Source organism: Colossoma macropomum, unplaced genomic scaffold (assembly GCF_904425465.1).
Source record: "Colossoma macropomum unplaced genomic scaffold, Colossoma_macropomum, whole genome shotgun sequence".
NCBI classification, from domain to species: domain Eukaryota; kingdom Metazoa; phylum Chordata; class Actinopteri; order Characiformes; family Serrasalmidae; genus Colossoma; species Colossoma macropomum.
The window spans coordinates 46,524,309-46,596,397 of NW_023494791.1; the positions used below are offsets into that span (position 1 = coordinate 46,524,309).

General features: G+C 41.2%; 2 protein-coding genes across 2 annotated transcripts; one reads left to right on the plus strand and one right to left on the minus strand.

The window, feature by feature from the left end:
* Positions 1 to 853: 853 nt before the first annotated feature.
* Positions 854 to 12,353, minus strand: arg2 (arginase 2). Its single transcript, XM_036575194.1, has 8 exons — positions 12,070 to 12,353; positions 11,570 to 11,642; positions 4,388 to 4,562; positions 3,864 to 4,023; positions 3,228 to 3,322; positions 2,322 to 2,426; positions 1,906 to 2,042; positions 854 to 1,071 (listed from the first exon to the last, which is right to left on the minus strand). Exons 1-8 carry the CDS (start codon positions 12,178 to 12,180, stop codon positions 881 to 883), a joined length of 1,047 nt encoding a protein of 348 aa, XP_036431087.1. The 5' UTR covers positions 12,181 to 12,353; the 3' UTR covers positions 854 to 880.
* Positions 12,354 to 25,488: 13,135 nt separating this feature from the next.
* Positions 25,489 to 30,386, plus strand: kcnf1b (potassium voltage-gated channel, subfamily F, member 1b). Its single transcript, XM_036575195.1, has 2 exons — positions 25,489 to 26,369; positions 28,910 to 30,386. The coding sequence occupies exons 1-2, from the start codon at positions 25,650 to 25,652 to the stop codon at positions 29,651 to 29,653; spliced, it is 1,464 nt and encodes a 487-aa protein (XP_036431088.1). The 5' UTR covers positions 25,489 to 25,649; the 3' UTR covers positions 29,654 to 30,386.
* The last annotated feature ends 41,703 nt before the right edge of the window (positions 30,387 to 72,089 follow it).

Here is a 72,089-nt window from a genome sequence, read left to right on the forward strand (position 1 = left end):
TGAGGAAAGAGATCATCTACTTAAAAGAATCATCTGCAACTACAGTCAAGTAAAAATCACTCAAGTAGAATCTACTGTTTTAAAAAAAAACAAACAAAAAAGTAACAACACTAAAGAAATTACATTCAAACCATGTCTGGTCCAAAAGTGCAAACATGTCTTGTTGAAAATGAAACTCAGTCAGTGGGTCTGCTGCCGATCTTTTCCAACTGAAAGCGAAGAGTTGCAGCAGACAGAACACGTCAATGAAGCACACACAACTTTTTTTGCCTCTCCTTTGGAGGCAGTCACTCATGAATATGCATATTTTAGGACTGAACCATTTCCGCAACCCAACTCACTTCAACAGATGTTAGTGGGGATGTACCAGTACACATTATTATTAGCTACCATATTAGCTGATACTACGTTAGCACTGATTAATCACTGCTGTATGTTACATCTGCATAGATCTGTTATGCTTTCTCCCATTATTGGCCAAGTCTGTTAACCAACTGATTAAATTTCCCATTTAACAACACTGTAGCATCAATACAGTCCTTATGTGCCCCCATCAGGGCCAGTACTGATTTTGGGTGATGGTACTGGTACGTCTCCATCTGTTGGCTGGTACGAGTTGGTGCCAGTCCTTTTATGTTCATGCTACGTTTCTACATCTATGCAGCTGCCGCTTTTTATTTCAGAGGGTAGCGCTTTCCCTCTATGCAGGTACCTCACTCAGACGGACTGCTGTGTAGTTTAAGATTGATAACTCTTCCTCCTGTGCACCATAAATGTCATCTTGTTTACAGTTTTGTGCAAATTGTGTTTGTCTGTTCAAAGTTTGGAATGCCAAGTGGTTCCTATGTTTTTCCAAGTCCTCGAGTGACTGGCAGCTGTTCTACAGTCTGAGTTGTTCCGTGTCCTCTTTGGGTGCAGGAATCTCCTGCAGGGCGACATGCGCGCCTTCGCGCGTCTGACCCAGAGCCGAAGCAATAACATCCACTGCTAGGCTGGCTGTAGCCTCCACCGCTTCAGGACCTCCTCCCAGCACGGGGTTCACCTCGACCAGGTCCATCGCTGACAGCAGCCCTGTGGAGAAAAGAAAATATCTTAAGAAATCTGTAGGACAGACGTTACTGATGTTCCGGCACCAAATACTGTTTTGATTAAAAGTACAAATGTTTTCTATAGCCGGGGTTACACCTCACGACTTTTACCCCGATTTTACCCCCGATTCTCAGTCTGGCCGAGTCTGGGCTGGTCGGCTCTAGTCCGTAGTCTGTCAGAGTCGACAGCTGGAGAGAATCGAGTCGTGTGTGAGGGGCGCAGACTCAGATTTACTGCCTCCCGATTGCGTTTCAAACCAGTCACAGTTTATCACAAGTTTTTCAACACAACTCTGAGCTAATCTAGTCTAAACTGGTCAACGACTCAATCTGAACGGATTCCCGCAACAGCCATTGAAAACTGAGCATGAAAGAAAAAAAATACAAGAAGTAAACAAAGCAAAAATGGCAAAAAGTCTCTCACGGGTGGAGCGAAGCTTTTTAATGAGCTCAATTTGAGGCACAAGCACAACCGAGTTATGTATGTTTAAAACTAAAAAATAGCAGACTGATCACATTTTAAACCCATGAGTCTCACTTAAGCATGTTTAAGTGTTCAGCACAAACGGCAGAGAAAAGCAGTAGCAGCTCCACCTTTGTTTATTTAGGTCTCCTAGTAACTGGTAACAAAAACCAGTCTGATGGTGTGAGATGCCCAGTCTTCTATAATCTGTTAAGACTTTAAAGTCGTGTAGTGAACCCAAGGCTTTAGTCTGGCTTAACGAGACTTGGGTTTTCACTGCATTGAAAAGTTAGCTAGCTGTGGCGAAGGTAAAAAAACAAGACATAAAGAATGACATGTATCTAGATACGCTACCTGTGTTGTGGATCTCCTCTGTGATGTAGATGCCCTCTCTGTAGGTCAGTCCCCCATTAACAGGAGTTCCTGTGGCGGGGGCCAGAGCCGGATCGAATGCATCGATGTCAAAGCTCAGGTGGATGGGACGTTGTTTTCTGTGAGTGGTAACGAAGGAGAAATGTTACCTTCACTAATTGTCACAGCACAAATTTAGCTAGGCTGATAGTCCAAGCCAGAGAATGTCCAGTAAGATCAAAATTCCTTGGCGCTTTAAACCTGAAGAAATCATTAAATAATTTTAAAAGTTAAAATCAAGTCAACTTTTTAAAGTTGCATTAAGAGATTACCGTTTAAAAGGTTACTGTTTCAGAGAGTTTCTATCTGTAGGGAGACTAGTTATAGTAATATATATGTTGCATATAAACTCTGTGTACCTTGCCAGGAGATGATCCAGTGTAACTTCCATAACTCTCTGAATGCCCATCCTGTCGATGTCCCTCATAGAGAAGTACTGTATTCCCAGGTTCTTCAGAATGACACTGAAAAGAACAGATAAGAACAGGTCATGACCAATTAGAACATTTTGGTGCTTGTCCTTTGTTCTGAGAGTTGGATGGCGTGATATAAGCTCTGCCTCATGGTCTGATCTTGCAGAGCTGTAATTATTGCTATCAGTATGATGACAAAACGTCTGCACCAGGAACGTCCGGTCTTATCTGCAAAGTTTTCATTCCAACCAGGCAGGAAGAACATGTGATCAGTTGTTTGGACTGAAGTGTTTTATGAGGGGAGTCAGGTGAGCTCGAACTTGTTTATAATGAAAACCTGCAGCCACACAGGCTCTATTCGGATACGATTGGAAGCCACTGGTCTACAGTGACCACGTCCTTTGTTAACTTGTCTGAGAGACTGCTGAAGAAGCTTGTCTCGTACACTCATTGTGTTCTTTTTGCAATCTCTTCTATCTTCCTGGACGCAATGGAGAGAACTACAACTAACAACAGGCGAGAAGAGAGGCTTAAAGTGTGGCTTGGGATTAAATGTGGTCCTCTAGAAAGTGTGGCTTCTGGCCATCTAGGTCTCCTGTTATCTTTGGGCTCAGTTTCACCCCATTTAATGTTTAACGTGATGTCAATCATTTATTTACCTGACAAACGTGTAACAATTTTAATTATAAATCACTTTCTGCAGGTTTAAATTGATGGGGTCAAACTGCCCCCAAGGATAAAGATCTTAGTAAATTTGAGGATAACAGGAGGGCTAGAAGGGGTTTTTAGCTTGCTTATTTATTTATTTATTTATTTATTTATTTATTTGGAAGAACGGCGTAGCCTACTTACTGCTCGCCTGGGTCCACATCTCTCAGGCCTATGTAGACCAGATCTCTGGCACTGAGAAAAGGCTTCATCCAGGAGAAACCAGGAACATCTGGCATCTGCAGCCAAACATAAAAAGATGAGGTCAGGGGAAAAACTTTTTTTTTTTTTAAAGGCTAATGTTGTTAACAAGCATTGACAACTAGTACCTGGCCAGATTGCATTGTTTGCTGTTTGATTTTACAGATAAAACACGACATGCAGTGTGAGAAACCATGCAAGTGAGTCTGAATGGGCTGTAATAGCTACATTAGCCTCACAGCTCCAATGCAAAACTATGCAAAACATGTCTTGACTACATTGCTAGGGGGGGAAACTTTCTTGAAGAAGAATGAATGAATGTTTTGAGAAAACATTGTTACTTTTGGTGGACAGATGCTTTCAGTCCAGGTCAGTTCAAATGCTGTTTGTGTTAAGTGATAAAACACTGTTCTACTGCTCATCTGAGGTATCAGTGTGTCTACAAGGAACTGTGCCAGGCTTGGAGATGTTCATATACGTCTCTGGGAAAAGTACCATGAAAGTGCTTTGAATGACCGCGGTTATATAACATCAGGCCTATCAGGATAGATTTGAGGGTTAGATATACAGATGGCTCACCTTGTCCTGCAGCTCTTTGAGCATGAATGCCACGGCTTGGCCATGGAGGTTTCCAGACGGTGAGGTCAGTGGGGTGTTGATGTCTGCATGGGCGTCAACCCAAATCAGACAAAGGTCTGGACACTGCTGGGCGTGGCCTTCCACTGAGCCAATGGCCAAGCTGCAAGGGTAAAACCAGCACGTCAGTTTCATTCCTGCTATACGTTTGTTATGTAAGTTTTCTTTCAGCCCAGGGCTGCATATGAAAGAAAGATTTATTGCATAGTGCGATCAGCCCAACAATAAAGAATGTCAGGCTGACTACGTGGCATCCTTTTGACATAAATGCACCTCATATAGTCTATTCAGAGAAACTGCCATTCAGGTACAAGTTCCTGGTAACCTGTTAAGTCAGTTTTATCAAGCTGAACAAACTGTGCTGCTGCCAAGGGCAATTCAGTTCTTTAGCAAGGGCTGTTATAATTTAACCATTATTAAATTTATAACCTTAGGCGGAAATGTAACCGTCAGTGGTGAGGACATACCTGTGGTCTCCTCCAAGCATGATGGAGGTGTGTCCCGCTCCTACAGCCCTGCTCACGGCCCCAGACACCAGTTGAGTAGCCGGTCCAACCGTGCGTGGGAAGGGAACATGCATGAAGTGGTCATCTTTCTCCAAGTGCTGGAAGCTCAGGTCTCCGAAATCATGAACTGGGAATTCTGGAGAAGCAGACAAAACAACTTCATTGACAGACTGCAGCTGGTAGTGGTAGTTTTTGATTAAAGCTCTTAATACAGCTTCATTATCCTTCAGGATTCTGAACTACAGGTTGATGTGATGTATTCTTGGGTGGGTCAGCCACAGACACTGTCTACCAATAGCATGGTTAAAAAATAATCCTAGCCAGGTAGCTGTGATCATTTTTTTCCTGGAAATAAGCTGGTAAAAATACATGACTCTTATCTTCACTAAATAAATGTTGAAAAGAAAAGTAGTACCAGACTGTTTTTGTCATATTTTCAGGATTGCTGCACAATTTCTAAAATAAATTTAATGCTTTTTAAATGTCTCCAAGGCCTCAACAATGGAAAAATAATGCCGATTCCGCCACACAACAGTGCACACAAACTCAAATATGATATTGTATCTCCATATTTGTCTGTTTTCATATTTAGGATAATGATCCCTTCACATTGTGTTGATGGTGCAACCATATCTGGTTATTAACTCCCTTTAAAAGTTTGGAGTAACAAGGTTTTGTTCAGACAGCAAAAATAGATTAATATTTACCATATCAGAACAGTGATCATTTTCAGTTGGGTGTCGGTTGAATATTTCTGGTTGTCAGACTATTCTGAATTGTTTAATATAGACAATGTGTTTTTTTAAAACCAGTTTTATTTTAGAATTTAAGACTTAAGACCAATTTTAAAATGTACAATTTAATATAATTTGTGACCTTTTTAAAACCGGATCTGTGGAGCCCTGATTTCTCTGCATTTTAATTGCTGTTGCTCTCTACACTTTTAAAAATGATGGGTTCTTTAGTAAATAAAGTGAAGTAGAAAATGATTCTATGTAGGATCATGAACACTCAAAGAACCCTTTGCATGATTAAAGGGTTCTTTGCATCGCTAAATAGTTCTTCAGATTGATGGAGAATGTGCTGCAGATTGTTCTATAGAGAACCTTTTCAAAAAGGGTTCTATACAGCACCAAAAGAAGTCCTTCTATTGTTATGATGTCAAGCCTGTAACAATAGAAGAACCCTTTTCAAAAAGACTCCATATAGAAGCATATAAAAACACGTTCTCCATCAATCTGAAGAACTCCTTCACAATGCAGAGAACTCTAATCATCCGAAGGGTTCTTCTACTGTTCATGGTTCTAATATAGAACCATTTTCTTTACTAAATGAGCCTTGAAGAACCATCATTTTTAGTGTGTAGGAACAGTCACAGCAGAGTTGTGTCGTTGTCTTGGCCTCTTATTTTCTATGATCACACTTCATGGCTGAAACCACCAGCGACGAAAATTAATAATAATAATAATAATAATAATAATAATAATAATAAAATAAAATAAATAAAAATGTCTGGTAGCAAAAAATGTCCGGAGCATACTGCAGTGCGACAGTTTCTAATTGTAGTAATCAGCGATCACTTATTTTCAGCAATGTTGGTCCCTCAGCTATTTAAAAACAGGTATGTGCCCCGCCCCGACCACTCCCACCTAACTCTGACCAAGCACACACCTCGCCCACTCCCTCTGGGTGGCAAGCAAAGGCAGCTGTTACTCGATCGTGTTTGGGGATGCCTGACGGGGCATTTTCCACCTGCCCCATTTCCCATAGTCCTGTGCTCAGGTTTCTCAGGGCCCCCAGAAGCCCAGACTGCTTACCATCACAGAACGAATGTGTGGAAACTGGGCTGCAGTGAGTGGGCAAAGCCACTGTCGGCCAGATCCTGCAGGGCGTGGAGTTGGAACGAGGTAAACAAAGTGATGTTTGTGGGTTTGTGTATGTGTGAGGGGTGGGGCCTGGGGTAAGTGTTTGTAAGCAACTATGCTGGATGGACCCCATTGAGTCGAGGGTGGGGCAAGTGGGCCGACTGGTTTTGTATTACTTGTCTCCTCCAAATCCAGTGATGCCCTCCAACAATTTACAGTCGCATCCAGACAGGAATAGACTGGAACATCACAGCCCCATTTAAACCAGTAAAACGAGCGCGCTGCAAACGCAGGCCATGCTTTTGGATGGAAAAGGAGTTCAGAGCATGTATGGAGTGCAGTGTGTGAACTGCTCTGTAGGTCTGAGCCACCGCTTTATGTGCCATAAATGCCAGATTCTTGTTTTAGAATCACCATCTTAGGGTAGCAGACAAGACCTAAGGGTGGGCGGTACGGCAAAAAGATAACATTGGGATACAATGTTTTCACCATGTACAACATCACGATATTTTATTTTTCCTAACATTTGTAAGCAACAACTGTAAACATCTGGAAGAGACAAAGTGCACCAGCAAAACAGTCAAGCCCATTTAAGAAAACCTACATGAAGACTTTTAAATGTGAATTAGGACGTCAACATTACGAACTGTATGTAATTACATATCAGACTTCTGCCATGACTCCTGACTGTCCGTCCAATATGGTCAAAGTGTTTTGAAGGCTCCTCATAGGCGGCCTGCTAAGCACGAATGCAACTGGACTCATCATTGCATCACTTTTTCATGGTGCAACACGCCTGCAGTGCTGCATGGCATTCGTCCAACATTTCATGGCCTTTTTTATTTTGCAGAAATACAGCATTTAAGAAGAAAAAAAAAATGGGAAAAATAACACAATGACATAAAAAGGGAAGGCTTAATGGGCTGATACACTCTTTTCTATGCCACTTATTCAGTTACTGTACATTGGTTGTTTACAGGCTCTCTATAATAGGTCTAAATCTTTATGATAGTGTTCTACATACTAAAATACCCATTATATACTCAAAAAAGCACATTGAAACCTAATTTATGATGACAATGAAAGCATCATCAATGCTTAACCCACTAGGCAGGGCTACATGACAAAAAATATCATGTTGCAATTACTGTGTATTACATCTGAGATCATTTTTTGCTATACACTAAAAACCCAGTAGTGAACTCAAGACTGGCCCGTATTACTTTGACCAAAAATTGTGTTTGTTAAGCACTGATTAATCAAAACACTCACAAATGTATGAGGCTGAATAAAAAATGGATTTGTGATTGGTTAGATGGCTTATTTGCATATTTGCCTTATGCAATCAGTATTACCACTATTGCGATAATGACTAACAAACTGTCCACTTCAGTTCCTAGACGTAATGTCAGCATCAGAAAGGGAACTGACTGCTTCTAGATGTTACACAGTTACCCAGAAATTGTGGCCACTCCGTTCTTTCCAGTACAAAAACACTCAGCTGATTTCGACAGGAGAGAATTGCATTCATCCGTTTAGGAAACCGCCTCACTCTGGTTACAGCTCCATCTACGCCACAGCAGCGGCCTGTCCTGACACGCCCAAATGCTGCAGCCGCAGTGATGTGAAACACGATGTCAACATTACGAACTGTATGTAATTACATATCATTTGTGTGATTGGAGGCTTCTGCTATGACTCTCTCGACTGTGCGTCCAGTATGGTCAAAGCGTTCGAAGGCTCCTCGCAGGTCAAGCACACATGCACCAGGACTCGTCCTTGCACCAGTTCTTTCATGGTGCGACAAGCCTGCAGTGTTGCTGGGCTTTTAACAAGACTTCACCCAGCACGTTCCCTTCACAGCACCTTCCACTCAAAGATTCAAAGATTTTTGCTGGAATCACAGGAAACTTTCAAGAAGTGTGAAAGTTGGGTAACCCAGTTAATATACGGAAAAAAATGTAATATGATAAGAAAAAATCTCAGAACGTGCCCTGATGGGTCTGAAGAGATGAAGTTTTGCAATGTGCCAGTTTGAATCCTGTCAATATCTGCATACTTTCTCAAAAAACCCTGATTTTTTGTGAGGGAAAAGCACTGAAACTGTTCAAAAGTTTGCCACAAATCGTGTTATTTTGTATACACAACAACAACTTAACAGTGTGCATTTAAACATTACTAACTCACCACTATTAACATTTTTTTAAATGTTTTCTTCAATATTTCATGAATTGTGTGAACAAGAAGGGAATAAAATGCCGAAGAACGCAGGATAATTATCCACTTACGTTTTTTTGTCACGTTATCTGCCTCAAAATACGAAATTCTGGATGTTAACTTTATTACAACTTAATTGTCGACCATTCTGACTCTGTAAGTTTCTCTAGAACAGAGCATTTCACACCAAACCACTGACTCTGTGACATCTTAATGATTAAATTATGCAAAAAGTTTGGAAAATCAGCTAAATTCTACTTCAAAGGCCGAGTAAAAAAAAACAAAAAACAAAAGGTTGACAAAAACAGCATACCTGACAGAAAGGTGTAAACCTAAGAGTAACACTGAAAAAGGTTAATATTAGCTGAGAACCTGAGATTAACACTAAAAAGCATGATTGGTCTGAAGTGATAATATTTTGCATAGTTATTTTTTAGATGAACATCTCAAAGAGCTTTTTTGAATCCTGTCAATATTTACATACTTTTACTCGCAAATAAATCTGATTTTTTCTTTTTTATATTTGAAAGTGAGGAACTAAAACCAAAAATTTGCCAGAAATCTTTTTGTTATTTTACATACAGAATAACATCTTGAACGGTGTGCATTTAAACATTACTAACTATTCACTGAAAGGACGCTCTCTCCAAAATTTCAAGAATTCTCTGAACAAGAAATGAACAAAATGCTAAAGAACACACAGTAATTATTGATTTACATTTACATTTTTTGTCACATTATCGGCCTTCAGATTTTAAAATATGAAATTCCAGATGTTAACTTTCCTATAACTTAATTGTCGAGAATCAGTTTATACATGTGGCTGCAACCAAACTGATTTTTTTATGTTGTTAAACTTTTGTACCAGTGCGCATATTTTCTATAACACATAAATATAGTACCACATGACCAAAGACTAAAATTAATATTAATATGATGAGGATTTCCTAAATTTCCGATAAGGACATTCGTAGGCCTACGCTGGCTGTACCTCTACCCTTCTGTGGTGAAGTGGTTAAGAGCTAAACAGGGTGTTGGTTTGATGCCAAAAGTGAGTCGCTTGTTCACATTCAATGGAAAAAAAAAAGCCTGGGCTTTAGATAGCCTGTACTATCCTATTACATGCTGGACACAGAGTTGCATAACATCCCTGAACACTATGTAATGTTTATCCCTTTGCCAGCTGACTTAAAGACCATCCACAGTGACTTTGCACATTCCCAGCATAAAGCTGGACACTGCCACAGTTACAGTTCCACTACAGCCATTACGCTGTGCCTCTTTAATCCCTTTTTAAATTAATTTAATCCCAAATTAAAGGATTATAAAAGGAAACCTGACTGAACAAAATCACAAATTGTCCTCTAAAGGTCGGAGCATCACCCCACACACTTCAGCCTTTCAGGCTAATTCAAAACCGCACTACAAGTGCTGATGAAATTCTGATATAAATGATAACGAGAAGAGCACATAATTTAAAAAGTAGAAAATAGACAGTTTAAATATAAAAGGACTCTATTTTAACAGTGAAATAACCAGATTAACAATAAAAAAAACTGTTAAGGTCAACAGTAAAAACAGAGAGGGTCAGTTTCCCAGGCAGGTCCACATTTTTACAGTTGAATTTACTGTTAATCTTTTCTAACAAATCTCTAAATCTCTCCTGATCAATCCAGTCACGGACAACATATCCGTTGTGAAAATCTCCATTCCATCATAATGGGACTGGAATTAATCCCTGTTCAGTTTATTGCAATTTTTCTTATTAATTCAGCGGGTGCGATATAAACAGAGTCATTCCGAGCGGTTTGGTGTGAACTGGTTCAGATTTCTTTACAGTGGTGGTGATAGGAACCAGGGGTCGCCATGACTACACACAAATATAGACATTTTATTTACTATCCGGAACCACCAGTGAACTTACACAGTCGAGTTTACATGGAATGTTGATGATGGAAAAACAGTGTAGATTGTTTTATGATAGTAAAACCTGCTCAAAGCTCAGACAGGGAATTCATAACCATTTCATGTAGTAACTCTGTGTGAGGGAGCTTTTAGAGGTGGACGTCTGGTTCCTATTACCACCACTGTGAACCATTCTGACAAGAACGGAGCGTTTCACACCAAACCACCCTGAATAAAATTTTTTAGATGAACATTTCAAAGAGCTCATTTGAATCCTACCATATTTGCATACTTTTACTCGCAAACACAGTCTGATTTGTTCTTTTTTTTTTGAAAGAGAGGGAAAAAAAACAAAACCATTTACACTCGTGTTCAAAAGTCTGCTGTCTTACATACACAATAACAACCTGAAAAGCGTGCATTTAAACATTACTAACTATTCACTGAAAGGACGCCCCTCTCCAATATTTCAAGAATTCTGTGAACAAGAAGTAAATAAAATGCTAAAGAACACACTCTAATTATTTATTTACATTTTTTTGTCACGTTATCTGTCTTCAGATTTGATCTCCACTTTTAAAATATGATACTGAATGTTAACTTTACAACTTAGTAAAAAAAAAAACTACATGTACAACATTAGCATTAAGCTTAAGATCAACATTAACGTTAAACCTAATAAATAAGGGGACTCCTAAGCACAGTAATGCACCCTTGACAGTAAAACCGGATCCAGTCAGATCCAGATTCAACCAAAACAGCCCGACAAGATTCGTTTTGAATGATCCTGTAAAGTTACATAAGACGAGCTGGCGCGCCCTGAGAGACAGACAGTGGGGCGCGCGCGTGGGAGGGGCAGGGGATGACGCAGCCAGGCACGCGTGCGTGCCATCTCCCTCGCGCGCGAGACACAACTTTAAAGCGTTCCAAACGAACAACGTGTAACGCGCCAACGTTCTAAGCCGAACGTTCTCAACGTACATGTGTTCTAGAACGAATCTGGGGAAGGCGACCAATGGGGAGCCCCCTCTCCCCGCCACGTGACCCCGAAAGCGGTGGCTGGTGTAACCGTCGCTCACGCTTCCATCAGTGTGGAGCTGAAAGCCGGCGGCGGTCCCGGCTGCAGGAACGCGGTTTAAACCCCAGAATAACTCACCGAGGTTAGTCAGTCTCTCCACCAGACCGGCGTCCCGGATGGCCTTGGGTCCGTACTCCACTCCTCTCCTTTTCTGAAAAACAGAAAGATACGGTCACGTCAGGTGGAAGAGTCTAGCTACTTTAACAGTCCTCAGCTAACGGTGCTCTGAGGAGCTCAGCTTCTGGCCCGAATTTTCCCGTTCCACCTTAAATGATGCAGCAGTTACGTAACTTCTGCACTATTTAAGGTGGAACGGGAGAATTCGGACAACGAAGCCAACTTAATCGTTTGTGCTACACTGAAATGTGTAGGTAGGACAATTTGATGGCCCAAATGTACTTATTAGCAAACTTTGCCAGCATTAAAATAATAATTAGGATGTTTTTGATCGCCTAAAGCACCTAAAAGTGGTAATACAAAGCTGAGTCTGCACTGAATTGACATCGAAAACTCACCAAATAAAAGGTTTGAAACATTAAGCTGCTGCGCTGTTTTATGAGAGCTGAGGTGAGACGTACCTGTCCTTTGGAAAACGGAGCTCCCAAAACTGCCACGGAGTGAGCCCGGCTGTGCTGACAGGAGCCCAGCGTGGACCGGAGGAAGCGGCAGAGAGGTCCCCTCAGCGCCATGTCGGGTTAAACTTACTTAAAATGAAAACAATAAACAAAAAATGAGTGTAAAAAGTCGATGTGGGTGCGAGTTTAGCCTCTGCGTAGCCCTCGCGGCTTCTCCCTGTCCTTTGGATGCTGAAACTGGGGTCTAGACCGGCTCCCAGAAAAGGGGGGTGAGATTCTGAGGGCGCCTCTGATTCAGCAGCGACTTTTATACTGTAAGTGAGAGCCGCGCGCCAGACGGTATGACACACCTTCGCTCCAGCCAATCAGAAGCGCCGTGCCGTGGGTTTGTTTGAGAGGGGGCGTGGCCACGAGGAGTGTCAGCGGGGTTTGGAAATTTCCGCTACCGCAGTGAAGTCACGCTGTCTGACTCACATATATAACAGCTATAGCATAGTTTCAGCGGGGTAAACAGAAACATTAGAGCCCCGCTGACATATATATGTGTATATTTATGATCGTGTGCAAAAGTCAGAGACTTTTTTTCTACACTCTAAAAAAAAAAGATGGTTCTTTAAGGGTTCTTCAGTAAAGACAGTGGTTCTATATAGAACTATAAACACTCAAACACTCAATTTGCATGCTTAAAGGGTTCTTTGCATCATAGAATTGTTCTTTAGATTAATGGAGAATGTGTATATGGTTCTGTTCAGGGCCTTTTTTTAAAAAGGTTCTATATAGCACCAAAAAGAGCTCTTGTATTGTTACAAGCTTGACATCATAACAAAGCAGAACCCTTTTTGGTGCTATATAGAACCCTTTTTAAAAAGGTTAGACCCATATACAACACATTCTCTGTCAGATTCATGATGCAAAGAACCCTTTAATCATGCAAATGGTTCTTTGAATGTTCACAGTTCTATATACAACCACTGTCTGCACAAAAGAACCCTTAAAGAACCATCTTTTTGTGAGCCTAGGCTCTATATAGCAACAAAAAGGGCTTTTCTATTGTTATGATTTCAAGCTTGTAACCATAGCAGAACCCTTTTTGGTGTTAAATAGAACCATTTTCAAAAAGGCTCTACGCAGAACCATATACAACACGTTATCCATCAATCTGAAGAACCATTTCACCATGCAAAGTACCACTTACCCATTAAATTGTTCTAAATAGAACTCATGGTTCTAAACAGACAGACTGTCTTTACTAAAGAACCCTTGAAGAACCATCTTTTTTACGTGTGCATGTTTTTTCAGGAGATATTTCTGAGGTGATTAAATATACAGAAGTTTCCAAAACTGGAGTTCAGAAAACTGATTAAAAGCTACAGAGAAAATGTGCCTCCTAACAACCACCTGGAAGACCTGGTAGACCCCAGAACTGCCCCCATCAGATAAACAGCACTTAACGCTTTCATCTCTGAGAGAGAGGAGAAAATCAAGCTGCTTCAGATCTGAAAACATCCACAGGTGTTTCTGTCCATCCTTCCACTGTGAGAAGACGACTCAGCGCTGTGGGTCTGAAAGGATGTGTAGCTGTCAAGAAGAACCTCACTGAGAAAAGGAGACGGACACATCAAACAAAGAAGCTGAACAATGGACTGACCACCCCAGAGTCCAGACCTCAACACCACTGAATGTGTTTGATTACTTCAGAAAATGATCAACCAGCTTCTAAGACTGAACTTTGGAGGTGTGTCTGCAGATTCTTTGAGGAGCTGAAAGTGAGTCTCCTGAAAAGAATGGAAGCTGGGATAAAGGTGAAGAGTGACTCACTGAACAAATGTGATATTATTTGATTTAGTTGTTGAGGCTTCTGTGTAATTAGTATTAATTAATGATCTTTCCTGACACTGAATAGTGTCTGCTTAATGGTTGTTTTACCTGGAAATGAAATAAATGAAGAGTGGTCTCTGACTTTTGCACAGTACTGTAAACATAGAGGTAACTAATGTAGAGAATTGTTCTAAAGGCTCAGAGAGCTTTAAAGAGTGTCGGCTAATATAAATAATAAGGTGATCACATTCTACAACCTACACACTTAAAAATGATGGTTTTTCAAGGGTTCTTTTGTAAAGAAAATGGTTCTATATAGAACCATGAACATTTAAAGAGCACGTTACATGATTAAAGGGTTCTTTGCATTGTGAAAGGGTTCTATATAGCACCAAAAAGTGTTCTTCTACTGTAACAAGCCTGACATCATAACAATAAAAGGACCCTTCGTGGTGCTATCCAGAGTCCTATACAGAACCATCTTCAACACATTCTCCATTACTGAAGAACCCTTTCATTATAAAAATAACCCTTTAATCATGCAGATGGTTATTTGAGTGTTCTATACAGAACCATTTTCTTTACTAAAGAACCCTTGAAGAATCATAATTTTTAAGCTTGTCCTTTGGCTCCACCGTGTGGTGAAAATGTAGTGCTCACCTAAATAGAGCGTATAATGAAATATTCATTTAGAAGTTAAACGAAACAGTGTGGCAAAAATTTTCACAACTTACCCCTTCACTCCACAATAGCTGATCAGCTAAGACGTGTTTGGTGTCTGCAGTTGGTTCTTTAGTTCTGCACTGGAGCTTTGAGACTGATGTAACTAAGAAGTAGAATCCTCAGCAGTCAGCACTGTGCAAACTGCATTCCTAAACATAGACATACAGACAAAGTACAGGCTATATGATATTTCCTTCACTGCCTGACTGTCCTTTTAACGCTCAGTTGTACTTGGTGTGTCTCATAAGCGTATATGTGCTGTACAGGAGGAACACTGGGATAAAGTATCGCTAGAGGGTTTTTACTTGATGTTGACACAGTTTCATTGTGAAATCACCTGAATCTGGCGACGTTATATATATTTTGTTTTTTATAATTTTTTTTGAATTTTATGTTTACATTTGTACCAGTGCAAATTACATTTATTTACAATTATTGAATGTATCATTATTCCATGTTTTATATGCGTATGATCATATTGGAGTTTGTGAAAGCAATTTAGTTTGAGCAGTGCAGGTGTGTGTGTGTGATAGAGTAACCAGATATCCCTGTTTTCTGAGTCCCCGTTTTTGCTGGCCTGTCCCCATCGTCTGAAGATCCTGAGAAAGACCTGCAGCAGACAGGCAGACGTCTCGCGTTGTGCTTGTTTTGGCCAACAGAGGGGGCTGCTGCTGCTATGTGCTAACCACTTCTCCCACTGGCTCACCTAGTTTTTGAGCAGGCATGTCATTCTGGGGACCTTTCGGGCCAAAGTGCTGCGGAGATCAGCGTTTACCCTCATCTAACGCTCTGAATTCAGTTCGTTTAGACCCTGCTAATTAGCTGCTGAGCTGAATCAGGTGTGTTTAATGGAGCAGTGAGCTGAAGTCTGCAGTGTTTTTGCCTGCGAGGACTGGAGCCTGACACGTGTTTTAGAGAACACTGCTGTGTAAAACTCGACCAGAAGCTAGTAAGTGTCAAGTGAGGCCACAACATCACAGAAAACTTTTCAAGACACGAAGTAACCCAGGGGTTAAAGCAGGGGTGGGTTTACAGGACGTGAATCATACTACCAGGTGATAGGTGGGCTCTGATTTGTACAGGCATACAGTCTACTTGAATGTAGCTGCCATGCAATGTACAAATAGTGCATCATTGTTTTAAACTGTGTCACTTTTACAGCCAACCATAAGATAAGATAAGACAACTTTATTGCCCATTAAATGCATGAATTGTCTTCGGTAGTCTGGCACATAAATAGATAGACAAACACTTAAAACACTTAAAACACAGCAACAATGCACATGAACTATGTAGGGCGGTTATTTATTATCCGTATGTGACATATGGCATATCAGTTTATTACTACACCATAGTTTATTATAGTACCATGTTACCATGGTCAAAATACAGGAAAGTGGAACTGTCCCCGTTTTTATTTCGTAGATAAAAAACTTATAATGATATTTTGACTGCCAAACTGGAAATATCCAGGTTTTTCATTTCAGAGATCTGGTCATCTTACTATGTGAGGAGGAAAGGCAGTTCTTTCTTGGTCAGTCAAGGCTGTGATGGAGTACTCTGTGTAGGGAGCTGCCTGGCCCTTGGCTAACTGCCCCTGGAGAGGGGATACTAGGTAAGAACTACAGAAGTGTGATAGTACAGGACCTGTTTGTACTCAGTGAGACTACTGTTTGTTACAGAACATGTTTGTTCCAAAGCAGGAGAATGTAAGATGATGATTTTGTACCAATCATAAAGGGTTTCTTTGTGTAACACTAACTAATCATTAGGGACTACTATTATACTGTATTACAGTGTATTATCCTGTGTTTTGTTCTGTGCTTTGCAGATGGTTTGTATTGCATTAGCACTTCACTGGGTGCAGTATGTCTTATTTGATCAATAGCTAAAGGCTACTCGGTGTCCACCATGTACCCCGTTAAAGGGAGCCTTTTAAATCAGCACTAATGTCAGAGATGATGTAGTGATCTGTTGTCTCTTTTTGTTTATCTATTAAATATGGCATAGTTTTAAAATAATGGTTCAGCTATAATGTCAAATTTTATGTCTACTTCAAACGTAGTGGATCAGCCAAGACATGTTTGGTGTCTAAAGTTTGCGTCTTTGGTTTTGCGCAGAAGCTGTGAGACTAATGTAGCTAACAAATAAATGGAGCTTATATCTCACCAGTGAGCATCATCCCTGCTGAATAAAATTTCACATGGTCAAAGCTGGTTTATACTTGTCATGTGCTTGTTTTGTTGGTCACCCAATAGGGTCATGCTGGTTGACCAGCATAACAGCATCCAAAACAAAACCTTGTATCTCCATTTTTAACGTTGTTCAGTTGTTGACATAATTTGAAAATGCCTGTTGCTCTTTACATTGTGTGTAAATTTCATGATGAATGGACCAAAAGAAACGGCCCAAAATGACTTGGAGAAAAGTCTGGTTCTGTTGACTTACAGTAGAAGTACAGTATGTTTTTCTTCTCCTGTAAAGTTAAGATTTTAGAGATTCTGTTTTGTTTTGTTCTGATAACAGCAGTGTGCCATTTTTGCTGGTGACCAGCATATTGACTTCCATTGCTGCTGACCAGCAATCTAGAAAAACTAGTTTGTCTCTGATGGTTTGCTGACAACTTTCACTGTTTTCACTGGACACTGTTGCTGGCATTAATGCCATTGAGATGCAGAGGAACAAGCCTGACCTGAATCCCAGAGAAATCAAGCAAACACGGTTCCTTTTTAGCTTGTCTTCAGACCTGTGGAGGATATTCAGTAGCCCTCAACTATTGATCACATAAGAAACTACAGCCAGTGAAGTGTTAATGCTTACAGCGGGGGGGTGGGTGGGGGGGGGTGGGGTCATGGTTAGTGAACATGAACCATTTCTGAAGTACAAAACAAAACACATAGGATAATACACTGCCAAAAAAGATTCGCTAAAGTACAATAAATAAACACCGAATTTGAGAAAATGACTTAGTACCAGTGAAATTATCTGTCCATCCATCATTTTACTTGACATGAAATCTTAAAAGAAGAAAAATAAGTAGCTCTGATAAGAGTTTAGATGTTGGAAATAAGCAGAAAATGCTGTGTTTTTTTAGATCAAATTACTCAAGGTCAGACTTAATCCAGTGCAGTAATATTTGAAACACATTGAATTTTAGCACATAATTCTTAATTCAATTTTTCTGCACTCTTAATTGTAACACACTGAAAGAAGGCCAGTGAGGAAGGAAATACATCAGTAATTTAACCCTTGTGTGGTGTTGGGGTCTGTGGAGCCCATTTAAAATGTTTACCAAAAGAGAAAATGATGTGCTTTATTATTATTTCAACCTCAGATTTCTTGGTCTTTGAAGAACATATAAAATAACCCATTTTCAGTGTCTTCACTCTGTTCACCCCCCACACATTTATATTACACATGTGGTGTTGGGCTGAACCCACGGGGAGTAAAAGTGTGGAGGTGCTGTGTCCTTCACTCTGTTCTCCTCCTACATGGCCTTCTGTTAGTGTGTGTGTGTGTGTGTCTGTGTGGACAACATGGACAGGCTGCTGACTGGCTACAGCTGCTAAAGGAGAACCCTACGCTGGACACTTGTGATATTTTAAACATCTGGTATTTTTACACAAATTTTTATGACTGTATTGATTTAAAAAACAATAATGTGGTGGGTCCACCAGACCACTGAGTAACAAACACATCAACACCATAGTAGGGTTTAGTGGAAATGACTGAATCCTAGTGGAGTGTGATTATGCTGTTACTTGAAACAAGTTGGCTCATCTTGAAACAGGTCAGTTTAAACCCAGATTTCATTTAAAACAAGGCCTGAATCTCAGAGAAGACGTCTTGAAACAGGAAACTGATTTTACTGGCATCACAACAAGGACTGCAAGAGAAATTTCCCTCCACATTTACTGACCGCTGAACAGAGAGAGAGAGAAAGAGAGACATTGGACCACTGAAAAAAATGGAGAGAAAAAATTCTAAATGAAATAAAACCAAACCCGAAAAACAGGGAATGAAGAAACCTCAGCAGAGGAAAGTGAAGAGAAACTGGATGTTCTCACTCGCTGAGTCAGATACAGATACACAATAACAAAGGAGTGAAAGACAAAGTGACATTACTTTCCTAATAAACTGAGGTCACCAAGTTCAAGCAGTGAAAATCAAGGTGTCCCTTAATTTCCTGCTACACTGCAAAAAAAGTGGTTTACTCGTAAGGAAAATTGTCTTAAATCTAGTCAATATATCAAATATTCCTCATTTTAAGATTGTTGTAAGCTTATAATAAGATTATTTAACTTATTTCCTGATATTCTTTACTTGTTTTGAGTAATTTTATTAAGCAAAATCATCTTACTGTATTGGCAGATAATTTTGCTTATTGTAAGAAATATGCCTGAAACCAGCTAAATTATCTGCCATTATAGTGAGCTGATTTTTCTTTATAAAATTACTTTAAACATGTAAAAAAAGTCTAAAAATAAGTGTTAGAATCATCTAATATTCGTACAACCATTTTAGAATGAGAAATATTAGATATTTAGACTAGATTTAGGCTGATTTCTCTTGTGAAGATATCATTTTTTTTGCAGTGTAGGTGAATCAAGTTGGGCAAATTGCCATTATATATATATATATATATATATATATATATATATATATATATATGCCTTATGTGTTCTGATTCTTAAATCAAGCAACAGAACTTGAGTTTGAATCACTATCAAAAAACTTGAATGTAGCTTGTTTTATCAGTAAATTACTCAATTTTAAATGAGGCATAAAAAACATTTATGTTTAATATTTATGATCAGTTTAAGAATTCAAAGATAGAAAGTAGAAAACAACAAGATAGTTAATCTCATATTTCCAGATCTAAGAATTGAAATCTTGGCAAGCACTGAACAATTTGCAGTGTATACTGTAATACTGTAATATAGGCCCTAATGACAGGTCAGAGAAACCCATCATGACTGGTTTAAAATGATCTCATATTCTTCTGCTCTGCAACAAACAAGGCCTGTAACAAAGTCTCACTCAGTACAAACAGGTCCTGCACTGTCTAAACATTAAATCACATCATTTGTGTCCAGGATCTTGTAATAATAGCAGTGCAAGCACGTTAGCATGATAGCATGTAAGCAAAGCATCTCATCTTAAGGGCTGCTCTGTTGCTTTATTAGTGGGGGTAAAGTTTATAAGTCAAGGCTGAAAAACCCCATAGAAACCACTGTGTTTCTGTTGGTTCCTGGTGGTTTTGTTATGAGTTTTTAATGGGTTGATATCACAATGTAAAGAATCCTAATGGTTTAACAGGTGACCAGTGGCTTATTCTAAATGCAGTTAATGGTTTCCTATTAGGATCTAAAGGTGTTTTACAGCAAACTAGGGGCCTCGACTGAAAACCATTAAGTCAATTCTTATTAGAAAGGAAAATCATTGAGTTTCAATCATAATGGTTTCCAACGGGCCTCTTTCAGCAGAGTAAAGAAGGAAACCGTCAGATCCCACATTTACAGTAAGAGGGAGAAAGTGTCTTTTTGTCCACCAAACTATAACATTCAGTATTTTGGAACTAAGCAGAAACACGACCTGGTGTGTTTGTGACTGTAGAAGCCTCTGACTGAGCACTGCAGTTTCACCATCTATCCAGCTGCGAGGAAAAAAACTTAACTGCTGTTACAGATTCATTACTTTATTCCACTAACTTGCTAGTTAGCAAGGTAAAGGCCGCGCAGCTAGTAAGACCAAAAACATAAGCCACACACTCCAGTTTTACGCTAAAGCTATTGAATACTATGTATGACTTATTAAATTCTTATTTCTCTATTATATTTTTAATCCAGTTTAGGTTTAGAATATAATGCAATGGTTTAAAAAGCTACCTGTCTTCTTTATTTGTATCCTGAGAGTTTCCTTCTTCTTGCTTCATATCTGGCGCCCCCTTATGGAGGGCGTGCATCATTGCAGCTGGCTCTATGATGATTTTGGTCTTTAAAACAGAGCTAAATCATCACACATTTGCCCTCAAATCGTGTGGAGATATTAAGTAATATTTAATAGACTTGATTATGTGGTTTCTGACACTATACAACACACTTTTATCTATAAACATGGACGAACATACACCACATGGCTAAAAGCAGTAGTAGCAGCCACGGACAAGCCTGAATTGTGTTTGTTTTTGGTTTGAGGCAAGAGTGTGATGATTTAGACATGCTGTTAGCACAGTGCTAAGTAGTGAGGTGTAGGTTTCCATTACTTGTTAGTTTCATTAGCCTTGTAGCTCCAATGTAAAACTACCCTGCTGAAAAAACCCATAGAAACCATTGTGTTTCTGTTGTAAAAATGAGTTTGGGCTTTTTTAATGGGTTGATATCACAATGTAAAGGATCCTAATGGTTTAACAGGTGACCAATGGCTGATTCTAAATGCAGTTAATGGTTTCCTATTAGGTGTTTTACAGCGGTTTTACAGAGGCCTTTAGAGGCCTCGATTGAAAATCATTAGGTCAATTCTTATTAGAAAGCAAAATCATTGAGTTTCAATCATAATGGTTTCCAATGGGCCTCTTTCAGCAGAGTAAAGAAGGAGACCGTCAGATCCCACATTTACAGTAAGAGGGAAAAAGTGTTATTTTGTCCACCAAACTATAACATTCAGTATTTTGGAACTAAGCAGAAGCAGGACCTGGTGTCTTTGTGACTGTAGAAGCCTCTATTTTGGTCTCATGAAAAATCACAGCCTGTTTAGGACTGAGCACTGCAGTTTCACCATCTATCCAGCCGTGAGGAAATAAACTACATGCATGCAGCCTTTTCACATTCAAATTCTATTCAGTAGGACAGGATCTGTAATTACGGTGCTAAGTGCTATGGTGGAAAGAGAAACGCTGCTTTAAAAAGCAGTGGAAGTCTGTCTTCTGGTTGCTAACGGCTTTCAGGCCACCATGTGGTGTCTTTTATTTGTGCTGCATGATCCATTGAAAGCAATAAAGCACATTTTTGGACTTTTTTTTAAAACTTCTCGTGAAAGACACGTTTCTTTAGATTCAATTGAGGAAGCTCTTGCTCAAAGCTGCTTCCTTTTTGATTATACTGTAGCTGAATGTGTGATCGGTGTGATGTGGTCTTCTGCGTGAGGAGAAGGATAGACTGTATGGGAAAAGTTCTACATATCAATTATAAATGAAGTGGCAGCGCTCTGTGAAAAAGTCTGTCTTTGTGTGCTGCAGCCACACCTGCACTTCATTCCCCGCCTTCAAAGTGTAGCTTTTGAAATCCAGGTGAACTCTGAGAGAACTGTACAAGATGTGGCTGCAATAGAGAGTTTAGATGTGTTTTTTCCATCGGGAGCTACAGTAAGTGCCTCTCGACCTGTCTTATGTTACAGAACCTTTTTTATCTTGTGAATGCAGGTCTATGTAACATAGTAGTCCATCAGAATGATGTGCTGGACTGATGGACAGGAGAGTCTGCATTGAGTTCTCTGTAGGCCTCTCTCACTTGTAGGCTTTGTCTATTGATTGTGTTCACCTTCTCTTACTCTCTCTGAGAGGCAGTGCTCTGCAGAAGCTGTTCAGGGTCAGCAGGTGGAGTAGAAAAAGACTGATATATGTAAATGAGCTCTGTTCTAATTGGCTGCCCTGTATTACGCCTCATTCAGAAAGCAGTCGAGGCTGAAACATTTCTTATAACTTCAGTGTGAGTGGGCGGGGCTAAACTGCTGTGTAACTTAGGTGTATTCAGTGTTTGGTAGTAATTATCGGGATTCCATTTGCATAATGCTAACTGGTATCTATGCACTTTCATTCACTGTTAGCAACATTAGCATTTCTGGATGAACTATTCCTTTCACTGCACGTAGTTCATAACGATTGTTGGCTACTCTTTCCTATTAGCTACTCGTTTCTCTTTGCATGCTTGAATGGTTTATGGTTTCTGAGATGCTGATCAATTCTAGGCCAAGACCAACTTTACAGGAGAATAATTTAGTCCAAGACTCTCTAAACCCTCCTATTGTCTATTATATTTAGGCTCAATTTGACCCAATTTTATGTTATCTCTAAATAAATGACTAAGACATTTTTTTGGCTTCAAATTTTATGACTAATTTAATGGAGATGACAGAGTTAACATAAAATTATGATGATATGTTTTCAATTTTCTGTATAGATTTTATACGCATCTGTGATTTTGGGGGTTAATTTGAATAAGAAATATGTTTTACACAGCTAACACACATATGTTTTGGTTCTTTTGGATGATATTGAGGTCAATTTAACATGCTATTTTATAATCTTTAAGAAACTTCCCTCTGCTTTAGGGCCCTAACCTAACAGAACCGCACCTGTAGTAGTGAGAACCACGGATAGTTCACACCACATGAAGGAGGGGAACAAAATTGGACCCTCAGCACACATGACAACCGGAGAAAAATCATTATTAATTATATTCATTGTTACATATGATATCTTTACTATGAACAAGTGATTATAATATGAGGATTAACTAATTAGCTGTTCATAAAATCTAAAATCTGTATGTGTGATTTGCACCAGGACAGATTAAATGTTCTTGCTTTGGTAACAGCAGTGCATGACCTGTAGAGGGAGACAAAAACTTGTCCTGAGAGCGACACCTCAGTAATAACTGGACTCTGCAGTGACTGTTGGCTATACAGATGTGAAACAGGGTTTACACCCATCAGGCATAACATTATGACCACCTCCTTGTTCAGCTCCACTTACTATATAGGTGCACTTTGTAGTTCTACAGTTACAGACTGTAGTCCATCTGTTTCTCTGCATACTTTGTTAGTCCCCTTTGACCCTGTTCTTCACTGGTCAGGACCCCCATGGACCCTCACAGAGCAGGTACTATTTGGGTGGTGGGTCATTCTCAGCACTGCAGTAACACTGACGTGGTGGTGGTGTGTTAGTGTGTGTTGTGCTGGTATGAGTGGATCAGACACAGCAGTGCTGCTGGAGTTTTTAAACAGTGTCCACTCACTGTCCACTCTATTAGACACTCCTACTTTGTCAGTCCACCTTGTAGATGTAAAGTCAGAGACGATAGCTCATCTGCTGCTGCACAGTTTGTGTTGGTCATCCTCTAGTCCTTCATCAGTGGTCACAGGATGCTGCACACAAGACGCTGTTGGCTGGATATTTTTGGTTGGTGGACTATTCTCTGTCCAGCAGTGACACTGAGGTGTTTAAAAACTCCAGCAGCACTGCTGTGTCTGATCCACTCAGACCAGCGCAACACACACTAACACACCACCACCACGTCAGTGTTACTGCAGTGCTGAGAATGATCCACCACCCAAACAGTACCTGCTCTGTGAGGGTCCATCGGGGTCCTGACCAGTGAAGAACAGGGTAAAAGGGGGCTAACAAAGTATGCAGAGAAACAGATGGACTACAGTCTGTAACTGTAGAACTACAAAGTTCACCTATATAGTAAGTGGAGCTGATCAAATGGACAATGAGCGTAGAAACAACGAGGTGGTCGTAATGTTATGGCTGATCAATGTAAACTACATAGATGATAGTTTGGTCTGATTTAATTAAGGAAATAAGCTGATCACAACCTCATTCTGTGAGGTTTATTACTTTTGCCTTTGTGATTACAGTTGTAAGAGTTCTAAAAGAGTCTCTGTGGGACAGCATTGTTTATTGCAGCAGTACTGTAATTAATGTAATGTACTTTTTAAAAATGTATTTTCTGATTTTTTAAAAATGGTTTTCCCTGTTAATTTTCACTGTTATTACTTTCGACTGCAACTGATCGATTAGGAGGGGAAGACAAAAAAGAGAGAAAAAAGGCAAATATAGAGCTGTTGAATAAAAAAAAAGGTGTATTGAAGGGAAATTCCACTGATTTTTCAAAATTTTCTACATAATTAAACGATTAAGATGCAAACAAAGTTGTTTAGAGTGGTTTGGTGTAAAATATCATATGCTGTTCTCACTGAGTCTGAACTGTTCACAGTGGTGGTGATGGGAACCAGGACGTCTGAAGCCTTTAATGCCACTAAAAGCCCCCTCACACACTGTTAGAAATAAAGGATCTGTGCAGGTACAGTTTTTGTTCATCAAGGTACAAACAGTGTAAATGTTCCCTCAAAGGTTCTACAGTGGTTTTAAGATCTGATTGTGAACCTTAAATAAGTTGTTCCAGGTGAAAAGTTCGTATTTGTACCTTTTCATAACCGAATGTTTTAAACAGAACAGTAAAATAAAAGCCTGGAGACGAGACGGGGTGTGTGGAGTCAGTACAGCTTAGAAAATATCATTTCAGTGGATTATGGTTCAGTTATGTTCCCTGACTAAAGGTACTGAGATGGACCCTTGAGGGAACCACCCCAGTGACAAGAGGGGAACTGCCCCAGAGACAGTTTAGTACCTTTATTTCTGAGAGTGTATAAAGTTACATGAAAGTTGGTTATGAATTCACTGCCTGATGTCTCAGACATTGTTTTATGATAGTTTTGAGGATAATCTATACTCATCAACATTCCATATAAACTCAGAAGACACGTGTAGGTTCACTGGTGGTTCTGGATAGTAAATAAAATGTCTGTATTTGTGTTGTAGTCATGGCGACCCCTGGTTCCTATCACCACCACTGTAAAGAAATCTGAACCATTTCACACCAAACCACTCTGAATCTCTCTGTTTGCATCTCAAACACTGAATTCTACGGAAATTTCGGTGGGGTTCCCCTTCAAGCCAATCAAAATCAACAGTTAAAGTGAGCGAGAGAGAGAGGGGGGTGAGGGAAGGGGAGAGAGAGAGAGAGAGAGAGAGAGAGAGAGGTAAAGCTGCTGCTGTCACTTCATCATCTCCTCACTGAGAGCGAGGAGAGGAGAGGAGCGCCGCGCGCGCACGCTTTCCTCCAGTCCGCGCGCGTCTCCGTCCACTTTCCTCTCAGCGCTCTCAACTTCACCAACATCTCCGGAGCGGTCCGGCTCTGCGCGCGCGCTCCTCTCTCCTCTCTCGCGGTATGTGGTGATTGAGGCGCGGCGCGGTGGAGATGTGGAGGTTGCCGAAGAGCCGCCGCAGCAGCTTCAGCGGTCAGAGCGCCGGCGGCGACGGGCAACAGCAGCAGCAGCAGCGCGAGATCTCCGTGAACATCGGCGGCGTGAGGCTCGCGCTCCGGCCGGACGTGCTCAACCGCTTCCCGGAGAGCCGCCTGGCCGAACTGGCCAACTGCCCCGCGCGCAGCTTCGACGTCATCTCCTCGCTGTGCGACGACTATGACCCGTGCGGTCGCGAGTTCTACTTCGACCGCGACCCGGACTCCTTCAAGTGCATCGTGGAGGTCTACTACTTCGGCGAGGTTCACATGAAGAGGGGCATCTGCCCCATCTGCTTCATCAAGGAGATGGAGTTCTGGAAGATAGACCTGAGCTGCCTGGACGAGTGCTGCAAGAGCAACCTGAGCGAGAAGGAGGAGGAGCTGGCCGAGATCGCAGACAAGGTCCGGCTGCTCCTGGACGACCTGCACGGCCTGGACAGTGAGCCGGCCGGGCCGAGGCGCTGGCAGAAGCTCCTGTGGCGCCTCATGGAGAAGCCCGAGTCCTCCCTGGCTGCCCGCGTGGTGGCCGTGGTCTCCTTCCTCTTCATCCTGGTCTCGTCGGTGGTCATGTGCCTGGGCACCATCCCGGACCTCCAGGTGGAGGACGCAGAAGGCAACCGGGCCGAACACCCGACGCTGGATGCCATCGAGACGGTGTGCATCGGCTGGTTCACGGTGTGTAACGGGTTGTCAGGTTGGGATGGTCTTCATTCGGTTAATCGGCTAATTGGACCATCTGCAGGTTCCTCTCACTTTGCTCCTGTCACAGCGCTGCTATGGTTTAAAACCTGCGCGTGGAATCACTCCATTAGGGAAACATCCGGGATTCTCAGGTATAAATCGTGCAGCCATTCTATGGTTGTTTTCCAGTCACTCTGTGGCAAACTAGAACAGTGGAAGTGTCATTTATGACCTCAGGCTCAGCACTGATGCACAAAACCCTTCTATTCTGGTTTTATTAGATCTTAGTGCAGCTTTTGATACCGTTGACTCTTGATTTTAATCCAACGTCTTGAATGCTCTCGTGCACAGTTTTAGAATGGTTTAAATCATATTTAGGCAACAGGCAGTTCATGGATTCAGTAGGAAATCATTCATCAAAAAGATTTGGCATTTCTTGTGGAGTCCCTCAAGGTTCAGTTTTAGGGCCTTTGCATTTATGTACATGCTACCTCTGGGTGATGTCATTAGGAAACATAATATAAATTTTAATAGCTGTGCTGATGACACCCAGTTATACATTTCCATTCCTTCTGATGATCAAGACTCTGTAGACAGACTGACCAGCTGTGTGGCAGATATTTCTCAGGCAAAATTTTCTAAACTTAAATGATGAAAAAACTGAAATACTGATCGTTGGTACAGAAACTCAGAGAAAGCTGCTTTATGAGAAACCTGGTTCTTTAGCTTCATATTCCAAACCTGCAGTAGAAACCTGGTGTGATCTTAGACTCTGAGCTCTGTTTTATCCCGCATGTAAACACAGTCACTAAAGTAGCTTTTTATCATTTGAGAAATATCGCTAAAGTTCGGCCTTTTCTGTCTCAGAGCGACGCAGAGAAACTTGTTCATGCGTTTGTTACAAGTAGACTTGACTACTGTAATGACCTTCTGACTGGACTTCCTAAGAAAACTATACATCCCTTACAACTCGTACAAAATGCATCAGCATCCTAACAAAAACAACACAGAGAGATCAGATCAGTCCCGCTTTTAAAGAGCTGCACTGGCTGCCTGTATCATTCAGGAGAGATTTTAAGACTCTGCTCCTAGTTTTTAAAGCACTAAAAGACCTTAAAGCACCGCTTACATCACAGAGTGTCTGTCTGTTTATGATCTTAGATCTGCAGAAACTGACCTTCTGCAGATACCTTCAGTAAAATACAGAAAACGTGGAGAGACTCGTTCAGTTATTCTGCGTCTAAACTGTGGAGCTCAGTTCACCTTTTATTAGGTAGTCAAGCTCAGCGCTCAGTTTTAAGAAACATCTAAAAACGTCCCTCTTTAGCTCAGCGTTTAATTAAAACTCTACGTCTCTTTGGTGCTTACCTTTTAATGCGATCTGTCATTTTGTTATATGATTCTAAATTAATACTTATATTTTCTTGTATTACTGTTAAGCTTTATCACCTGTCTATAAATGATGATGATGATGATGATTATTATTATTATTATTTGTGTGACAAGCATGGTGCAGCATAACAATGGAACGCTTCCAGTCTACTGCAATCTGTCAGAATGACAGCATGTGAACAGCATAAAACTATAGAGAGTGCTTTTGTTTATAAATACATTTTGTATCGACTTGCTATGATCTACAGTGCCTGCAACAAATTGACTGCATCAACCAGCATCTCTCCAAAAGTGTTTTGCTGCGTCTTATTTCCAGTACCACAGTCTGTTTTCACACATGCACAGACTGAGAAATCTGAAAGAAATCAGAGTAAGAGTTCACATGTACAGAGAAATCTGATTACTGAGCTAGAATCCAGCTCTCTTTATCGGATTTTTTAATTGGATTTCTAGACCTTACTCCAATCTAAGAAATCTGAGTTTGCTGTTTACATGACTGCTTAAATACTCAGACAACTGCAGAAATCCAATTATGATCGGATTATCAAAAGAAAAATGGCTGACGTGTGTGAAAGTGGGACACATTTCAGTCACTGCCACAATGTTGCCATCAGTACATTTTGACACATAAATATTATGTGTCAAAACTTGATATGTCATTTGCTAGCTTGGTTTAGAGAATGTGCTGGCCAGTCATTGTGACCAAAGATGAGGCTCATAAACTGTGGGAAAACAGAGCTCACAATGATGATTTTGACAGGCTTTCAAATGCAACATCCCTACAGTAATTCATGAGTTTATGAGCTTAAAGGAGTGACCAAATGCACCATTTGCTTGGAGAAGCTCCGTTTCCTACTTCTTCAGCTGTGTGTGCAGGCCAGTCTTCACAGCTACCTACACAGATCATACAGGCCTGAGCACTTGGCTGCTAATTACCTCGGCTTAAAGTGCATTAAAAATTCTAATGCTGTGTTCTTGACAACTAGGACGTTGGTGACTTTCCGAGTAGGAATTATGAGTTGGATGGCTGTTCAAGTTGGTTTTTCCTACTCAGAAGTCACAGTTCTGACTTGCGCTACCTAATACATCTCGGTAGTGACTAGAGGCATCTCTCATTTACCTTTAACCTTTGGCTGTTACAGGTGGAGTTTGGTCTGCGACTGGCGTCGGCTCCCAACAAGGTGCGCTTTGCGCTGTCCTTTATGAACGCTGTGGACTTCCTGGCCATCATGCCCTTCTACATAGTGCTGACGCTCACGCATCTCGGCACGGCTGTCATGGAGCTGGCTAACGTGCAGCAGGCGGTGCAGGCGCTGCGCATCATGCGGGTGGCCCGCATCTTCAAGCTAGCGCGTCACTCGTCGGGCCTGCAGACACTGACCTACGCGCTCAAGCGCAGCTTCAAGGAGCTCGGCTTGCTGCTCATGTACATGGGCGTGGGCATCTTTGTCTTTTCGGCACTCGGCTACACCATGGAGCAGAGCCACCCGGAGACGCTCTTCCGGAGCATCCCGCAATCGTTCTGGTGGGCCATCATCACCATGACCACGGTGGGATACGGTGACATCTACCCCAAGACCACGCTGGGCCGCTGCAATGCAGCCATCAGCTTCCTGTGCGGCGTCATAGCCATCGCGTTGCCCATCCACCCCATCATCAACAACTTCGTCATCTACTACAACAAGCAGAAGGTGCTGGAGACGGCAGCCAAGCATGAGCTGGAGCTCATGGAGCTGCAGTCCCTTGAGCTGCCACCAGGGGGTGCCCCGCGAAGGCTCGATGCCCCGTGGGAAGGAACTATGCGCGCCTCGAGAAGTGACACTCATATCCCGCTGCTCACGGCCGGTCATGGGACGGTAGCGGCTAAGAAGAGGAGTGTGTCGTGAAACTGTGAAGACGCTTCATGTTGGTGCCATTTTACTTTGACTCATACGTCTTAAGGCCGTTTCATACTTCTGCGCAGAGATGCGTAGCAGAGATAGGTTTATGGGTAATCGTAACTTGCAAAGGTTTGCAGAGGAGCTGATGTGCAATTAAATTCATTTTTATTTATGTTGCTTATGTCCAAAAGCTTCCAGAAGCAGAATCAAAAGGAACAACTCTTTAAGAGCATGAGGAAGAAACACAGAGACTCCTCCACGTTTGGTCATGTGCGCACACCAAAATCTCAACTGGACGTTGAGGTGCAAAGCCAATGCTGATTAGTTGAGCATGGAAATGTATCCAGTAGTGGAAGATAAAACTAAACAGAGCCAAACAAAACACTGCGCCTTAAAAATCTTCTTCATTGTAGCCAATATTTTACCACTTCTATCCATTCTCAGTCTACGGATTGCAGGAAAGTGATGGCCATTTTCCATTCTCTGTGCATTCTGATTTGGTAAATGCAACACTGCCCCCTAGTGCATGTTAACAAACTGAACGCTTTGGCTGCCAGCTGAAATTTGCAGACGCAGAAGTATAATTCGGCCTTTATCCGCGCTAAGCCATTCTGTTTCCATGTCCAAAGATTGAGAGGACAGTCGGGCTGCTTGTGAGTGGACATTGGGTTTCTTGATGCCTGTTTTCTGTTCAGGTGTTCACAATATCAAAATTCAATAAAGTGCATGCCAAACTACGGCTTCGGGTTTTGCTTAAATCGTTGAGATGAACGTGAGAAATGCTGAACTTTCGATTATAGATTATGTTTGATCAGCCAAGATGTGTTTGGGGTCTCAAGTTGGCTTCTTTAGTTTCATGCTGGTGTTACTAAGCTAAATCAGTGAGTCCCAATTCAGGGGCTGGATCCTTTGAAGGACGCGGTCTATGAAGATGTGTCCTTCAAAGGATGCTTGGACCCACGAAGGCAGAACTGAAATGAGATGGTCTGCTCTACGGCAGATTTCCGGTTTGTGTCACAGCACCGCTGTTCCCGCCCTCACCGTTACGTCACGAACGCTGCTCCTGTCAGTTCTTTTAAAGTTCTTTAAAGATGAAGCCAGAAACTTTGATTTCATTTTTTTATTTTTTCATTTATTAGAGCTGAAGATGCTTCTCTCTCCTTGCTCCCCAAAACAAAACAAAACATTAGCATAAGTTTTGCTTCAGACCACATTTATTGGATTTTTTAAACATCTGTATCGTTCGCTATTCGAATCAGTTTAAACCCAATACATTCATTCAAAAGCGTCTCCTCAGCCGCCGTTCACTCCTCTGCTGACTACGCCATGTTCTCAAATCCACCCGGCAAGCAATGAACCTCAGGATATGCTGGCTGGCGAAGGATCCATCCGTTGGATCCTTCATTGCCATGGAAAAGAAGGACACATTTCTCGGCCGCATATGAAGGAGCCTTCGAAATGGGACAGTCTAGTCGCACCACTGTGACGCAGTCGGCCTTCAAATGCAGCCCCTGAAATGGGACACAGCTATAGTAGCTAAGAAGGAATAGAAGCTTGTAACTCATTAGCATTGTGATAACTGCATGTCTGAATCATCACGCTTGCCTCAAATCGTGTGGAGTTATTTAGTAATCTCAAATAAACTTGCTTATGTGGTTTCTAAGACGACATGCTGTTGTCTGTAGTGGGCAGAAAAAATGGACTTATTTGCTAAAGTAGCAAATTAGCTAAAACAAGTTGTAGCAGCCTTTCTGAGGCCTGAACTTTGTCTGTGCTTTTGTCCATTTTTAACTAAAGAAGCAAACAAACATGTCTTGGCTTATTGACACATGTAGGGTGAAGAGCAAAATACTGTAAACTGTTTTTTTACTCAGCAGTTCATCTACAAGGGCAGTTTGCACCATGCACATTCCTAGAGGTCTATTTATAGTGTAGGTAGTCAGTATAGGTGTGTGCAGTTCAGGCTCAGTGAATAAATGTTTTACAGTTGATCAGCCTCTGAATGGAGTCCAGTCCAGTGCAAAAATACCAGATAAATGTCTTTCCATGAAATATCACTCACACTGGTGAATGTCCATCCTTCAGATCCCTTTGTAGAGATACACCAAACCTCCCATGATGTGCTGTCCATGTGCCTTAAAGATCTGCCCAGCACACTGACCACAATCAAGGACTCCATCCTGACCTGCTTATAGTGTTTGACTGTGTCTGGTCAGCACCTGATCAGTCAAAGCAGTTATGTGGCTGGAACTAAATGGCCAGTGTGTTTTATTTGCAGTGTTGTTAGCTCTGTGTGTAGTGTGAGTGTGCATGAGGCGCATTGTTCACTGCTATGTGTGAGAAATTTTGGTGACACTTTATTCTGAGGGTCCTTTTTGAAACAAACACTCAATTGACTCTAAGTAACATGTCAAAAACATATGAGGGTCAAGATTTGGTTTTGGGTTGAAGTTAAGGTTAGGATTAGGGCCAGGGGGAGGGTTAGGATTAGGCTTTGGGTTGAGGTTAATATATATGTGACATATATATATGTGAAACATATGGAACATATTACTATTACATATAGATGCTTAGAAGATACTATTACTACCTCTACACATCACTGTGCAAAGTTAGTGACCACCCTTCATTTATTAAATTTTCAGTCAAAAAGTCTATTAAGTACAAGTTGTAATTTTCAGTAGATACTTCTGAGATTAGATATGTGATAATCCAGAGAGAAAATGAGACTCCTAACAACCGCCTGGAAGAGCTGGCCGACACCAAAACTGCCCCCATCAGATAAACAGCACTTAAAGCTCTCATCTCTGAGAGAGAGGAGAAAATCAAGCTGCTTCAGATCTGAAAACATCCACAGGTGTTTCTGTCCATCCTTCCACTGTGAGAAGACGACTCAGCGCTGTGGGTCTGAAAGGACGTGTAGCCGTCAAGAAGAACCTTACTGAGAAAAGGAGACGGACACATCAAACAAAGAAGCTGAACAGTGGACTGACCACCCCAGAGTCCAGACCTCAACACCACTGAATGTGTTTGATTACTTCAGAAAATCATCAACCAGCTTCTAAGACTGAACTTTGGAGGTGTGTCTGCAGATTCTTTGAGGAGCTGAAAGTGAGTCTCCTGAAAAGAATGGAAGCTGGAATAAAGGGAAAGAGTGACTCACTGAATACTTAAAAAAATCCATATGATAATTCAATGTTGAGGCTTCTGTTAAATATGTTTTCAAATTTTTTCCAGATGCTGAAAAACCAAATAACTTCATGGCCATAATGACTGGAAATTAGACATATGTATGACCCCATGCCCTGACAAAGTATACGTTTGCGTGTACATTCAGTCATGTGCACTGTTTATGCAAGAACAATGTCACTAAAGCAAGACACTGTGTTCCATTTATGAGAGCTAATGTTTGAGCACCATATGCTAATAATGCACTTAGCATCAAAAACTCAGTAATAACAGAGAAGTTAATTCCCCATAGCTGCTGGTGGCCGGTTTCTGATTGGCTCTTATCCTCCTGGCTGCTCTTTTAGGCCCTGCCTTCTGTGCCAGTCGGCTCTTGGGCCTCCATTGCCATGGGAACCAGGGCGAATGCCCAGCACTAGCTGCAGATAGCAGGACTAGTTGGAAGTGGGCTTCCGAGTTTTAATGCCAGGACAAGCCGGAATTACAAGATGAGGAAACTCCAAACATTTTGGAAGTTTTCTTTTTATAACATTCAGATGCAGTGAAGTATCATCTACACAACACAGGCATCCAGTAAGTGGCGTGAAGGAGAGGAAGAATTCTGCCTGTAGATTCAGTGTGAAAACCCAACGCTGAGTGTGTGAGAGATCGCAGTGACTGTTTGTGTGTGGTTGTATTTGTTTGTGACATTATTACATGAGAGAGAGAGAGAGAGAGAGAGATAGAGTATGAGAGTGTATGTGGAGGGTGGGCAGTTGTATGTCTAATACAAATATTACCTGAAAGACATTGGCTCTAATTCATCAGTCAAATTTCATAATGACCAAAACTATTATTACAATCTAAAATACCAATAATATGAATGAAAACAGAAAATGTACATATTTTACATGCACATTAGTACAAATGAATGCTGTAGGTGTTCCATGTTCCATTTAAGGACATATTACACTGTGCTTTTGTTTACACTACTGACTCCGCCCCCAAAATAAAAAATTCAAAACATAGCTACTGCAGAAGCATCTCAGACACTGCAATAATACAGCGTATAAATATGTTATTTTACACCACACAATCACAATAACACTAGAACTATAAAGTTTGGTCAGTAGGGGGCGCAGTGCTCCACCTTAAACTCCGCCTACGAGCACAGCCATTGGCTCAAAGCCCCGGCCCCATTTTATTGGCTCCTTACTGAAACATCCGCACGAATTAGGATGTGCCGCATATGAACGTAAATGAGGTGCTGGTAGACTGGCGCTTGATTTCACGCACTGAAGCTGATTCTTCATTGGTGCCAAAACATCCTCTTGTTTCCACGTCGTACGAAAGTGTCAACAATTAGACGCAGAGTAGTTTCGTACACCACTAGGCTGTCAAATTTGGGTTCTTTTTACTCAGCTTTGATGAATGAGCCACGGTGCTTAATACAGTTTTGCACCATAATTTAGGGGCTGCAGAATTGGGCTTGTAGACACTACAGAGGGGTAGCAGCTGCCACCCCTCACCACCCCATAGATCCGCCCCTGACACACTGTGTTTGTGCATGAGTGTGCTTTTTTGGGTGTGTGTGAACGTGCATATGCTGTGTGTGTGTGTGTGTGTGTGTGTGTGTGTGTTTGTACATGTCTTGCTATCCTTGTGAGGACTACACTGTTAGAAATGAAGGTTCTGTTCAGGTACATTTTTCATTCATCAAGGTACAAACAATGTAAATGTTCCCTCAAAGGTACAACAGTGGTTTTAAGGTCAGATTGTGAACCTTAAATAAGTTTTTCCAGGTGAAAAGTTCGTATTTGTACCTTTTCATAACAGAATGTTTTAAAACAGAACAGTAAAATAAAAGCCTGGAGACGAGACGGGGTGTGTGGAGTCAGTACAGCTTAGAACATATCATTTCAGTGGATTATGGTACAGTTATGTTCCCTGACTAAAGGTACTGAGATGGACCCTTGAGGGTCCCACCCCAGTGACAAGAGGGGCACTGCCCCAGTGACAGTATGGCACCTTTATTTCTGAGAGTGTATATGTCTTCACAATGATAGGACAACATGACATTTTTGCGCAAGCGAGCACATCTTGCTGTTGTTGTTTTCACCACAAATTACATTGGAAAAACTGAAAGAGAAGAAAAATTGTATTTTGCATACTGAGGTTAAGGTTAGGGCTAAGTTACTTGGCTACAGCATGACAAAAATCAATAGAAAGCTATGGATGTCCTCACAAGCAATGTAAAACAAGATAGTGTGTGTGTATTAGAGTGTGCATGCCGTCTGTGTGTATGTGAGAGAGAGAGAAAGAGAGAGAGGGAGAGAGAGAGAGAGAAAGAGAGAGAGAGAGAGAAGCGTGGGTTTGGACATGACAGTATATCATTAGTGTTTGATTTCACTTTTGTCTGAATGCCAGAATAATGAATGCAGCTGCTTCGCTGTCAGACAGCATGTTTTCAGCAAACCTTCGCACATTACAGCGCTGTTGTACGGAGCAGCAAAAAAAAAAATTACACCTGATCTATCCTAACAGTGAGACCTTTCACACGCACACCAAATAAATATCATTTCAAATTAATAACACGCTCTAAATGTAGGCACACTATGTGTTTTTCCATTGCGCATTCAAAAACAAGAGCTGACCCAAACTCACGGTTCCTGTTCTAGTTCGTCTTCCATCTGATTGAGACAGCTGGAACCATCATAATAACTACGATTAATGATTAATTGGTCATTTTATGCTAAAAAAGACAGTTAATGATTTATTCATATGCTAATAAATTAATTTCAACACATGTACAACCAAATGATTTCAGAACAACAAGCAGATGCTACAAACTTTCGGAGATACAAGCTGCGTTCCAAAGCCTAGGCTGCAGCCAAGGTAGGGCGGGTCCTCGGTAGGACTGTCCTATGAAGACTCCTCCTTAGCAGCCAAATGGTCACCCAAATGGAGCAGTCCTAACGAGGCTGTGTGGTAATGTCACTGAAAGGTCCTGCCTCTTGAAATTGCGGCACAGAACTTGTGAGGGAACTGGTGAGAGAAAATGGAGACTGTTGCACTGTGTTTGTTGCTATGGTAGCTAATACGCCAACAAACGTTTGCAGTACGATAAACTGCATATCGCTGTTGTCGGAAGAAAAGCTTGTATCTCCAAAATGGTAACTGTACAGGGGAAGGAAAAAACATACTTTACTTTTAGTGGAACTCAATGGAACCAGACTTTTTGGGTCATTTCTTTTGGTCCATTCATCTTGAAATTCACACACAATATATATGACCACGCGTATTTTCAACTTATCTCAGAAAACTGGAAAACATAAAACATGGAGATACGAGGTTTTCTTCCGACAACAGTGATGTCTATAAATACTTATGATTAAAATCCGAAATATGGGCAAATACTTTAATTAATCTATCATTTACACTTTATAAGGCCATGAGGACGAAATCAAGGACATGAACCACTTACATTTTAAGACAAGCACTGCTCCAACGGCTTTATTTTCTCCTTTGCACAGAGAATTGTGGGTAACCGAAGGCCTGGAAGTATACATCAGTTGCGTCCTTGAAGTCACCCCGAACGTAGGCTGCATTTCCAGGCTGTATACGAAGGGTGCTTCACTTTGGAACAGCCTTCTATGACGTAGTGGCCGAGAAAGGCAGCCTACCTCGTCTGCAGCCTAGGCTTTGGAACACAGCTATAGTTTAGGTGGAGCTCATAATCGTGTACATTTCTAACTTTATTTTGCTTCACCAAACTAGAACAGTGCACTTATTTGGCTGAGAGGTTTGTTCTGTGCTCCGTGCCCTTTTGCAGACTGCATTTTCTGCCATTATTCACATCAAGGGTTTTCTGACATTTGATTATAGTCGATTACGTGTTTCGATGCCTGCATAATGGCGCAGTTGAAGTGTGCTGTCGATAAACATATTTAAATCTGCGCTGTAGAGGGAAAAGATTTTATCCTGGAACAGCAGCGACGTGATTAAAACCACACATGGATCAGCTACGGCTAGACTGAAAATAATGGATAAAATCAGCTGCAAATGAAATCAAATCTAGCATCAAATGCTGTTTGTAAAGTCAGGCATGCCTGATTGGGCGCTCAAAGTAGTTCTAGAAGTTCCAGACCTCCACTGTAACTCATTATATGCGCTGAGTTTAGTGTAAACCTCCTTCAGCGGCTCCTGTAGCGGATCTGGTTTCAGTTCATTGGTGATCTTAGACTTGATGAAGCAAGAGAGGCTGCAGAAACAGCAGAGAACGCATTTGACTTCTGATTTTGTGTGTGAGAGAGAGAGAGAGAGAGAGAGAGAGAGAGAGGGAGAGAGAGTGGTATGGATTCTGAGCAGAAGGCGAGACGCCCACAGTCGTGCTGCTCGTTAGTGTTCTCACTGCAAAATAATTAGAACAGCACTGCCAATTCCAGCCTCAGATAATTACTCAAACACCACACAGGCCGACACAAAGGCAAGGCACAGTGACCTTCACTGGACACAGAAACTTGCCGTCGCGTCCGAGGAGTCAAATAAAAGAGAAAGAATCAAGATAGAAGAGTTAAAATGACACCGACAGAGAGGATGAGTGTGGAATTAGCTTTTGTCTGAAAGGGAAAATAGAAAAGTGCCACAAAGACTTTTTCACATAGATCATTAAATATGAAGCTTTAAATGAGTCCATCTCCTTTACCCACATCTGTCCACCCCGATGAACTGATTCATCCATCCATTCATCCACCCTTCCATCTGTCCACCCTTCACCCATCTGTTCATCAACCCAGCAATTCATTCAGCCACGCTTCTATCTATCCGTCAGTGCAGCAATCTGTCCACCCATCTACACATCCATCCATCCATCCATTCATCCATCCTTCCCTCCATCAATGCAGCAGTCTGCTCATCCATCCACCCATCTACACACACACATCCAACCATCCATCCATCCGTCAATGTAGCAATCTGTCCTCCTATCCATCCATATATCCAACCATCCATCCAGCCGTCAGTGCAGCAATCTGTCCTCCTATCCATCCATCCATTCATCCACCCGTCAATCCAGCACTCTGTCCTCCCATCCATCCATCCATCCATCCATTCATCCATCCATCCTTCCCTCCATCAATGCAGCAGTCTGCCCATTCATCCACCCATCTCCACACACATCCAACCATCCATCCCTCCGTCAATGCAGCAATCTGTCCTCCTATCCATCCAACCATTCATCCATCCGTCAATGCAGCAATCTGTCTTCCTATCCATCCATCCATTCATCCACCTGTCAATCCAGCACTCTGTCCTCCCATCCATCCACCCATCCATTCATCCATTCCTCCTTCCCTCTATCAATGCAGCAGTCTGCCCATTCATCCACCCATCCATCCAACCATCCATCCAACCGTCAATCCAGCACTCTGTCCTCCCATCCATCCATCCATCCATCCATTCATCCATCTGTCCAGCAATCTTTCCATCCATCCATCTACACATACATCCAACCATCCGTCCATCCGTCGTTGCAGCAATCTGTCCTTCCAAACATCTGTCCGTCCAGCAATTTATTAATCTATCTATCCATCCATCCATCCAGCAATCTATCCATCCATCCATCTACACATACATCCAACCATCCGTCCATCCGTCATTGCAGCAATCTGTCCTTCCAAACATCTGTGCGTCCAGCAATTTATTAATCTATCCATCCATCCATCCATCCATCAATAAAGCAATCTGTCCACCCATCCCCAAATCCATCCACTCATCCATCCATCCATCCCTCCATCTATCCATCCATCTGTCCATCCATGCTGCAATCTGTCCTCTCTTCTATCCATCTCTCCAGCAACCTATCAATCCATCCATCCATTCATCTGCCAATGAAGCAGTCTGTCCTCCCATCCATCCATCTGTCCAGCAATCCATCCATCCTTCCATCCAACCATCCATTCGTCCATCCATCCATCCATCCATCCATCCATCAATGCAGCAATCTGTCCACCCATCCACACATCCATCCACTTATCCATCCGTCCAGCAATCCATCTATATGTACATCCATCCATCTATCCATCCATCCATCAATCCATCCATCCAGTATCATATTCATCCTTTTATTCCTACATCCACCCATCCATCCATGCACTCAGCAATTCATCCGTTCATCTTTCCATCTGTCCACTTAACAATTCATAATTAATCTATAATTCCATCCATCCATCCATCCATCCAACTATCCATCTATTATTGATCCATTATTCATTCATATGTCCATTATTCATCCTTCTATACGTTAACAAACCCATTCATCCACTCAGCAATACATCCATTCACCTTTCCTCTGTCAACTCAGCAATTCAAATTTACCTGTCCATACATACATCCATACATACATCCATCCACCTAGCAATACATCCATCAGTCAAACATTCCTCTTATCCATTTGTCTTTTCATCAACCCAGCAATTCATCCATGCATTCATCAATCCATCTTTGAGAAGCTTCAGACACTTTTCAAACACTTTTAAGTTACAGTCTGTATTTGTTCAGTTTGTGGTGGATTTCCTCTTGCTTCTGTGTGTGTGAGTGTGTGTCTATGTGTGTGTGTGTGTGTGTGTGTGTGTGTGTGTGAGAGAGAGAGAGAGAGAGAGAGAGAGAGAGCTTTCCTTGTAAATGCATAAGACACGTCTTACTTCCTCTGAATACATACATACATTCAGTCATATACCAGCAGCTACAGAGGAGCATGTATCTGTGACTAAAGACTGATGAGACTCCAGCTGTCTGTCCAGGCAGAGCTGGAGGGCAAGAACTCAGAGCAGGACAGCAGGAGGAAATGAAAAGGTGTCAGTACTTTATGGACATGTGCTGACTTCCCTGCGCTGTGATTAACCTGTTTAATGAAGCGGAGAGTGAACACGTCAGGAAGAGGATGGGAAGTCCTACTGCCGCAGTTTAAATTGATCAGGCGGACTCAGGGATTAGCCGCTTCAGTAACTGGATAATGTCCAGCAGGGGTGCAGTTTTTAAGGCATGTGGCAGCAGGTAACATCCCAGAGGCCTTTGCTGTGTCCAGATTCTCCTGTTTAGCCATTGTAAAGATCAAAAGAATTCTCCAGAGCCGTGTCCAGTGTGTGTTTATGGAGCTATAACTGGTGTGAAATGAATTACAGACTGATGTGCTGCTTCCTGGGTGAGCTCCTGGGTTTTCTGCTCTCTTTATGTGGTTCCCTGAACAGCTGCCAATTCACACCTCCCCCTGGAGGTCTCCCACGGTTTTGTAGCAGACACACCGTCGCTCTCAGAGAGATAACGCCTCCTCCCTTCTTCTGAGTTCGTTTTAGGATAGATACCGCGCTCAGCCTCTCCGCTGCAGTGCTCTGTTCTCAATGCCTTTCATCACTTATTTGCTCCATTCTTTTGTGTAATGCTTGTTTATACATTAAAGGAGTAAAAGAACAGAAAAACTGACTCAAACATGCTTATAATAGAAGAGGGCTGGTGATTCAGATTCTATTATAAATGTGTTTTTTCCAGTTCTTTTACTAAATACAGGGACATTATTGTCTGTGGTAATGAACTCTACACTACAGATAGAGATCACTACAGATGTAGAGATTGGGCTAAAAAAACACATGCGTAATCCTTTTAACTTACAATCACTAATATTATTATCATCATCATTATTATTATTATTATTATTATTATTATTATTATTATTAGTAGTAGTAGTAGTAGTAGTAGTAGTAGTAGTAATATTACAGTAACAAAAGCATAATACATACTACTATAAGATAATGATAATTATTATATGAACAACTATGGTTTGTTGGTATTAGAATGGTCTAATTATTAGAAAGGTCTGATTATTGGAATGGTCTGGTTATTAGTACGGTCTGATTATTAGAACGGTCTCATTATTAGAATGGCCTAATTATTAGACATGGTCTGATTATTAGAATGGTCTGATTCATGGAAAGGTCTGAGTATTAGAATTGTCTGAGTATTAGAATTGTCTGATTATTAGAATGGTCTGATTATTGGAATGGTCTTGTTAATGGAATGGTTTGATAATTAGAATTGTCTGATTATTAGAATGGTCTGATTCATGGAATGGTCTGAGTATTTGTCTGATTATTAGAATCTTCTGATTATTAGAATGGTCTGATTATTGGAATGGTCTTGTTAATGGAATGGTTTGATAATTAGAATTATCTGATTATTAGAATGGTCTGATTGTTAGAACGGTCTGATTATTGGAATGGTCTGGTGATTAAAAAGTTCTGGTTATTAGAATTATCTGATTATTGAATTGGTCTGATTATCAGAATGTTCTGATTATTAAAATGATCTGATTATTTGGACTGGTCTGATTACTAGAATGGTCTGATTTATTATTGTAGTGGTCATCTCTGGGCTCCTTTTATTAATGAAGAACAGTTTCATGTGATTGGCTGCTCACAGCCATGAGCGCATGTATGTTTGTTTTTGTAAATTTATAGGGACGTAAATGTCCTGACTGTATATGAACACTAGAGAAAATCTACAGGAGCAACAGAGTGAAGCTGACTTTATAAAAAGCTTTTAAAAACCAGTAAAACGATTTATGTTGGGGTGTAAAATACATGTGGAGTACAGTGTTATTATATATAGGTACAAACATATCGTTGCTGTTGGAATGGATCTCCATTTTTAATTTTTTCAATGCCAAACGCCTGTCGGCCTTTACATTCGGTCAGAGCTTAATGATCAATGGACCAATAGAAATGCACCAGAATTTCTTAGAATAAGATCTTTTAACATCTGCTATGAGTTAAACACGTCTGACAGCAGCAGAATATATAACACACACCGAGCACATGCATAATCCCATATCCAGACACTGTAGAAAAAAAGAGCAGTGTGTGTGTGTGTGTGTGTGTGTGTGTGTGTGTGAGAGAGAGAGAGAGGCTGACTGATTGCAGATCAATAATAATGATAGGTTGACCCTCACTTCACCGTGCGCGTGTATAAATCTGTGTGATGTATGAGTGACGCTCGCGATTGTTGTGTGATTTGTGCTGCTGGTCTGATGAACGTGTTCCGCTGGTGTTTCTTGTTTCCTGATTTGTTATCGAGTGAAGATATCGATAAACAACACATCACAGAGACGGACGGAGAGACGGGCGAGGTGAAGGCCCTTACACACGCATGCACACGGTCAGATCGCTCTGCACGGACCACACCGGGGTTACAGACTGCTGACAATGCGTTCAGAAAGTCCAGTATAATGATTGAAGACACCTGCTGGACCACTGACCCAGTCCGTAGCATCACTGACCATAGAACAGATTTGGGAGCACCAAGATATTACTGTTCTCAAAATACTAGACCATGTGGAACAGTGTAAAAAATTAATGAATAAAAAATTGAGATGTGTGGGGGGGGGCAGTGTAGAAATGCAGTTAAAGCTGTTTATTTATATTCTACATTATTATATATCCAGTAATGCTGTTTAATTCTAATTTGACAGAAAGACAGAGCGAGAAATCCAGTAATAGAGACACACAGCGAGAGCAAGACAGGCAGAGAGAGAGAGAGAGAGAGAGAAAGAGAGAGAGAGAGAGAGAGAGAGAGAGAGAGAGAGAGATTCAGCAATTAGAGAGCAAAAGCGATAGAGAGGCACTGTTTATACATTGCTCCTTAAGAATGCAATGTCATTAGTAAGTGTGTGTATTTGTGTCTTTTAACCTTTGTGTGTGTGTGTGTGTGTGTGTGGGTGGGTGTGTTTGAAATGTGTATGAATCAGTGTGTGTGTGTTTGTGTGTGTCACTGAACAAAAGCACTTGTTGGTATGAGTGTGTGTGAAGAGGAGCAGCTTATCGCACAGGAGCAGGTGTGAAAGAGACGGTGTGTGGGCGGACAATTACACACACACACACACACACACACACACACAAACACACACATACAGTCTGCTGAGATCGGGAGCTTTAAAGCCTCCACAGGCCCACCATTCACCCATACAGCACTGTCTCCCTGCAGCAGTGACTGACCCCACTGTGTGTGTGTGTGTGTGTGTGTGTCTGTATGTGTGTGTGTGTGCGTGTTTGTGTGTGTGTTTGTGTGTCTATGTGTCTGTATGTGTGTGAGTGTGTGTGTGTGTGTGTGTGTGTGTGTTATCCTCACAGATGCTGATTTTCTGCTCTTTACTAACAACGCTGCATTTACCACGTTTACACAATGACTTACATTTGCATATAAATCTCTCTTTATGTTGTTTTTATGACACTCCGGGGACATGCACATCCATAATTTATAACGTGAATGAAAGCACAATGGGAACAACAGAAACAGCATTAATAAACACTGCCCTTAAAAATGACCGGAATACTAAAGCCGGTCCAGCACAGCACTGGGCCAGCAGAAGCATCCTCAGCTTTGCAGCTGCATTTAAAATCCATAAAGACAAAAATGCATCTGAAGTGGGTGTTTGGCTCCAGCTCCTTCTTTCTTTCTCAATTTCTGTTTCTCCTTGTGTTAATGGGGTAAATTTGACTCCAAGGCCCCATAAAAATCCAAATTATAGACTGACGACCCAAAACATTATGACCTGCCTAATATCTAATATATGACCTAGTTGCCAAAGCATGGACTCTACAAGACCTCTGAAGGTGCCCTGTGGTATCTGGCAACTAGCAGCAGATCCTTGAAGTCCTGTAAGCTGTGAGGTGGAGCCACTATGGATAGAACTTGTTGTTCCAGCACATCCCACAGAGGCTGGATCGGATTGAGATTCAGAATTCGGAGGTCGGGACAGCACCTTCAACTCTTTGTCATGTTCCTCAAACTGTTCCCGAACAGCGTGTGCAGTGCGGCAGGGCGCATTATCCTGCTGAAAAGGGCTATCAGGGAATATCATCGCCCTGAAGGGATGTACCTGGTCCACAGCGATGTTTAGCTCAATGACACGTGTCCAAAGGGCGTCCACATGAATGCCTGGACCAGAACATCACTCAGAGCATCACTCTCCCTCCACTGGCTTGTCTTCTTCCCACAGTGCATCCTGGTGCCATCACTTCCCCAGAAAAACATTGCATATTTCAAGGCGCTCCAAACGAAACTTACATCACTCCAAGGCCCAGTTCTCACACTTGTGTGCCCATTGTAGATGCTTTTGGTGGTGGACAGGGGTCAGCATGGGCACTCTGACCAGTCTGTGGGTCCGCAGCCACATACACAGCAGGGTTCGATGCACTATGTGTTGAGACACATTCCTCCCTTAACCATCAACTTAGGTAAACTTGTTACCTACACTTTCAACAGTTCAGGAACTTTTTAAAATGGAACAGCATGAATGTTTCTGCTTTTTTGCATCAGTGTTCATTTGCTTTAATGAAATATGTTTTTTTAGTACTGTCATTGTAGCCCCACTTTCCACCCCCCTCCACATCTGTCCAGGCTGTAATAGACTTATTTAAGTTGTTATGTAAACCAATGGTGTGAAGGCATTCAGGTACGAGCAATAAAGCGAGGAGAGAGGAAGCTCTTAGCAGCCCGTGAAATTATTTTTGCGCTACACATTATTAAATTGTGAATTCTAATTTAAAGGGGGCCTCAAAATCATTAAACCCAACGCTGACTGGAACGAGATTGCGCGCTGCCCAGGCATCTCCCATGGTGACCGGTCAGCCAGAAAGGAATAATGAACAGATAAATAAATAAATCAGTGATGATGAAAAAATATAATGCACATGTACTGGTTGTTGTTTGTCCTCTATCTTGCTTTTATTTACTGCATGGATACAGCCTCTTTCCTGCTCTCTGTTTTTGCAAATTACCCATCCCTACAGTGTTGCTCTCCAGTTGCCGCTTGCTGTTTTTGTTGTCTCTCTGGGATTGAAGCAGGAAATGCAGAGCCGCCCACAGTAACTGAACTCAGATATATGCTACCCGTCCACTTGAGGTAGAAACCCCTACCTTATACAACCACTCACTGTCCACTTTATTAGAAACCCCTACCTTGTGCTTCCACTCACTGTTTATTTCACACCCCTTTTCTCAGTATCATAATAATCATTAACAATTTTGGCTTATAAACTTTAGCAATGTAGATGCGTTCACAATAAATATGACACTCTTTGTAATTATTCAGTTGTCCAGTTGTTCAGGTGTTTTAGCCACACCCATTGCCAACACTTGTACAAAATCAAGCATGTAGTCTTGCAGTCTTGATAGACAAACACTGGCAGTAGAGGGTCGTACTGTGAAATCTCTGCCTTGCTGGATCTGCCCTGGACAACCGTAAGTGCTATTGTTGTGGAATGGAAGTGTCTGAGGCAACAACAGCTCAACCACAAAGCAGTAGATCACACAAACTCACAGAGTGGGGCTCTGAGTCTGAATTACAGGCTTCATCGGAAAGCAGCAACACAACAAGCATTGAGCATCAGAACCTTCATAAAAAGTGTTTGCATGGCTGAGCAGCTGTACACAATCCTAAGATCTCTATATGCAATGCCAAGTGTCGGCTGGAGTGGTGTAAAGCACCATCAGAAACATGTTTTCTGGAGTGATAAATCATGCTTCACTGACAAATCTGGGTTTGGGATGCCAGGAGAACACTAACTACCAGAATGCATAGTACCAACAGTAAAGTTTGGTGGAGGAGGGATGATGGGCTGGGGCTGATTTTGAAGGTTAGAGCCCCTTAGTTCCATTTAAGGGTGATGTTAATGCTACAGCTCACAAAGACATTTTACACAGTTATATGATTCCAACTTTGTTCCAACAGTCTGGGGAATGCATCTCCATATTAATTCCCATTGTTTTGGAAAGGGATGTCCAGCAAGCTCATATAGGTGGGATGGTCAGGTGTCCACATACATTTGGCCGTATAGTGTATGCCTGAAATTGCCTGGTAAATACACAACACAGAGCCCCATAACCAGTTCAAAACACAAATGTTAGATAAAACTAAGCTATTAAGGATAATATCGATACAATATTGTGCATCAACAGATGAGCTGCAGTCTCTAACTGTACACCAGCAAGGTGGAGCTACAAGAGTGGTTTCGATTAAAGTGGCCAAATCCATTAAAATAACATTCATAGTCAATCCTCAAGACGTCCAGTATAATGGTACTGAAATACGCATTAAGAAGAAAGTGATGAGCGTGTTTCCTCCATTTAGAAGCTCTGTTAAAAAGGAAAAAAAGCATTTTGATTTGTTCTTCTACATCATTGTCCTCAGTGCAGCTAAGACGGTTTTCTTCAGAGCTGTCGATTTCTTTACTTTCAGACAGAGAGCTCTGCTATTAGACACCATGATCTTAATGAGCCGAGGGAAAAAGGTGTCAGAACCGGCAGCAGTTGATGATGAAGTGGGAAATTTATTTAGTTTCCGTCAATTAATGACTTTCAATTAAGGCTGTCGCGAACACTTCGTAACCTGATTCCAACCTGAAACACATCTAATGAGTCGGTAATTAGGTAATGTGTACAAGTGATGGAGAGAGAGAGAGAGAGAGAGAGAGAGAGAGAGAGAGAGAGAGAGAACGAGAGAGAGAGATGATACATCATGTAGAGTGTAAAACAGTAATTTAAACATTTTTCATTATTTCTAAGTGGGTGTGTCCTTAGAAACTCACAACCTAACACATTTTTGCTGAATAATTTTAAAGATATTTAAGTTGGAATAATCATATTTTTATACAAGCAACACATACATCTCTGCTACAAATGAGCACTTCAACTTTGTTTCTGTCACCTACCGTTCATGTGCAATTCCACCCAAAATAACGGGAAGTGCAGTGTTAGAGCTTAGCCCATGGGTGGGTTCACTGTAACAGGCAGAGGGTCAGTTTAACACCTGCTAGAAAAGTCTGATGAATCAGTGCAAACAGAGTTAATTCAATGTAATTCTATGTTGTAAGAAACAAATATATATTTTTACTGCATTATACAGGGAGATTCACTCGAAAGAGGCCCCAAATATTCTGTAATAACTCTCTCTAGGACGAAGCCATCTGAACAAAACAACATGCAATGAGCTCCTCAGTATATGGAGCTTCGAACAAGCCGGGATGCCACTGGGTCGGAGCGATGAGGTAGGTGCTGGACAGCCGTCGCAACATTTAACCTCCGTTTGCAACTTCCAGGTATCCCTGTACCCCTTCAAGTGTCTGGCAGAAAATGGAGATCACTTCCAGCATCACATGTAATGCAATCGATTACACATACGTCAAGGTATGTAGTGTAATTTTTGGTTCCGGTTGCTTCATCCTAACGGTGGTTACAGCAGAATATTCAGGGCTTCTCTCAAGTGAATCTCCCTGTATGATATTTATTTATAAGACAGTTGGACAGATCAATCGATAGATACACACACATCAAATTATATATGAAAACTCACATGAGACTCTGTGTCAAACAATGACAGATTTATTTTTTGTCCAGTGAAGGACAGCAAATAAAAACATCACACAAACAACAAACACAAGCAAACACAGCTTTAAACATCTGTACACACATGAAATCAATATATTTTCATTAAAAGACAAGAAAGTTTACTTAACAGTAGAAAATGTGTGTTTTGCTTATGACACTTCTTAATTATTACACAACTACTTCAAAACTATGGGATCTAACTGCTCACTACGTGGTCATTATTAATTTAAAAGTCATCTAAATCGTTCAATTTCACTTTAAAAGAAATCAAAAAGATCGGGGTGCTCGCTGCTGAGGAGTGAGTGCCCTGCGTCGCTTGTGCTGGGTTGGACTGTATAGATCGCTGGGAGAGCTGACCCTTAAGGGGGGGCTATGTGGCAGTAGTCCCTGGCTCCAGTTTTGGTAGAGGAGTGCAGAGCCCCACTGTAAAAAAGGGACATTTGTCGTTCTTTCATGTTGTAAACATTGTTGTTCTGTTAGTCTAAGATGTGTGCATGTGTTATTTGTGTTGTTTTGTGTTGGGCATGGGTCTTACGTTGACCGCAGAATGAAAAGCTATGGATAGTAGTGACCTTTCCTGCTATTCCTGGCTGTGTTTATGCTCCTTTTCTGCTGGTGTAAATAAAGAGCACTTCTTGTAGCAGCAATCGTGGCCTTTCCCATGTCTCGTTGTTTGCCAAGACACTATGATACATTAGGTTTTATCTTTTTTACATTTGTTAAACTAATATGTTTAATTATGCGCTAAAATTTGCAGGAAAATGTCATAATTAAGCTTGTTCTCTGTAGAGGATGTGTTAACATATTTAAGATGACTCTATCACTCTATGTTACGAGGAGGATGACCTGTTGCTGGACAGGAGTGAACCCGCTGAGCTGCAGTCCCGTCCAGCCTGCTGTGGTTTATTAGAGGCTAATATGCACTAATACAGACATCAAAACAGGACAGCTGAACCCATTTACACTCTCAAACTCCTTTCATGAAATGGATGTCATTCGCTCTGTAGCTTTTTCTCTGTAAAATATCCCCCTGTCATGGCATGTGAGCAGAACCCAGTGCTTCGTTCTCTCTCTTCTCTCTCTTCCTCTCTCCTTCTTCTGCCTCTCTGCTGTCATCTGTGACACACACTGTGTGAGAAATTTCCTGCTGTAATGAAGGCTTGTTATTTCTGTTGTCATGGTGAAGTCAGGTTGCTCCGCATGACAGACGCTGACGCGCTCGGCATTGTGGGAAGCGGCGGAGCGATGGCGTCTCTCCCACCGGGGCCGCGGAGTGCAAATTAAAGAGTCTCACCTGGGTGCAGCAGGTACAGCAAACACGCACCAACACGCTGTGTGTCATTAGTTCGAGTGCGCAGCCAGACTGAAGTGAAGTTTCTCTAATTCAGTGCTGCAGCGACTCTGCGCTGCTCGACCTGAGGCCCCCATTCATCTCCCCCCACTGCTCCAACGTCAGCAGCACTAACTGATCCGAGAGCCGCTGGATTCCTGCAGTTTGTGCCCCTCTGTGTTACTTAGCCTCTGCTACACTTCACCTCTGAAATCATTACTTTGTAGCAGAAGGGAAAAAACACTTGAAAGTAAGTTAATACATCCTCTACACAGAACGCAATTCTGCACGTTTAATAAAGCAGTAAGCCACGAGAGGCTGTGGGTGTGTTAGTGTGTGTTGTGCTGGTACGAGTGGATCAGACACAGCAGTGCTGCTGGAGTTTTTAAACACTGTGTCCACTCACTGTCCACTCTATTAGACACTCCTACCTTGTCAGTCCACCGTGTAGATGTAAAATCAGAGACGATAGCTCATCTGTTGCTGCACAGTTTGTGTTGGTCATCCTCTAGTCCTTCATCAGTGGTCACAGGACGCTGCCCATAGGACGCTGTTGGCTGGATATTTTTGGTTGGTGGACTATTCTCAGTCCAGCAGTGACACTGAGGTGTTTAAAAACTCCAGCAGCACTGCTGTGTCTGATCCACTCAGACCAGCGCAACACACACTAACACACCACCACCACGTCAGTGTTACTGCAGTGCTGAGAATGATCCACCACCCAAATAGTACCTGCTCTGTGAGGGTCCATGGGGGTCCTGACCACTGAAGAACAGGGTAAAAGGGGGCTAACAAAGTATGCAGAGAAACAGATGGACTACAGTCTGTAACTGTAGAACTACAAAGTGCACCTATATAGTAAGTGGAGCTGATAAAATGGACAATGAGAGTAGAAACAAGGAGGTGGTCATAACGTTATGCCTGATTGGTGTAAGTTATGAAATAAAAGCTATGATATGTACAGTTGTACACATTTCCATATGTGCAATTATTGAGTCTGAGGTAGATAAATGAGAGGCATATTCAGTGAGTCTGAAATGTTTTTAACTCTTTGATCCAGTGTATGCTGATGATGCCTGTAGCTGGACTGAAGTGCAGGAATCCCACCTTTAGCTTCGGGAAACCGCTGCACTTCAAACACAGCGATTACTGAACTGTTTCACTGCTGACACTAAAACAATGTTACAGCTGTGCTTTAATGATCTTTTCTGACCTAATAATATATGATTGAGAGGATGTGTGTGATGTGTCTGTATGTAGGTGTGTGTGTGTGTGTGTGTGTGTGTGTGTGTGTGTGTGTGTGTAAAAACATTTGATTTTCTGCTTTAGTCGTGGCATTTGAGAAGAATACGCTGGTGCTGTTTTTCTCTCTCTATTCAGCATTGTTTCAACCCGCGGGCTGAAAAACACATTATTACTCAGAAAATAAACAAACATGCAAACAAATAAATAAACAAACATGCTGGGTAGTGCAGACTGAATGTTAAACTGAGGAGCTCTCTCTGCATTCAGCCTTTATACATTTAATAGGGAAGTGAAGAGTAGATGAGTGGTCCGCAGACACAGCCACAGATCTAAGAGCTTCCATCAAATATTGATACTGCCGTTAATAGCCATTAATCAATTAGTTTTTATCTAGGATTGCATTGCCGGGCAATTTCATAGGCTGCATAATCATTAAACACTGCGTTTTTATGAGCTTGTGTTGCTATGTCACCTGTTCTGGGCAAGCTGTAGACTTTTGGGGGCTCTAAGCAGGACTTTTTGCAGCCCCCATATTGTGTTTTGCTGATAATTGAATGCTTGTATGGAATTCTAATCAGTTTAAATTACATCGAACTTCTCAGCATTGTGGATCCAGGCCTAAGTATTCAAACCTGGATTAATCACAGCCTTAGTATTCAAACCTGGATTAATCACAGCTCGAGTATTTAAACCTGGAATAATCATAGTCTGAGTATCTAAACCTGGACTAATCACAGTCTGAGTGTCTAAACCTGGATTAATCACAGTCTGAGTGTCTAAACCTGGATTGTTCACAGTCTGAGTGTCTAAACCTGGATTAATCACAGTCTGAGTGTCTAAACCCGAATTAATTACAGTCTGAGTGTCTAAACCTGGATTAATCACAGTCTGAGTATCTAAGCCTGGATTAATTACAGTCTGAGTATCTAAACCTGGATTAATTACAGTCTGAGTATCTAAACCTGGATTAATCACAGTCTAAGTATGTAACCCCAGATTTATCACAGCCTGAGTAACTAAACCTGGATTAATCACAGCCTGAGTAACTAAACCTGGATTAATCACAGCCTTAGTATTCAAACCTGGATTAATCACAGCTTGAGTATTTAAACCTGGAATAATCACAGTGTGAGTATGTAAACCTGGATTGTTCACAGTCTGAGCATCTAAACCTGGATTAATCACAGTCTGAGTGCCTAAACCTGAATTAATCACAGCCTTAATGTCTATACCTGGATTAATCACAGTCTGAGTATCTAAACCTGGATTAATCACAGTCTGAGTATCTAAACCTGGATTAATCACAGTTTGAGTGTCTAAACCTGAATTAATCACAGTCTGAGTGTCTAAACCTGGATTAATCACAGTCTGAGTGTCTAAACCTGGATTAATCACAGCCTGAGTGTCTAAACCTGGATTATTCACAGCTTTAATGTCTAAACCTGGATTAATCACAGTCTGAGTGTCTAAACCTGGATTAATCACAGTTTGAGTATCTAAACCCGAATTAATCACAGTCTGAGTGTCTAAACCTGGATTAATCACAGTTTGAGTATCTAAACCCGAATTAATCACAGTCTGAGTGTCTAAACCTGGATTAATCACAGTTTGAGTATCTAAACCCGAATTAATCACAGTCTGAGTGTCTAAACCTGGATTAATCACAGTCTGAGTATCTAAACCTGGATTATTCACAGCTTTAATGTCTAAACCTGGATTAATCACAGTCTGAGTATTAGTCTATTAGATGTATTTATATTTTGTACCACATTGTTACCAAACTGCACACGCTGCATTTTTACAAACAGGCTGCACTGCCCTGAGTGTGTGTGTGTGTGTGTGTGTGTGTGTGTGTGTGTGTGTGTGTGTTTTGCCTTCATGTTAAATTCATGAGTATGTTGAGTGAAAGGGATTATGGGAGATATGCTTATCACCTAATGGGCTCTGAGATTATTTCATATTCACTGAAGCTCCCCTATATGAAGACCGTGTATATTTACAGTATGGGCACTGTGTGCAGTGGTTGGCTGTTGTTTGGAACATCTGGAATCTGGAATAACATAAAAGCAGTGTTCCAGAGAAATATATAAAATTATTCTAATATGATGCTACACGCTACAGCTTCATAGCTTTCAAATCAAATCAGTATGAAACTCTAAACACTGAAGAAACGTTAGAAATGTCCCGAATGGTGAACAGAACTGTAGAAGATTCTAAAATAGCTGGGAAAGATAGAGCTCCAGTGATTTACAGTAAAGTTAATATCTACATTTAAGTCCTAATGAAATTAATATCCAGAATGAATTGACACTAAAATTAGCAAAAATGAATTTGCAATAAAACTAACAAGAATGAATTAATCACGGAATGAATTTACAATAAAATTTATATTATTAAAATTAATATAATAAGAATAAAATTAAATAAAATTAATATCCAGAATGCCTCATATATCAAAAGTGGTGTAAAAAATCCACGGCAAGTAATGCAGGAAACTTTTAGATCATAAAATTAGATAATTAGTAAAATTATCTAATTATCTAATTTTATGATCATAATTTTTAAACCCAAATTTCAGTAGAAGTCTTGTTAATCTGGTGAAATAATGACTCAGGTAGAAGCAAAATAATCTACCAAAAAACAACCTGAGTAAAAAATATCAGGTTCATCAGGTTCCAAAACAGTGGAACCGCAGTGTCTATCAGCACAGGAACTAATGTTTGTTAGTCTTTTGGTATACACTCCTAAAAAGATGGTTCTTCAAGGGTTCTTTAGTCAGGAAAATGGTGCTATATAGAACCATGAACATTCAAAGAACCCTTTGCATGATTAAAGATTCTTTCCATTGTGAAAGGGTTCTTTAGACTGATGCTGGTGGTTCTATATAGCACCAAAAAGGGTTTCTTCTATTGTTACAAGCTTGACATCGTAACAGCAGAAGAACTGTTTTTGATGCTATATAGAACCCTTTTCAAAAAGGTTCTGTATAGAACCATCTACAGCACATTCTCCATCAGTCTAAACATTGGTGTACACCACGCAAAGAACCATTTAAGGATGCAAAGTGTTCTTAGGATGTTCACAGTTCTATATAGAACCATTTTCTTTACGAAAGAACGCTTGATGAACCATCTTTTTTTAAAAGAGAAAATAAAGTGATAAAGCTCCTAAGAGGGAGGTGTGAGCAATCATAAAGCATTTCAGATGATGCAACCAACATAACCGCAACAAAGCATTCAGGAACTGATCGTTAATGACTAAAGTGGAACTGAGAGGAACCGAGTGAAACTGAGTGGAACTGAGTGGAGCTGAGTGGAACGGAGTGGAGCTGAATGTGAGTGGAAGTAAATGTTTCCTTTGAAGTTCAATCCATATCCATCCAAACTGCACTTAAATGTGCAGAAACATTCAGAGGAACTTCCAGAGAAATAAACATCAACAAGAACTTCCTCATAACAGCAACAGTGCTAAATGTAACACAGTGATGATTTGGGACAATTCAACCAAGAAATGACAGTTTTCTCTGGAAGGAAGTAAAAACATTTTTCGATGTCTAAACTGGAGGGGAAACGTCTCGAAGCGTGTCTTTCTCTCTGTTTCTGTTTAAGCCGCTTTTTTTCTCCACATTAACATGCAGGTTTGAACATTTTCGCCCGGCAGTTTTAAATGTCACTCCATGCAGACGCTGTATAACAGTCAGCGCCGCCGGGCCTCCAGCTGCAGGAGGAGAAACTCACTGGCTCATTTTTCAGTGAGCTCGTCTCCCACCAGCACAAACTACAGAGAACAGAATATATAAACAAGAATTAAAGGCAGATAAATGAGATTTTTTTTTTTGCCGAAGCTCCAAAAGCCAGCAGGCAATCAGCGCTCATGTTTGTTACTGATGCAAAAGACCATGTAGACTTAGTCTTATCATCAAAAAACATAAAATTCAATTAGAAAAAGACAGAGTCAAAGGAAAAACATTCTTTTTGAACATCTAGTTTATACTCACTGGCCACTTTATTAGAAACACCTACCTTGTGCTTCCACTCACTGGTCACTTTATTAGAAACACCCACCTTGTGCTTCCACCCACTTGCCACTTTATTAGAAACACCTTCCTTGTGCTTCCACTCACTGGCCACTTCATTAGAAACACCTACCTTGTGCTTCCACTCACTGGTCACTTTATTAGAAACACCCACCTTGTGCTTCCACCCACTTGCCACTTTATTAGAAACACTCACCTTGTACTTCCACTCACTGGCCACTTTATTAGAAACGCCTACCTTGTGCTTCCACCCACTTGCCACTTTATTAGAAACACTCACCTTGTACTTCCACTCACTGGCCACTTTATTAGAAACACCTACCTTGTGCTTCCACCCACTTGCCACTTTATTAGAAACACTCACCTTGTACTTCCACTCACTGGCCATTTTATTAGAAACACCTTCCTTGTGCTTCCACTCACTGGCCATTTTATTAGAAACACCTACCTTGTGCTTCCACTCACTTGCCACTTTATTAAAAACACCCATGTTGTACTTCCTCAAACTGGTCCCTTTATTAGAAACTCCTACCTCACTGCTAGGTTGACCCAAAAATATCCAGCCAAGAGCAGCTCTGTGGTCAGAAACTGATCACTGATGAAGGGCTATAGAATGACTAACACAAACTGCATCAACAGATGAGCTACAGTCTCTAACTATAAACCAGCAAGGTGGAGCTACAAGGGAAGGGTTTCTGATAAAGTGGCTGGGAGTATAGAGTAGATAGACTTCACAAATAATTGATCTATCCATGCTCTGACAACAAATTACTTTTTTTAGTAGCAACTGTTGTGAGATTGATCAAGCTTTACAGAACATTGGGAACATCCCGTTCAGCCAAATAAGAAACTACAGCACACAGGTTTACCTATATAATACCTATATATGTAATATATACAGCTATAACAGCTTCCACTCTTCTGTGAAGCTTTTTACAAGATGTTGGAGAGTGTCTGTGGGAGTTTTTGCCCATTCATCCAGAAGAGCACTTATGAGGTCAGACACTGATGTTGGACGAGAGGGCCTGGCTCACAGTCTCCGTTTTAGTTCACCCCAAAGGTGATTGATGGGGTTGAGGTCAGGGCTCTTTAAGGGCCAGTCAGGTTCTTACACACCAAACTCACCCAGCCATGTCTTTACGGACCTTGCTTTGTGCACTGGGGCTCAGTCATGCAGGAACAGGAAAGGTTCTTCCTCAAACTGTTCCCTACAAAGTTGGAAGCATAAAACTGTCCAAAATGTCTTGTTCTACTGAAGCATTAAGGTTTCCCTTCACTGGAACTAAGGGTTCTAGACCAACCCCTGAAAAACAGCCCCATATCATCATCCCTCCTCCACCAAACTTTACAGCTGGCACAGTGCAGTCAGGCAGGTAACGTTCTCCTGGCATTCTCCAAACCCAGACACGTCCATCAGACTGGCAGATAGAGAAGCGTGATTCATCACTCCACAGAATATGTTTCCACTCCAGCATCAAGTGGTGGCAGCTAAACAATGAACTTTCCCTGAATTTGTATTTGCTGTTGATTGACAGACAGCATAATGTCATAATGCGTTTATTTGCAGGGACCCCCCCAGAATTTTGATTCTCCAAGAGGTTAATTAATATGTATTCCACACCATGGAACCATTTCGCACCAAACCACTCCGAATGCCTTTCTTTACATGTCAGTGATTGAATTATTCGGAAATTAAATCAAAAACCACTGGAACTCCCCTGAACCCAAACCTTTGGTTCATTACTCGCTGATGCTTCAAACCGTACACTGTTAACATTCATGGTCCGGCTGCTGTCCATGCTGATATTAGTGCACTGACCTGAAGAGCAAAGCCGCTCGCGAAACAGCCCGTCCCTTTCTGAAAGGTCCTCTCCTTCCCTCCGCCGGCCGCTCTGTCCCTCCATCAGCCTGTCTTCTCCACATTCATTATTAAGGCCGCTCCATATTGTGGTCTGTATTAATAGATCAGCGTCAGGCTTTTCTTGCTGATCTTGGAGAAGCCGACGCAGCCGAGCTGAATCCTGATGGAGGACTTTATGCTTTAATGCACATCCCACTTACAGGTCGTATCACCAGAGCTCAGCGCTGGAGACTCAGGTAAAAACTCGCTAAGCTGTCAGATCACATCGGCCTTTGAAGTGATAGTGTGGCCAAAAATCTCACCCCACCTTTTCCCAAATGTAGCCAAACAGCCATGTGTAGTGTCTGAAGTTTGCTTCTTCTTTTTTTCTTTTTAAGTTCGCTTCTTTATCTTCTTCCTCTAGTTATTATTCAATGTTTTTTTTGTACCTTTTTAACAGGTTGCAGTTTTTGAGAAAGAAACACAAAACTTTGCGCAGTTGCAGAGCTTATATGAGAATGGTGCGCCTGTGCTCGCACGTCTGATTGACGTACAGTGTTTGTCCAAACACAAGAAATAAATGGCAAAAGTTGAAAAAGTTCAAATCTAAAGTCCTTTTCACACCGAACGCAAAAAAAGACAAAAAAAGTGAAATATTATAGATATTTTTGTATAAAATACATACTGGACGCCACACTTTTTTTTGGAATTTTCCCAAATTGGTTGCACTAAGAAAAAAAAAAACAGGCATAATATCTATAAGAAGGTCCATTGCTTTTCATGAAACGATAACCTGAGACAGCGCGCAGGATGATTTCCACTGTGGAAAAACGAACGTGATTATACACGTGATCAAATCAATTTACTGCATCTGATTAAGTTGCAAAAATAAATCATGCTCAGTATCTAAAGGCCTCAACTGCCGCAAATGATGTCAGAACATCTCTCACACTGCCATATATAGACATTACATACAGACCATAGCATAGTAATCGTCTAGCAATATTTTAGAAACCACTGTGGACACCATAGCAACTGCCTAACAACACCTTAGCAACCACCTGAGATACCATAGCAATAATCTAGCAATATTTTAGAAACCACTGTGGATACCATAGCAACTTCTTAGCGACAATTTAACAACCACCTGGGATACCATAACAACAGTTCCTAGCAACACCTTAGCAACCACCACGGACTCCATAGCAACTGCCTAGCAACACCATGGCAACCACCAGGGACACCATACCAACTGTCTAGCAACACTTTAGCACCCACCTGAGATACCATAGCAATAGTCTAGCAATAGTTTAGAAACCACTGTGGATACCCTAGCAACTTCTTAGCAACACTTTAACAACCACCTGTGATACCATAACAACAGTTCCTAGCAACACCCTAGCAACCACCAGGGATCAGGGTTGGGCAAAATACTTTGAAAAAGTAGTGATGGCTGGATACTGAATACCCAGTCCTAATATGTATTGAGTAACATATTCCACTACAATACATACATAAGTAACGTATCCACAATACATTTAGAATGCATTAGTGTACATCTTGGTAAGAAACATGGAAAAACTTTTCTTTTTCACTTCAATCACACTGTTTCTCATTACTGGCTGGCAATTCTCTTCATGTAATTATTCTGTTAATACGTTTCATGAAAAACTTGCTCAGCATTTAAATGAAGTTCTAAAAATACATAGACTTTTTTTCTCTCTCATTGCCTGCTGTAGTCACTGCTGCTCCAAACGCTGTTACACTGTTATTAGACAATCAATGACAAGCAGAAAAACACTTAAAGACAGAATTGCCTGTAAAAACATTTTAAATGAAGATGTGAAGAGTGAAGAGATTGGAAATTACACTTCACATTTTAGCCATTTGTCATACTGTCACCCAGTGGGAGGTTCTACTGCCGAAAGTGAACTTCATTACACACACACACACACACACACACACACACACACCCACACACACCCACACACTAGTTTGTATTGCTGTCCTGGTGTGTTATATCCTTGACATTATAGGGGAATTAAGTGGAATGGTGGTGGTGATAGGAACCAGACATCTGAAGGCGGCATATTCACAGCATGAAATAGTTCTGAACAATTTGCCTGCGATGTCTGAGAGACTGTTTAACGATAGTTTTCAGAGAGTTAAAACGTAATTATAAAAAAATATTCCTGGCGGAGGGGTACATGCAGGGTATTTTGAGACAAAATCCACTATTTTTCCATCATCAACATCCCATATAAACTCAGAAGACTCGTGTAGGTTCACTGGTGGTTCTAAAGAAGTAAATAAATGTCTTTTTTTTTTCTTGTAGTCATGGTGACCCCTGGTTCCTATCACCACCACTGTAAAGACATCTGAACCATTTCACACCAAACCACTCTGAATCACTCTGATTACATCTCACACACTGAATTATGCAGAAATTTGGGAAAATCAGTGGAATTCCTCTTTAAAGGGTGGATGAGGTGGGAAAATCTGATTTTTAGTAAGTAGTATATTATTAAACTATGGAGGATTCTATTTTCTTGCCTGGGATACCTCTGAAAAACAGACTGAAGACAGCATCAGCGCCGTTATGGCGAGTGAATTAGCAGCCAGCCAATGCTGGACTAGCCTGCCAACATGGGACCCCCTGAATACCAGGGGGTATTTTGCACACTGGGCCTGGTCATGACCAGGTCATGGTCATAACTCATTGTCTGCCGTCCCCAAACAGGACATGTGTTCACCTGGCAATTGTAAACAATTCTAATTCTGAAATCCTTAGGCACACATGACTGGAGCAGGAAACTGGGATGGTTTACAAAGGTCTTTTTCAGTAGCCATGCTAGCTGTTGGGTTATACTCTTTGCAGGAAGGTACGGCCTCAGCACTGGAGGTAATACGACAGAAATAGTCTCACATCAGCCAAACGAAGCAGTAATGTGAACCAGAAGGTGATATGATACTGTGGAAGGTAAGAGAATGAGGGCAGATTGGAAATAAGCTCACATGTACTGGCCAAGTCGCTCTGCACCGCTGCCTGACTCATCTGTGTTATGCGATCACCTTTATATAGAAACCGAAGATTAGTAAGGAACTCGGCTTTGTCTACACACGGCCTGCACTATATGTTGTTCTTCGGGTTTCTCAAAGTTTTAGGAGTTCTTCAGGTTTTTCAAGGTTTTAGGAATTCTCCAGGTTTTTTAGGGTTTCAGGAGTTCTTCAGGTTTCTCAAGGTTTCAGGAGTTCTTCATTGCTGTGGTTTCCCTCTGCATGCTCAGTAGGGTTCTAGACTCGGATCTCTACAAAGGAGCTGTTGAATCTTGTGAAGAATGAATACGATGCGCCTGGGTGTGGAAGTTATGTTTTGTAGTACACTGTAAAAAATAAAGGCCTTTAAATGGTTCTTGGCTTGGTTTGCGATTCTAGGAAACTGGTTAGATTCTTTTATGATTCTTTAACTGGTGTAGAACCTTTAAATTATGTAGAGGTTCTTTCAACTTTGAAAAGGTTCTACACACTCATACATCTCCTTGGGTAATCAAAAGTGGTTCCTCTATGGCAGTGGTCTCTAACCCTGGTTCTGGGGAGCTCCCTTCCTGCAAATCGGCTTGATGGTTGCCATTAGAGGCCATTAGGAAATGATCAAATGTATCTGTTTTAACTATTGTAAATTGTTCTCTGTCAACAGGTGTTTTTCCAGACGCTTTTAAAACTGCCTTGTTGAAGCCTCTGCTAAAAAAGAGTAGCATGGATCCTTCTATACTAAATAATTATAGACCAGTTTCAAACCTACCTTTTTAAAGTAAAGTCTTAGAAAAAGTTGTTTTCAAACAACTAAATATGTATCTAATATCAAACAATTATTCTGAGTCGTTTCAGCCAGGTTTTTGTTCTAACCATAGTACAGAGACAGCATTATTATTGTTATAAATGACCTCAGGCTCAGCGCTGATGCACAAAATCCTTCTGTTTTGGTTTTATTAGATCTTAGTGCAGCTTTTCATACTGTTGACCACAAGATTTTAATTCAGCATCTTGAACGCTGGGTCGGCCTCTCGGGCACAGTTTTAGAATGGTTTAAATCATATTTAAGTAATAGGCAGTTCATGGTTTCACTTGGAAATCATTCATCAAAAAGATTTGCCATTTCTTGTGGAGTCCCTCAAGGTCCAGTCTTGGGGCCTTTGCTTTTCTCTTTGTACCTGCTACCTCTAGGTGATGTCATTAGGAAGCATAATATAAATTTTCATAGCTATGCTGACGACACCCAGCTATACATTTCTATTCCTTCTGAAGATCAAGACTCACAGACTAACCAGCTCTGTGTCAGATATTTCTCAGTGGATGTCGCAAAATTTTCTACAATTAAATCATGAAAAAAAATGAAATCTGGAATCAGTCCCAAAACACCTGATTAAACGATCAGAATCCTTCAAACTGTGAGATGAATCCAATAGGAAAACACAGAATACCATTAGCGACTACTGAAAACCACTAGGAACCAGCAGACACTTTTGATGGGTTCTATGGCTTTTTTCAGCAGGGACATAGATTAAATGTAACTCTCCAGCCATGTTATGGATGAAAAATGGATTAAGTGATGATGTCGCTAAGCAGCAGCAGCCAAAAGTTACCACGCTGTTGGACCCTTTCTGCCGTTGTGGCAGAGAGTGCATGTGCATGTGACGTCACTGGGGCTGAGAGTGCATCTGTCTGAGACTCTATCGAACCAGTGAGACGGCTGGCTAACGTTAGAAATTTTTAGTGTTCAAGTTATGGAGCATGAAAAAGGCAGTGAGTTTGAGGGAAACATCTCAGAACAAGAGGAGAACAACGAGGCCCTGCGTCCTCTGTAGTGTGGAAAATGCAGTTTCTGGTTGTTTTGGAGCCCCTCAGGCACTTACAAACTGGAGGCAAACTAGATTTTCATCTTCGAAAGTGACCAAACAAATTAACATTTAGAATGATCTCTGTCTGTGGACAGTGGTGAACTGTTGTTCGCAGCACAGGGTTCTCACCCCTCCCCTCTCACCCATCATTGCTTGCTAGCAGCTCAACACAGAGCCATATTTCACACACAGAGACAACAGTGTCCTAGTTCATCTGTTAACAGAGTTATGGGAATTTGAATATATTAAATAAGAATATCTGATGGAATGGTCACTAGGCCACCTGCAGAAAGAGGTTATATCATATCTAACATTGTTTGCAATGATGTATGGCCTTAAAAATGGACAAAGACTACCAGCATTAGGAAATGTGTATAATTATTGTTGACTGTGAGATGGAAAAAATGTATTATGATTATATTTTTGGACATATCACTCAGACCTAGTTGATGCTAATACATCAGCGCAAATTTGAAAAAAAAAACACTTTTTCAAATCTGTTTGCTGCTAGACTGTCACTCCGAACAACATCAATACAAAAAAAGCAGAATAAAAACAGGCAGAAACACGACTGAGGCAGAGGGTCAGAATGGTGATTATGAGTCATTATATAACAGGCAAATAGCATGAAACCTGTACACCATCACAAACACAGTTAGAGCCCCCACACCTGAATCAGAGCAAACAGTGACAAACACGCCGTACAAAAGAGCTGGAATCAGACCAGGCTGTCTGCATCTCTCTCTCTCTCCCTCTGTCTGTCTCTCTCTCTCTCTCCCCTCTCTCCCTCTCTCTCACACACACACGCTGTCTAGCTCTCCCTTTCCCCATTTTTATCTCTCCCTTTCTCTCTCTCGCTCTCTCTCTCTCACATTGTCTATCTCTCTCTTTCTGTCTCTCTCTGTCTCTCTCACTCTCCCTTGCTCTGCCTATCTCTCCCTCTCCCTATTTTTCTCTCTCTCTCTTTCTCTCTCTCTCTCTCTCTCTGTCTCTCTCAAATTGTCTCTCTCCCTTTCTCTTTCTCTTTCTGTCTCTCTTTCTCTCTTTTGCTCTTCCTATTTCTCTCACCATCTATGTGTTCCTTATTCCCATTTCTATCTCTCTCTTTCTCTCTCACATTGTCTATCTCTCCCTTCCCCATTTTTATCTCTCATTCTCTCTCTTTTTGTCTCTCTCTCTCTCTCACTCTCCCTTGCTCTGCATATCTGTCTCTCTCTCTCTCACTCTCCCTTGCTCTGCATATCTCTCTCTCTCTCTCTCTCTCTCTCTCTCTCTCTCTCTCTCTCTCTCTCTGTATCTGATGTGTTTCTTTACCGTGAAATGAGTTTGTATGTAGGAATGTGAACATCGCTCTGGTTAAAGAGTAACTACATGGATTTATATTGATTTTACATTGCAGCATTAACTCTGACGCAAAAGTCCGAACTCTGTGGGCCGGAGCATCATTTAAAGGAAACTTTTAACCCTAATCTGTATCAGCTGCATCTGTAGTATATTGTCTGTTATTATGGACAATAATTTTTTTTAAATTATTAAGTGTGTTTTGAGTTAACAGGTCTTCTGTGTAAGCTTTTCTTATTTAAGTAGAGAGAACTGTTTGTTAATGGCAACAGATTATACTGTGGTGGCTGCCACTTGTTCCGGGTTGTGGGAGGGGCTTTAGAGGCGTGGTAGGCAAAACTATGCTGCACACTCCGCCTCTCCCTACTTGAAGGGACACTTGTTGTTGTTGTTGTTGTTGTTTGTTGGTTAAAGATGTGTGTTTGTGTTTACTGTGTGTCATTGTGTTAGGGTGTGGGTTTAGTTAGGGTTGAGCCTCTACCTTAGATGGGTAGTATAGGGCTAATGATGACCCTCCATGGGGTCAGATTATTATGTGCCTTTTCTGCTTGGTTTCAATAAAAGAGCAGCTCTCCTAGTGAAAGAACAGCCTGGCATCTTTTCTCTCACTGATTCCTCAAAATGTTACACATGCAGCAGATCATACACACCACTGGTTTCAATCAATCAATATAGCGCAGAGACAGCACTATAGCAAGGGTGATGACCCCAGACCAGTCCATAACCAAGCATGATTGCAAATACCTACCTACCATAGGAAAAAATAACAATGATTTTTCGCAGTAGCTATAAAATGCAAAGGTCCCTTAGCTGAATTATGCATTTTTTTCTTCAATCATGTTAATATATTTCAATGGAAATTATATCAATAATAATTTTCAAAACAAACTGCATTTTCATCTTTGTAGGTGTTTTTATTGTGTTTAAATGCTGTTTGTTTATTTTGTCCTGTGTTTATTGTGCCAGTTGTGCAGGATTGTTTGATATTAGAAAAGCTGCATCTGCCCATTTTATTTCTGGATGACCATCTTTATGGAGAGATATGAATTGTTTTTCACAGCAGGAGGTTTTATATGTTTTATTTGTTCATGTTAATTAAAACAGCTGAGTCGATTTCTGCTCGGCCAGCAGAATGGCCACTAGGGGGCCTGCTGAAGAAGGCTATAAACAACACACACAGTGTGTCCCAATTCAGGGTCTGAATCCTTCGGAGGACGCGGTCTACAAAGGCGTGTCCTTTGGAGGCTGTGAAGACCCACGAAGGCTGAACTGAAATGAGACGGTCTCTGTCACAGCACTGCTGTTCGCGTCCTTTCCGGTGTGTCATGAGACGCCGCTCTTGTCAGGGTATTTTAAAGTTCTTTAAAGACGGAGAAACTTATTTTTCATTTATTAGAGCTGGAGATGCCTCTCTCTGTCGGCTCTTTGCTCCCCAAAACAAAATTAAATGCTAGCATAGGTTTTGCTTCAGACCACATTGGCTTTTTAACATTTGTATCATTCGCTATTCGACTCAGTTTGAACCCAATGCTTACATTTAAAAGTGTCTCCTCAGCCGCCGTTAACTCCTCTGATGACGCTGCCATGTTATCATATCTCTGCCGGCACGCAATGAACCTCGGGATATGTTGGATGATCATGGAAAAGAAGGACACATTTCTATGAAGGAGTCTTCGAAATGGGACAGTCTAGTCGTGCCACTGCAACGCAATTGGGCCTTCAAATGCAGCCTCCAAAGGACGCAGCCCCCGAATTGGGATGCAGCTACGTAGCCAAGAGTGTGAGGTAATAACATTCAATGGCCTAGTTAGGTTACTACAGCAACTGACAGTAGCCACAGCTGGTAGTGGCTAACTTTTAGAGCACTAATAACAGACGTCTGGAGTAAACGGTTGAAGATTGTGATGTTCTTGTCTTTGTTTTACAGTACTGAACTTTTTTACTTTACTATGATCAGCTAGATTTGTATCTTGTTTCGGTTCGGCGAAACATCTGATTTACACAGTTTCCCACTTACCCCGGATGTAGTCGATCAGCCAAGATGTGTTTGGGGTCCAAATTTTTTCTTCTTCAATTTAGCACCGGAGCTGTGAGGCTAACATTGCTAACAAACACTACAAGTCAATAGACACCCAAATCTTTTTAGAAATACATCCCTGAAACTGCATCCAGGTCTTCATTGAGATCGCCCAGACCTGTTGATGTACTTTAGGACACAGTGTGACTTACTGTGAGCTATAAAAATGAACCGAACTTGCAGCTAAACATTTTAGACAACAGGAATGTTTTATCTTCCAGTGTTTGTTAACAATGTTAGCTTCATCACTCCAGCTAAACTAAAGACACTAAGCACGTCTTGGCTGATCAGCTGTGTCTGGGGTAAGTGAAATATTGTGTACATTTGAATTTTGAGATTTCAGAGTCTGAGTGGGCCTGGGTTCCAAGCGAAAAGCCCCCTGTAGCAATGCCCCCAGCCTGCTTACGCACACACACACACACACACCCACACACACACACACACACACCCACACACACACACACACTGTTTGCACTGTGAATTTATTACCTTTCAAATGTCCCTGTTTTATATGAGCCTTGTCTTCCCCCAACAAGTTGACTCTGGAAGAATGTACTTAATAAACTATGTATGACAGAGAAAGGAATATACCCTCACACTCTGCTACTGTTAATTTATACTGTATGTACTTTTTGTTTGTGAAGCACTGCTGAATATCTTATAGGGGATACAATATTCAGCAATACTTCACAAGCAGGAAGCACACACAGTATGAATTAGCAATAACACACAGTCTAGCACGTACTGTGTGTGTATACTAGGTTTATGTCACATTGTGGGGTCCAAAACCTGTCCTTACACTCCTGTTGTGAGGGCCATAAGCTGGTCCCCACAATGTTAAATATTACAGAGTAAGGTTAATGTTAGGATTAGGGTTAGGCTAAAGGTTAGAGTTAGGCTAAAGGTTAGAGTTAGGCTAAAGGTTAAGTTAGTTCTGGTTAAGGTTTGGTTGAGTTTCCAGGAAATAAATGGAATTGTATGTAGTGGATCCACAGAAACAAGACCATGTGTGTAGGTATGTGTGTGTGGACCAGGTTTATGCCACATAGTGGGGAACAAGATCTGTTCATAAACTTACAAGATGGGGACTTTTCTTTCTTGCTGGTCCTCACAATGTAAATCATTAAATTTTAAGGTGAGGATAATTTCAATGTTAAGGACAGGTTAAGGTTATGTTAAGGTTAATGTGTGTGTGTAATAGGTGAAGTAGGAGTGTGTGTGTGTAGTAGGTGAAGCAGGAGTGTGTGTGTGTAGTAGGTGAAGTAGGAGTGTGTGTATAGTAGTTAGAGTTTGGGGTGGACTGGTCTGCATCATGCAGCTCTTGGTCTGAAGTTCCACTGCGTCCCTGTGCTGCTACCTAGACAGTGGACATCAATGCTTCTTTCAACATAACAACGCCAAGCCATGTTCTGCACGTGTTACAAAAGCATGGCTGCTTAATCAGAGAGTGTAAGACTGACCTGCTGCCAGTCCAGACCTGTTTATCACTGAAAATGTGTAGCCCATTATGAAATGCAAAATATGTCAACGAAGGCTCTGTTACAGTTGTGCAGTTGAAGACTTGTATAACGGAAGAATGGGAAAAAAATCTGCTTTCAAAACTGGATCAGTTGGTGTCTTAAATCCCAAAATCATTATTAAAATAAAGATGTTATGCAGCACAGTGGACAAGGTGCTCCTGCCCCAACTTCTCTTGAAGGCATTCAGTTTGGAATGAAAGAAATTGGTATTCAATTTATTATAGGTCAAACAGAATTTACTCATCACTGCTGCATCACTGCTCTCTGTTCTCATTACTGTTTCACATATTGTTCCAACTTTCTTTTGAAGCAATTTCCACATGGAGAGCAGAGAAATGTCCCCACAATCACTAAAGGTTCATGTTTTTTATCATCCTGGATGCATTAGGTCCCAAAAAAGTGCTGAATACATGTACCCACACCATCCAATTCTCCTATGCTGATGTTAAAAGCCAGTGTTTCATATTGGATTCAGGTTTCTGCATCAGTATTCCAGAGATGCTGGAGTTCTGAGAAGATGCCGCAATGCAGAGAAAACCATACACTCCAAATATTTCACAGCAGCTAGATGAAGTTCGAGTCAGAGAACAAACTCAAGCTTATAAGCATCCACTCCGGCCGTCCAGAGGCTGCAGGAACAGAGCTGTAGATGAAAAAGGTTAATGAATGATTTAATGAGAGTAGATCTCCGCGGCCTACGACAGGCAGAGCTTTCAAACTTTTCCAAAAGCGCACAAAAGATGAAACATTTCAATCAGCTTATGCAAAAATGAAGGTTTTTTCACCCCCCACACTCACTTCTGCAGCTTAAGAGAGCTTTTGTGATTAAAATCATAAAGAAATAAACTTATTTCTTTAGGTTTTTCAGCTAATGAACCAGATCAGTCTCCAGATGATCTACAATAAACTGAAATTTTCATTTCAAAGTACTCTTGCAACTGGAATCTGCCACAGCTGGAGACAGTGATTAGAACAAGGACAAAAAGTTAACAGAAAGCAAGTCTCATATATCTGTGTCAGTGTTCAGTGAGTCAGATCTTTGTACGGGGCCCCGGAGGGGACGGAGGTAAAAAAATAATTAATTAGAGTGAACGTTTTGCAGTTCGTACGCATGTTTTCTTTTATTCGTGGTCACGATTTCTTAAATCGTTCCCTCGTTTTCTTTTAACCGTGTTCACGTTTTCTTTACTTCGTGGGTACGTTTTTGTTTATTCGTGATCACGATTTTCTAATTCGTTCTCTCGTTTTAATCGTTGCCATGTTTCATTTTTAACTGAATGCACATTGTTTATTTTTTTGATTTGTTTTATTTGTCCAGTGCAGAAGCAGCTAACAGCTCCCTGAGACTGTCTGACGGGTTTTGAGGTGTTAGACTGATGAGATGATGGACAGAGACGCTCATCAGGTCTGATTTTGATTTGGGGCGTTATGAGGAAACTGCAGCTCCTCTTCACAGCAAACGGCCCTCAGATTCATCAGTGCAGCTGCGGTTTGGTGGTGAAATGAAGGAAGACAACAAACCACAACCACAATCTTCACTAAACGGCGCTTTCTAATGATCATATTTAACAGAGACAGAGACGCAGCGCGGCCGCTTAGCCCTGTTTCTGCTCCCGACAACAAGCTGCGGTGTTAGACCATCACACAATTACAGGAAGAAACGAACAAACTCAAATTAAAGGCACAGAAACATTAATGTGGAATGAGGTCAAATGGCAAGAGATGTTAATAGATCTATTGATTAGATGTTGATATATTAATGTGAGGATGTTGAAACGCTGATCATTTCTTCTTGTAATTGTTTGATGGTCTCTAACACCGCAGCTTGACCGGGAGCAGAAACACAGAGGGCCGTTTGCAGTGAAGAGGAGCTGAAGTTTCCTCATAACCCCCCAAATCAAAATCAGACCTGATGAGCATCTCTGTCCATCATCTCATCAATCTACCACACAAAACCCCGTCAGACGGTCTCTGGGAGCTGTTATCAAAACACAAACAACGTGCGTTTAGTTAAAAATAAAACATGACCACGGTTAAGAGCTTTCAGTTCCTCAAAGAATCTGCAGACACACCTCCAAAGTTCAGTCTCAGAAGCTGGTTGATCATTTTCTGAAGTAATCAAACACATTCAGTGGTGTTGAGCTCTGGACTCTGGGGTGGTCAGTCCATCGTTCAGCTTCTTTGTTTGCTGTGTCCGTCTCCTTTTCTCAGTGAGGTTCTTCTTGAACAGCTTCACATCCTTTCAGACCCACAGCGCTGAGTCGTCTTCTCACAGTGGAAGGATGGACAGAAACACCTGTGGATGTTTTCAGATCTGAAGCAGCTTGATTTTCTCCTCTCTCTCAGAGATGAGAGCTTTAAGTGCTGTTAATCTGATGGGGGCAGTTTTGGTGTCTAACAGGTCTTCCAGGTGGCTGTTAGGAGGCACATTTTCTCTGTGGCTTTTCAAAATTCCAATATTGGAAACTCGTTTCTTTGCTTATTTTGCTTTGACTTGCAAGTGGATTATCTCACATCTAATCTCCTCAGAAATATCTCCTGATAAAATGAATAATTCCTACATAATGGCCATATTTGCAATAAACAAGAAATTAAATAAATGAAGGGTGGTCTCTGACTTTTACACAGCACTGTAAGTTTGTAAAATTATTTACAATTTAGCTGCAGTTATGCCCAAGGTAGCAATCCTAGTCATTGAAAATATACCACGTGTCCAGAATTATCTGGATAGCCCTTCTAAAGAAAAAAACAGCTACTTTAAGATCACCCATTGCTGACTTTCAATTGTGCTCACAAAACTTGTATAATCTCCATAGAAAAGCATCAAACAATAGAATGGGAAACTCTGGAGCAGCTGCACATGCTCAAAGCCAAGCGTGTATAAAGCGGTATAAAGCCCCCCAGCATTGGGCTGTGGAGCAGTGGAACTGTGTTCTGTGGAGTGATGGAGCTCCACCACTACCTTTGGGATGAGTTGGAGTGATCCAGAACTGACCATCCAATATCAGTACCTGACCTCACTAAGTTCCAATATCTAGAAGCCTTCCCAGAAGAGTAGAGGCTGTTACTGCAGCACAAACTCACTATTAACACCTTTCATTTCAGAAGAAACTCTGAAGAAGCAGGTGTCCACAAACTTTTGGACATGAAGCTTCACCTCTTTCGTCATTCATTTAAATTTAAATGATGGCGAAACTTAGTTTTTGTTAGTATCTCAACCTGCCTGTTAAAAAGTTCTAAATAAGTATAATATATTGTTATTTTTATTTATTATTGTAGTTGTTCTCTAATTGTCTAAATGCACAAATCCCAAGCTAAAACGTCTGGACGTTTCTGCTCTGTTCTGGCCCCACCCACTAATTATTCCCTGCACCTGTTTCTTGTCATGGACTCAGTAGGAGTCGTACATAAACATCTTTGCTATATTTTAAGTTTGTTTTCTTGAATTTTGCATTTTTGTTTCTTGGAGTTTGCATGTTTTCTATTTTAATTATGGAACAATAATCCTTACAATGTAATAATAGTCTCTGAGTTTAAGACATAAAAAAAAAACAAAATAAGATATAGAGTTTGAAAAAATATGAAGATAGCTATCGTTAAGAACAAGCAATGCAAAATTGCAACAATGCAGCTGGATTAGAAAGAAGCCTAAAGTGCTTTTGGAATGACTGTTCAGAAATTCTTTCATTTCAGTAATTATGGTTTTACAGACAGACATTTACCTTCCGTTTCAATTCCCAGCACATAAATGTTGCTGTTTGCAGACGCTCCACTTTGGTGATGATTGCTGGGTCATAATTGCAGTTTAGCTGGATGTTTCTGACACTTTTGTTGTCAAGCTGAATCACAGCAACAAATCTACGACCGAACATCAAGGTTAGGTGTGTTTTAGATGAGAGTTCGGCTCTGATCTGTCTGTGCTGTTTGTGGAAGAAGCCCATATTTGGTGTGTTTGGTACATTCCGCCATGCTAATAAGGTGAAACTGGGTCTAAATATATCATGAAACAGAGACGAGGCTTAGACAAAGTTCAGCTCATGTTTCAGTATCCTCAGTAATTAGACTCCAGCTCTTTTTCTCGCCACCTTCTCCCTTCTGCTCCACATCATACACAGTTTTGCTAATAATATATATAAATGTGTTCATGGTGGATTTTTAATTACACTCTTCGCTCAGAAACACCTCCCTTGTAGCTATTTGCTGGTGTTCAGTTAGAGACTGTAGCACATCTGTTTATGCACAGTTTGTTAGCCGTCCTCTCGCTCTATATGTCTGTAACTGTACACCTATTAGAGGCATAAGACTGCACTGATTCGCTGATCTGAAGGTGCTGAATCAACTGCATTGATTTTGGAATGTTAGAATCAGTTATAATCGGTCGTAATCAAACTCAGTAAATCATTGTTTTACCAAAATAAAAGTGCAATAAAATGTTTGGTAAATGTTGATTGTCTATATTCCACTACTGCATAAACAGTTTCTGAGTATGCAGGATATTTTTAAGTAACTGGAAAAATTCAATCAAATTACAGTAAATTCAACATTTCATGATGCACTGAACTGCTTCCTAAACAATCATAGGTAAATCAAACTGTTGTGCGGTCAGAGGTGTCCATAATGTATACTATAAAGTGGGCAATGTATGAAAGTACAGGACTGGTGTTTCTGGTGTGGCCAATGAGTTTAAGCACAAGGAAGGTGTTTCTAATAAAGTGACCAGTGAGTAGAAGCACAAGGTAAGTGTTTCTAATAATGTGGCAAATGAGTGGAAGAACAAGGTGGGTGTTTCTAATAAAGTGACCAGTGAGTGGAAGCACAAGGAAGGTGTTTCTAATAAAGTGGCCAGTGAGTGGAAGCACAAGGTAGGTGTTTCTAACAAAGTGGCCAGTCTGTGAAAGTGCAAGGTGGGTGTTTCTAATAAAGTGGCCAGTGAGTGGAACCACAAGGTGGGTGTTTCTATTTAAGTGACCAGTGAGTGGAAGCACAAGGAAGGTGTTTCTAATAAAGTGGCCAGTCTGTGAAAGTGCAAGGTGGGTGTTTCTGATAAAGTGACCAGTGAGTGGAAACACAAGGCAGGTGTTTCTAATAAAGTGGCCAGTGAGTGAAAGTATGGGTTTGGAGTTTCTGATAAAGAGGCCACAAAGTGTATAAATTGTTGTTTTGATATATGCAGCACTTTTCTATGGACTCCAGATGACCTTAGTCATATCGGAGTTATGTCCACGAGAGGAGAAGAAGCTATAAAACTTGCATGGACACACACACACACACACACACACACACAGAGTTCTGTTTGGATGTTGGGACGGACTCGACAGCAGGTGAGTCTAGTCTGCTATTATGTTCTGACCTTTCCACATCCTCTACCTCCGTCATCTCACTCTCAGAATTACACTCTGCATTGATCTCTCTCCCCCTCTCCCCCTCCCCCTCGCTTTTTTCTTTCTATATTTTCCCCTCACTCACTGTTTTTCTCTTTCTTCTTACCCCCTCTCTCTCTTTTCTCCTTCTGCCTCACTCTCTTTCTCCCTCCTCTCCCTCCCTTTTTCCCTTCTTTCTATTCATTGCTGGGCTGTTGGCATTTACTGTCGTGCTGTGCTCTTGAAAATGGAGGGATTTCTGAAAGAGCTCCGATAGAAAAGTGTTCTTCTATACGCCTCTTATTTTTTCGGCAGGAGGGAATGGGGTGTGTTTTGTCAGCTTCGTGTGATCAATAAAACATGCGCTGTGAAAAGAGCGCCAGCGTACGAGGCCCTGTAACACACACAGATACGGAGAAAGTGCCCAAACACAGAATAAAGAAACTCCAGGTCACCTTGTACGTCCATTTGAGTTGGAGATGGACCCTGGAGAGGAGCGCTGCTGTTTTCTGCGTGGAGGCAGTTCATCTTGACAAAATGATTCACAACAAAACACCATATCTCTAAAGCAGTAACTTTATAGGAGAAAGAAAAGGCATACTTTACTGTGTGCACATTCACACGGAAGAAAACAAAACAGCTAAAGAAAATATGGTGAAACATCGATGGTAGATCTGCCCAAAGGAGCCAAACATTCAGAAGAGAATCAACAGGAGAGCTATGTTTATAGCAGATCACCAAAGATCTGGCCATTTAAGAAATCGTGTTTCAATCAGTGTGGTCTTTTAAACTGGGCACAAAAAAGGGATTTTCGAGCTGGGAGTGATAAAAGCAATGCAATTCATATGCATCCACAAGGTTCTGCTTCTGCATAGTACACAGAAGGAGGATACCGAGAGGTTTACTGTACCTCTAGGCAGTCTATAAAAGACAGAAATCTAAATGCAATTTTTGGAAATACTCCGTTTTTCCTAAAGGAGGACAGCCGAATGTCCCCTTAGCGTTCATGTTTTCATCATCCTGGGGGTCCACACAAAAGCTAAAGAGACTCTCAGAGACTTCTGTTAAAGGCCTGGACTCTCCTGAGACTGGAATCTGCTCTGGCTCTGTCATTGTAAAGGTGTAACGTGCAAAAATTCACACTACTGCGTGAAGTAATAAAAGCAATGCAATCCATATGCATCCACAAGGAAT

Excerpts from the sequence above, each read along its gene's own strand:
- arg2 (XM_036575194.1), bottom strand. The coding sequence starts at position 12,180 with ATGGCGCTGAGGGGACCTCTCTGCCGCTTCCTCCGGTCCACGCTGGGC. Across the intron at positions 4,024-4,387 it reads ATGCTTGGAGGAGACCACAG|CTTGGCCATTGGCTCAGTGG; the intron begins GTATGTCCTCAC and ends TTACCCTTGCAG. Across the intron at positions 2,043-2,321 it reads CTGGATCATCTCCTGGCAAG|AAAACAACGTCCCATCCACC; the intron begins GTACACAGAGTT and ends TACCACTCACAG.
- kcnf1b (XM_036575195.1), top strand. The coding sequence starts at position 25,650 with ATGTGGAGGTTGCCGAAGAGCCGCCGCAGCAGCTTCAGCGGTCAGAGC. Across the intron at positions 26,370-28,909 it reads TGTGCATCGGCTGGTTCACG|GTGGAGTTTGGTCTGCGACT; the intron begins GTGTGTAACGGG and ends TGGCTGTTACAG.